The following is a 72,089-nucleotide window of genomic DNA, read 5'->3' on the forward strand; positions in this document are numbered from 1 at the left end:
ACGGTGGCTACTACCCCGAATCAATTAAGCATGATACTTGACTTGGAATAAGTATCCAGCGCAGCTCACTGCTTCAGCAACAGAGGGAATTAAGTAAAGAGGATTTTTATTCAGACAACCAACAATGGCTGAATTGCACATGCAGGGTAAACAAACGGGAGTAGCTTGCTTATTAAGGCGGTTACTACCCCAAATCAATTAGCTAGATACTTCACTTAGATGCAGCTCCAGCACTGCTGTCTGCATCGATGGTGGGGGTGGAAGGGAATTGGAACCAAAAAGTTACCAATAAGGGCCCTGACCTCAGCGGTCAGAGTAACAGATTATGAAAACAAATAGGTGTGAAAGCTTGCTGGGCAGACTGGATGGGCCGTTTGGTCTTCTTCTGCCGTCACTTCTATGTTTCTATGTTTCTATGTAATCCCATGGCCTCTTCCACCAGTCAGATGGCAGGCCAGCAGCTCCCTGCCATGCAGCTGTAGCAGCAACCCACCATAGAGGAAATGGGGTGATGTTCTGTATTACTGTCCAAGAGCAAAAAGCAAGCAACATCTAAAGTAATAATGAGGTACAGCATGGAAATAATTGCCTTGGATGACCAGCCTCTGCAGATAGTGGAGAACATGGATTTAAACATCTGCTGCACTGGTTAGCCTCCAATAACAAAGTGCCCTCCAGGACTACATTTAATAGGCAGGTTATATCCTTACCCTGTACAATCAGTGACATAGTTGCATGCAGGCACAGCTGACAACGGCAGAGAAGAGTAGCATGCATTTCACTATGGACATCTGAACCAGCATGAATGCTACACATACCTACATCTCCCTGATGGCACATTGGTGGAAGTTGGCTGAGGCAGGAGCAGACAGCAGCTTAAGCTGGGGCCGAGCATCAGAATGCAGGTGGGCTGAACTGCACACCCAGATCATGGACAGCAGTCATACCTTGTGCAATATCCTATCAGATACGGGAGATTTGGCAGTTAGACTGGAGAGACAAGAGTCTTCATGCACGTTTTTTGTGACACAGTGGTGAAAATGTAATAAGGGTATTGGAAAATGGGGGATATCACAGGTCCGTTGCTTTGCACACTTGTTGTACCTGGCAGTAAGAGATGCCCCGAGGCTGTGGCCCAAGGAACATGGGATTCCAATTCCAATCCTGAAGGACCAGATAGAGGGGTATAGAAAATAGTGTGGCATTTTCATTAAAATGGGAAGGGTAGACAGCTTCTCCATGAGCCTTTGTCTTCAAACTCCCTTCCTATACAGTTTTTACACCATTGGTTTCATCCAGTGTTTACCCTTCAATGGATTATAGAAACACTTAAAGCCAAGATTCCCAACCATTCCATTAAGTTCCCTTCTGCCCCTTTAATCAGATAAAATAGACAGCTATCTAATGTTAAACTCATCATGTCACAAATGCTCGCTGTGCCAGCAGCCTCTGACCCCGCCCCGCCCCCGGACAGCCTCGACCCTTTTCCGAAGTCTGTGGGCACACTCGCATGGCCGGGCCTTTTTAAAATAGGCCCGGCGCGCGTAAGCTTTTGAAAATTCTGGCCTTACTGAGTGTGACATGGCCACAGGGTTTTGAGGTAGCATTATGAATTTTGTTTTGTAACAAGGATGGAACAGAATTAGGTGGGAGTAATTAAGGACCTGGGCTGATAAGGATTTGCTATGAATAACTGTTATATTTTTCTTGATGTTGTATGAAAGTGTAGATACAATAAAGCTGTGGCCTGTTCTTCCAAAACAAAATTAAGTATTAAGAGTATTATTTCAAAGGTAACAAAAGGAGATGAAAAATTGTAGGGGGGGGAGGGAAGAGGAGAGGGATAAGATGTGTCCAAGTTATAAGCAGAATATACTTCCCTGATGCATAGTGCTTATGTGATGAGAAAGCCAGCTAGAGGCATAGAGCAGGGCTTCCCAAACCTGTCATGGGGACCCCACAGCCAGTCGGGTTTTCAGGATATTCACAATGAATATGCATGAGATAAATTTGCATATACTGAATCTCCATGATATGCAAATTTATCTCATGCATATTTATTGTAGATATCCCGAAAAACCTACAAGCTGTGGGGTCAATAAAATAGGCTTGGGAAGCCCTGCCATAGAGGGTATTGTAAAAGGACTCCAAGGTAGTACCATTTTAAGAAAGGGAGGCACAGACAACATAAGAACATAAGATTTGCCAAAGGTCCCTCAAGACCAGTATCCTGTTTCCAACAGTGATCAATCCAGGTGACAAGTACCTAGCAGGATCCCAAAAGGTTGATAGATTCCATGCTGCTGATCACAGGGATAAGCCATGGATTTCTTGAAGTCCACCTTAATAATGGATTATGGACTTAATAATCGTTTATGGACACCATTTGAAGTTGTCATGAAAATCAGTCTATTAAAATAAATATTACCATTTCTTCCAGGAACTTGTCCAAACCTTTTTTAAACCCAGCTATACTAAAAAAATTTTACCACATCCTCCAGCAACAAATTCCAGAGCTTAATTATGCGTTGAGTTAAAAAATATGTTCTGTATTTGTTTTAAATATATTGCCTAGTAACTTCATTGTGTGTCCTTTAGTCTTTGTACTTTTTGAAAGAGGAAACAACCGAGTCGCATTCCACTCCACTCATAATTTTATGGCCTCTATCATATCTTCCCTTAGCCGACTCTTCTTTAAGCTGAAGAGCCTTAACCTCTTTAGCCTTTCTTCATACGGGAATCGTTCCATTCCCTTTATCATTTTGGTTGCCCTTGTCTGCCACTTTTCTAATTCTACTAAATCTTTTTTGAGGTGTGATGAGTAGAATTGTACATAATACTCAAGGTGCATTCATACCATGGAGCAATACAGAAGAATTATGATATTTTCTGTTTTATTCTCTATTCCTTTCCTAATAATTCCTAGCATTTATTTGTTTTCCTGGCCACTGCTGCTCACTAAGCAGAGGATTTTAATGTATTCATGATCACACGTTGATCATTTTCCTGGTTGGTGATTCCCAATATGGAACCTTGTATTGTGTAGCTATAATTTGGGTTGCTCTTCCCTAAGTGCATCATTTTTCACTTGGTCACATTAAATGTCATCTTCCATTTGGACACCCAGTCTCCCAGTCTTGCAAGGTCCTCTTGCAATTTCTCACAAACCTCTTGCGATTTAACAACTTTGAATAATTTTGTAACATCTGCAAATTGAAAACTTCACTTGTTTCATTTCTAGATCATTTATAAATATGTTAAAAAAAACAGTAGTCCCAGTACAGATTCCTGCGGCTTGCCACTATTCACTTTTCTCCATTGAGAAAATTGACCATTTAGTCCTATGCTCTATTATCTATCTTCTAATCAGTTCTCAATCCATTAGAAAATTGACTTCTATTCCATGACTTTTTAATTTCCTCGAGTCTCTCATGAGGTACTTTGTCAAACACTTTCTGAAAATCCAGATACACTATATCAGCTGGCTTACCTTTATCCCCATGTTTATTCTTGCCTTCAAAAAATGTAGTAGATTGGTGAGGTAAGACTTCCCCTGGCTAATTCCACTTTGGCTTTGTCTTATTAAACTATGACGATCTATATGCTCATTAATTTTGTTCTTTGTAATAGTTTCAAACATTTTCTTAGCACTGACATCAGGCTCACCACTTTGCAATTTACGAATGAACCCTTTTTAAAAATTGGCTTTACGATTACCATCCTCCAATCTTCAGGTACCATTGGTGATTTTAATAATAGTTTACAAATTACTAATAGTAGGTCTCCAATTTCATTTTTCAGTTCTTTCAGCACTCTAGCATGTATACCATCTAGTCCAGGTGATTTACTACTTTTTAGTTTGTAACTTTGCCCTATTTCATTTTCCTATTTCACTGAGATTTGTTTCAGTTTCTTTTAATCATCTCCTTTAAATATTACTCCTGGCTTGAGTATTTCCCTTACATCTTCCTCAATTAAATACCAAAGCAAAGAATTCATCTTCTCCTCCTTTAGTGCCCCTTTTAACCTTCGATCATCTAATGGTCAGCTTTTTGCTTTGAATGTACCAGAGAAAGTTTTTAATATGTATTTTTGCCTCCACAGCCAATTCTTTTCAAATTCTGACTTTGCCTTTCTTATCAATGCTTTGCATCTAACTTGCCAGTACTTATGCTGTTTCCTGATTTCTTTATTTGAATCCTACTTCCATTTTTTTGAAAGATGTTCTTATGTCTAGAAAAACCTCTCTCACCTCACCTTTTAACCATGCTGGTAGTCATTTTGGCCTTCCTTCCACCTTTTTTTAATGCATGAAATACTGCTGGTTTAGGCTTCCAAGATGATATTTTTAAAAAATGTCCATGCCTGATCTAAATTCTTAAACTTTGCAGCTTGTCCTTTTAATTTTTCCTAACCATTTTCCTCATTTTATCATAGTCTTCCTTTTAAAAGTTAAATGCTATCGCAGTAGATTTCCTTAGTGTCCTTCCTCCAGTTATCAAGTAAAATTTGATCATGTTATGATCATTATTATCAAGTGGCCCCCAACACCATTATTTCTCATACCAAATCATCTGCTCTTCTAGGGATTAAGTCTAAAATAGCTCCCCCTCTTGTTAGCTCACTGTACCAGCTGTTCCAAGAAGCAGTCGCTTATTTCATCTAAAAACCTTTCCTCCTCAGCCTGTCCTGATGTGACATTTACCCATCAATACTGAGGTAATTGAAATCATCCATTATTACTGTAGTGCTAATTTTGTTAGGTTCCCTAATTTCTATTAGCATTTCATTGTCTGTCTGTTCATTCTGGCCAGCTGGGCACACCCTCATTGCTATTCTTTTCCCTTTCTCACATGGAATTTCTATCCAAAAAGATTCTACAGTGCATTTTGTTTCCTACAGAACTTTTATCCTGTTTGACTCTATGTTCGTTAACAGAAAGCTTCTGGGAGTTGTCATTCCAAGAAGTTGAAATCTGAATGAGGTGACGTTAACTCACCACAGATAAATATGCCAGTAGTTGAGGAATACAAGTGAGAGTGATTAAAGAGCTACTTAAGGATAAGTAGAGTCACTTTGGGGCAGGCCATAAGGAGCATGGAACTACCAAATAGGCACAGCCAGAGACACAACGGTTAGTCAGAGTAGGACCATGATAGGCCAAAAGCTATCAATCCAAGTGGGGATATCCCAGATAAAGAACTGGAGAACCTGTGATTTGAGGTTAGCAGAGGGCAAGATATAGCAGAGAAAGGTGTTTGGTTGCAACATAGAGTTTATGCCAGCCTATGCTTAAATACTTGCTATATGTCTTGTAAGAGAGTCTCACAAAACTGCACCTTACTAGTAGGCCTCAAGAGTATTAACAGAACTTGAGTGTGAGGAAGAGTAGAGTAGGAGTGGTAGAAGAAGTTTGACACTTCCCAGTGGGAAGTCCTGTGTCCTTGTGGGGCAGAGTTCTTTTTCAGAGTAGTATGTCCAAGGGAGAGGGCTGCTGTTTTTTTTGTCCTGTGAAGGTGAAGTGGGCCCAGGACTTCAGGAATAGGGAGGTTGTATCAGGAATCCAAGAGGACCACTGAATCTTATTGAGGAACCAGACGTGGTCTCAAGTAAGGGAAAGGCATTTCCCTACTTTTAATCTGTACAGAGAGAATGATTAAATGAGTAAAGAGTGAGGTTTTATAGCTGGGGTCATAAGGAATATTGCTAAGCTTGAAGAAAATGTACATAGTGTTGCTGTCTGAGAAAAGCATCAGCCAGAGATTCATCTGTATTTGTTTATTGGATTCCAGAGAGCTGCATCCAGAATTTCAGGTACAACTAAGAGGGGATGTGGCCAGAGAGGGCTTTCCTGACCAAGAGTATCTACTGCCAGGGATATGCAGAATTCCTATTAACTGAGACCGTGAGTTATTTGAACTTTATTTTTCTGTATTGATTTTGTATTAATCACCAGTGTACCAACTGTGATTTTTATCTGCAATCAAGTTACCAATAAAAGGATTTCATTTTTTGAACAACAATTGCAGTGGTGGTGCGGGTTTCCTTTGCTGACTGTTACAGATGACCACCAGAAAAAAAACACTAAGGGCCTTGCAAGACTTGGTCCTCCTCCCTCCGTCATCCTCTGCCTCCACCCCACCACCCAACATGGGAAGAAACCAAGGGCCATGGGTCCTGCGGGCAGAAGTAGGGGCAGGGGTTACAGTCTGAAATGACCCCAGTGCCTCAGTGGCATGGACCTGTGCTGTTATCTATGAAGGAACAGAGACAGAAGGAAAATAAAACCCCGTTTTGGTGCAAGTGCTTGGTCAGGCTGTAGTTTAGGTGATCAGGTGGACGTATGAAGCAGGTCACTGGCAGTGGCCTGTCATGGTTGTTCATAAGGAAGCAAGGGCAATACAAAGTATGCAGTGGAGATGAGTCAATATTTAATTTGTTTACTAGTATAATAATATCAGCCTTCTCAAACTTCTACGAGAGCACTCTCTACAACTTAAGCATTCATATGAGTGTTTTCTCAACCAAATATTATTTATAGGCCTCTTTTTTTCCTTTCCCATTTTCCCTATTGATTCCTATGGAGTTAATATGTGTGTGTAAAATTTTTGAAGCTAATCAAATGAAGCGTGTGGTGACTGAATGATGGAGATTCATTTTTGGCCTCCTGCTCTCAGAAAAGGCATGACAGAAAGGGTATGCTTAGGTGGTCTCCTCCATCTGGTTCCAGGATGCTGTTGATACCAAGAGAGGAGCTCTGTCGACTGAGAAGGATAATGAGACTCCTGCATACGGTTGCAAAGTGGATAAGTGCTGTGGAACAAGGACCTGACTAAGAAGGTATGTAAGAGGGAGCCTCAAGGGGGCTCATGAGATATACGGAGCATCTAAGTCATAATTGCTCAAAAAAAGGTCTGATTATTTTTATTTGGTGAAGTGAACAAATAATTTCTGGCTTAAATTTTTCTAAGTCTACATTTGATTGGCTTGAGCCTTAAATGCCCCAGTTTTCAAGGCCAATTTTCACTTTCATCAGAACTGTGACAAAAACATGTTACGCTCTTTTTCCAGAGACTAAGTGATTTCCATCCTGTCTCAAATGATGAATACCACAAATTTTGGCTTATCTGAAGATTTTACGTTATCATTTAATTACCATATGGACAATGTAGCAGATGTCAAAACAAAGCATTTTTCATTTGCATAATCTATGTTCCTATTCAAGGCACATAATTCTATATGATGATCTATATGTACAATATACATATCTGGTTCCATATGCACGCATTACTGTCATTTATGTAATGAGTGAAAGAAAGGACTGGTTTTAATTTAGAATTATTTTGTATTTTATCAATCATGTCAAGTGCCAGACAGAATAGTCATGGGAATCATGAAATACCATCTCAATATACACAAAAACATTAACTGTGCCTTCTCAATTATTTACATATTGACTGAATAGCATTGAAAATCTATTTGCAGTTGATAATAGAGAGAATGATTCATAGGCATTGGATTGAGGATTCGTTTTCATTCTTTTCCAGCACAGCCTTATTTATAAGACTTGGCTTATTGGAAACAGCCCAACAACCCCCAGGAGGACAAAGGATTGAGAGAGACTGAGCAAATGCCACAGTCTGCCTGGTGAACCTGAAGACAGTGTATGGGAGGGCATGGTACACTGACAATTGGAAGGTAAAGCAGGTGGTAAGAAACAAGAATGGAGAGTAGTAATATACTACTGGCAGGGAACTACAGTATACAAAAAGTGGAGAGAGAGAAGGACTGAGGTGACTAGCCTACTGGTTTTGGCCAAGGTTCAGAGGATCTTCAGCAGCAGTGTTTGTGTCTCACTCAGAAGGAAATTGAGATGGTGAGCACTATATTAAAAAAAAAAACAAAAAAAAACAACCCATAATAAAAGGACAGTTGTGGCACTGTAACTCAGTGCAAAATGTGAGGAAACACCTGAATTGCAACCTTCTGTTCTAGAGGCAGCAGCTTTATCAATCATAAGGCCCTCCAGTTAGTTAAGCCAATGTTTCCCAACCCAGCTCTGGAGGCACACCTAACAAGTCTGATTTTCAGGATAGCCACAAAGAATATGCATGGAAAACTTTTGCCTACACTGGGCCTCCATTACATGTAAATCCATCTCATGCATATTCATTTCAGATAGCCTGAGAACCAAACTAGTTAGGGTGTACCCCCAGGATAGGGTTGAGAAACTTAGAACATAATGACAGATAAAGACCATATATGACCCATTCAGTCTGCCCATCCACATCTCCTGCTCAGCTCTATAGTTGCGCTGCCTCAGAGATCCTCTGTGCTTTTTCCATGCTCTCTTGAATTCCGATATTGTCTTGTCTCTACCATCTTCACCAGGAGGATATTCCTTGTGTCCACCACCCTTTCTGTAAAGAAATATTTTCTTAGATTACTCTGGAGTCTACCTTTAACCTTTGTCCTATGACCCCCTTCATTCCAGAGCAATAATAACCCAGAAAACAGAAAAGAAATTTTAAAAATCTCCCTTTTTGCAAAATTTAAAAGTGAAAAACAATTTTAAAAATCACTTTTTCAAAATTAAGTCCCAACACTTAAATATAAAACCAGAAAAAATATATCTTTTGTAGTTGAGCCCTTCCAAGAATGCCAGATCTTTCTTGCCTTGAAGAAACTGAAGCATTAAATTTAACATTCTGGGTAGTATAGAGGTAGAAACCCAAGTGCATAATGTAGGCCAATGGTTCCCAAACTTGTCCTGGAGGGCACAAGTCAGCTGGGTTTTCAGGATATCCACAATGAATATGCATGAGTTAGATTAGCATCACTGCCTCCATAGTGAAGGGGTCTGAACGCTTCAACCTGACAAAGGACTTCATGTACCAGAATTCCCTGCTTCATGACGGGTTTACTTACAGTCTGCAATACAGCTGTAATTAGGACATTGAGAAACTCTCTGTCAGCACATTGCACATTTTCATTTTTTGGCTTCGCTGTTCTTATTCTCTGATAAGCTTTCACTGCTGTAACCTAGATTAGAACAATGGATGTATTATGTGATGGGCTGTATTACTGCAGACTCGCGAATTCCTTTCCAGAACTGCAAGTCCCAGCAGCCTCTCCTGCAGAACTTGGGAGAAGTTTCACGAAAGTTCCAGGGTGTCTAGGGAGGGGGTCAGTAGCCCCTTCAGCCGGAATATGCTTGCTCAGCAATGCTTAGAACGCATGTGTAAAAGATAAGAACTGTAAAGTGCTTAAGAGTCTGTTCCTGAAGGGGAGGGGCATGCAGTTGTACTGAGCCTTTGTCTTAGCTGCATCTTGCTGGCAATAAAAGTCTATCTTTACGGATCAGTTGTCTGGACCTCCTTACTGACTAAAAAGAGACGGTTACATTTGGCGAGCCTCAGCCAGGAGGTACCGGGGACGCTATTTTAGCCCCCCAGTTGGTCCAGGGGATTTTGTGGCGGAGTGATCCCCCAGACTTGCCTGGTGAGTGGCCACCGCTGAGTTCAGTGATCAGGTATCTGAGGGGGTCATTCCACGGAGATCCTCTGAGACCTTTGGGCTGGTGATCTGGGAAGAAGGCTTTCGTGACGATCGGAAGAACCCTGCAGGCGAGTATTATGGGAATGATGGGAAAAGTGAAGAATAGCTAAAAGAGTAGCAAATAACCGGTCCATCCGTGAGGGGACCGAGGGGGCTTTGATCACACCCCAAGCGGTGGTTTGGTAGGAATTGCATTCCGAAAGCCACGCGCATAAAAAGAGGAAAAAGAAGTAACGCATACGATAGTGGGAATAGGTTTCTTGTTGTGTGAAAGTGACCCTTTTGTGTCTGACGGATACGGACCCCTTACCTATCCGTCTTCCCTTCCCTCCTTTGTCTGTGACTCTATCCTAATGGGAGGGGGCGGTTCTACTCCATTAAAAATCATGACGGAGCACTATAGTGAAGTGTTCGATAGGCATAAATGTACTAAACCCGGAATGATTCAACAATGTACCCATAGGTGGCCCAGTTTGTGTGTAAATTTGCCTCCGGTAGGAACTTTCAATTTCCAAACGGCCACGAGGGTCCAGAAAATAGTTATACAAGAAGGGAATCCGGGTTGCCCTGAGGATATTCCGTATATAACCGCATGGATAGCAGTTATTGAAAATCCTCCGACGTGGGCAAAAAAGCTAGTAGAGGGAGCCGCCCTCGTAATGGTAACTCAAGTACGCAAAATGGGGAACCGGAAGTCCCCAGTGTCTGTCTGTCTGTAAGGTACTTGTAAAAAAAAAAATTCTACTGTGTTTGATCTACTCTGGTGATGCAGACTATTTTTACTTAAGGAAAATTTATTAAAAGTGATTGTGAATTACTTATCTGTATATGTGTGCTGAACAACGGCAGTTAGCTGCTGCTGCTGGGAGCTTGACAGTTAACTAATTTGGCTGGGCAGAGACTGCTTCTCAGCGGGACAGTTTAACCCCTATAACATTTCTCTGGTACGTTTGGGTTTTCAAATTATTAATTAAGGATTGTAATGTATGTAACTGCTATCTGTGAATTGCAAGCACATGTACCAGGGATTTTTTTAATTGTTTTAAACCCTAATAAGAAGAGTTTTGGTTTACAGATGCTGCACAAGACTACTATACAACTAATTAATTTACAGTGTTAAGTTAAAATACTGATTTGATTGCTGAAGAATGCATTTACTGGTGTTGAAGTTTAGAACTTGATGGCAGTTAAGGGTTAACAGCAGAGATAATTACAGGAGAGAGGAGGGGATCGAGCCAGAGAGAGAAGAGAGAAAGAAGAAAAAAAAAAAAAAAAAAGGACATTGGGCTAGCCTGGGTAATGAAGACAAAGAGAGAGAAAAATTGTTTCGTTTGTTTTAACAGAACATTATTGAAAGTTAGTTGATGGTGTGCGTATGTGAATAAAGATAGAATTGTGGCTGTTTCACAGAAGTTGAAGTTTTTGTAGCTCCGAGTTTCTGCTGATTAAATTTACTCTCCAAGGTCCTTGCTAAAACTGTCTGTAATCTGACAAAGGATTGCTACTTGCAAAGAAATACCAGAACCAAGGGTCCCTTACAAATCATTTAGTGCCTTATGATGCAGGCTATTTTTAAGACATTTTATAGCAGCAAATTAATTGTTACAGTACAAAGTGGAATGGTGGTGCGTCCCACTGCGCGTCAGTACGTAGTGCGTAGGCATTCAATATGGCTGTGCGTTTCATGCTGGCATTGCTAATCAGAAGTTTTAGTTTTCTCATATCTTCTATCCCAGTGTCCTCCCTATGCTTATCTTTCTATTCTCTAATACCATGTTAATTATTGTTCTTACTTGTCTCCTATATATTATCTGTTATTTAAAAGTTACATTGGAACGCATGATAAAGTATGAACTCTCTTTTGCTGACGCAGTTTATTTTGAAGCTGTCTCTGGGAAAATTAGAGGAGAAATGATTAAGAATGGGACCTTTGTTAAAGCTTTGTTAAATATACAGAGCATAGCAAGCGGCAAGATAAGACAGCTGCAGTTCTGACTGTGGGAATTACAGGATGCCGTTTGTAAAAAAAAAAAAAAAAAAAAACCGGAGAAAACAAAGACTTAATATTAAAAATTTTGATTCAGTGGCAGGCGCAAGTTAAGGATTATTGGAAGTTGTGGGCAAGAGAAGGGGCCACTATGCAAGATTAGGAACAAGAGCAAATATGAGTCGGCCCAAATGATAAAGTGGTGGCCCCCCCCCCCACACATATATATATATATATATTGCAATTATGTTCTTTTACCACTGGTGGGGGCTGGGCTCTGGCTATTACCATATGTTCTTAGTGGTTGCAATGTAATTGGTACAAGGCTTCCAAGGGTTTGATCATCACTCCTGCACACCTAAAGCCTGCAGATCCAGGTTGACTTTATTGAATTAACCCAATGCCAAACTTACAAGTAAGAAGGAAGCAATGTTTTGCAGCTTCTCAGCCTCGTCAGAACTGACTTGCCTCCAGGCGCAGGTCACCTATTCAATTTCCAGATGGACAGTGATCTTTTCATCGTATTTTGAGATGTATGGGAACAGGGATCAGGAAGAGAAGAAAAGGGCCCGTCCCTGCAACCAGGAACTTAATAATAGAAACCCGACATCCGAAAGAAGCTGCAGAAGGCCGAAGGCTTTGAGGGCATGAGCCTCAGCCAGTTAAAAGCTATAGCAGACTAGGTATGTGGAAATAGAGAAGTGGAAGAGAAAAGAGAGAAGCAAGTAGACATATGAAGGAGAAAGTGACTGTTAGCCGCCGCTCTCGAGGACACTCGGACGGGAAGGAGCCAAGACAATGGCAGACCGCGAAGAGGAGGGGGAACAAGACCCCCCTTTGGGAAAGAATCAGTGTGCGTACTGCAAAAATGAAGGCCATTGGAAGAGAGACTGTGAAGAATGGCAAAAGAAATACGGGAGCCCTGCAGTGAATACTAACGACAAAAATGGACCTGCACCGACACAAAGGGGCCGAGGAGGAAGGAGATCGGACAACCCCCACTGGCAGGGGGAGGCGACAAGGAGCATACAGCCTGAAGAGACCGGGAGGGAAGAATCCCCACTGACCCTCTGGTGGAGATCCACGAGGTAACACAACAAAAATCAGGGGCCTGTTGGACTCAGAGGCCAACGATCTACGAAAGAGACTGTTTCTATAGTGGGTGCCTCAGGTCAGGTACTCACTGCCCCTCTGCAGAAAGAATGAACTATACAAGTAGGCGGGACCATGGTATCCCTTATCGGATGGAACCTGCTGTGTAAGCCTCAGACCACATTGAGATTTCAACCAACAGGGGAAGTTAAAGCCTCCTTCGGGGACCATCCAGTGATACTCATCTATCCCCTCCAAGAAGAATGGAGACTACATCTTACCATAGTCGAACGAACCATCAAACATCGATATGAAAACAACACCCCCTCAACAAAAACGAAGACAACTGATGGATAGTGTACCCCAAGTATGGTTCGAACAGAACCCGGGAGGAATAGCTATCGACGCTACCCCCATATGGATAGAGATGAAACAGAATGCACAGGTGATTAATCAACCTCAATACCCCATTCCATATATGGCCAGGCAAGGAATCCAGATACATCTGCAAAGACTGTATGATTTGGGCATTCTCCGGCGAATCCGATCTGCTTGGAACACCCCTTTGTTGCCCGTAAAGAAGCCTGGATCAAATGACTATCGACCAGTACAAGACTTAAGAAAAGTGAATAGTCAAGTAGCAGATCTAGTAGCCCTCGTCCCAAATCCATATTCAATCCTTGCCCAAGTCTCTCCTGCATCAAAGTGGTACAGTGTCATTGATCTGAAAGATGCCTTCTTCTCCGTTCCGGTAGCGGAGGAATGTCAAAAGATTTTTGCTTTCACATGGGAAAATGCAGATACTGGAGTAAAAGCAGCAGTACACATGGACTAGGTTGCCTTAAGGGTTTAGGCACTCACCTACGCTGTTCGGTGAGCAACTGGCAAAAGACTTAAAGATGTATCAAGTAAAGTATGGGCCAGTCATACAATACGTGGATGACCTTCTGTTGTTTCGAGAGACGTACCTCGAATGTGCGGTATCCACTCTTCAGCTGCTAAAGACGTTGTACTCAAAAGGGTATCGTGCAAGTAAAAAGAAAGCGCAAATCTGTGAATTGGAAGTAGAGTATTTAGGCTTCCAAATACGTGGAGGAACCCGATGTCTGGGGATTTCTCGCACCAGTTCTATAAGAGATCAACCTGTACCCACTTGCAAGAAAGAGCTCCGGGTGTTCCTTGGAGCTGCAGGATACTGTAGGCTGTGGATTGCTAACTATGCAGTTATTGCCCAACCCCTATACGACAAGCTGCGGGGTAAAGAAGCAGGATCTCAACCCTTCCAGTGGGAAGGAAACGAACTGGCAAGCTTACGTCAACTAAAAGAAGCCTTAATTGAACCACCTGCTTTAGGATTGCCAGATGTAATGAAACCATTCCATCTATTCGTCGATGAGAAAAAGGGAATGGCCATTGGGGTATTGACTCAAAGTTTAGGATCATGGGAACGACCTGTTGCATATCTGTCAAAAGGAATGGACAATGTTGCAAAAGGATGGCCGGGATGCCTCCGAAGCATTGCTGCTGCATGCTTACTGATACCCGAAGCTGTTAAGCTAACATTTGGACAGATTTTACAAGTAACAACTCCTCATACTATCCAAGGACTGCTAGAGACCCATGGACCAAAATGGATGACTAATTCACGTCTCGTCAAGTATTAAGCCTTACTGTGTGAAACACCTGAACTTCAAATACAGGACAGCAAAAACTTGAACCCGGCCACTCTTATGCCGGCACCTGAACCAGTTGCCCATGATTGTGAAGAAGTCATGACTACAATACATTACAGTAGACCAGACCTGAGGGATCACCCCTGGCAAGGAGCTTGGACTTTATTCACTGATGGGAACAGCCAAATCATTCATGAGATACGTTCTGCTGGATATGCTGTTGTATCCGAAGATGAAATCATTGAGGCTCAACCTCTTCCCCCAGGAACGTCTGCACAAAAAGCTGAACTAATTGCCCTTACTCGAGCTCTGCAGTTGGCAGAAGGAAAAACTGTAAATATCTATACAGACTCTAAATATGCCTTCCTTACAATCCAAGTGCATGGAGCATTATAGAGGGAAAACAATTGAACAATGCATCAGAAGTACGTGAATTACTAGACGCAGTTTGGCTACCTCGCAAGGTGGCTGTAATGCATGGAAAAGCACACACCAGGAAATCAAACCCTATTGTCAAGGAAATCAGAGAGCAGATGAAGCAGCAAAAAGGGGCAACTCGGGAACCCTTCCAAGCAGTATTAATTGCATCGAATCATCAGGCTTCAGGCAGTCCTGGAGCTCATCACCAACGACTGCTTTCGCTCTTAAACTCTGGGCAAAACAAAATACCAAAATTATGACTGCAGTGTACCAGAATAGATTGGTTTTAGATTACCTTCTGGCCCAGAAAGGAGGGTTTGTGGAACATTTAACCTCTCCAATTGTTGTTTACAGGTAGATGACCAAAACAAGGTTATCCAAGACATCACTGATCGCATGGTCAAGATGGCACACGTCCCTGTCCAGCAATGGAATAGTGCTTGGGACTGGACCAATGGATTCCATGGTTGGTTTTCCATGATCGGTGGATTTAAGAGCTTGTTTGTTATCCTAGCCAGTTTAATTCTGTTTTGTCTTTTAGGACCCTGAATTATTCCTTTCTTGCTCAAACCGCCTTCGTCGGATGATGGAGGACATTGCTGAACGCAATACAGCCACGCAGCTCCTGTTACTGTACATGTATTCCTCTGAGCCTATAGAACCTGTTTAACCATCCTCATGTTTTATCCTGGGCCATCTTCCCATACATGACAAGTTCGGGCTACAAAGGGGGGTGGAGCCATTAGGGCCCATCCGTCTCAAACCCGTGAAGAAACCATCGGACTGTTTGGGAAATTAGGGCCCCCTGAGAACTCAAATTGCTAATTTTTCTTGTTTCTGTTTCTTTCAGCTCCACAGTTGCGTTGTGATGGTGTGATACTTTTCATAAAGAATGATAAGTATCAAAGGGGGGAATGAAGGGGTCTGAACGCTTCAACCTGACAAAGGACTTCATGTACCAGAATTCCCTGCTTCATGACGGGTTTACTTACAGTCTGCAATACAGCTGTAATTAGGACATTGAGAAACTCTCTGTCAGCACATTGCACATTTTCATTTTTTGGCTTCGCTGTTCTTATTCTCTGATAAGCTTTCACTGCTGTAACCTAGATTAGAACAATGGATGTATTATGTGATGGGCTGTATTACTGCAGACTCGCGAATTCCTTTCCAGAACTGCAAGTCCCAGCAGCCTCTCCTGCAGAACTTGGGAGAAGTTTCACGAAAGTTCCAGGGTGTCTAGGGAGGGGGTCAGTAGCCCCTTCAGCCGGAATATGCTTGCTCAGCAATGCTTAGAACGCATGTGTAAAAGATAAGAACTGTAAAGTGCTTAAGAGTCTGTTCCTGAAGGGGAGGGGCATGCAGTTGTACTGAGCCTTTGTCTTAGCTGCATCTTGCTGGCAATAAAAGTCTATCTTTACGGATCAGTTGTCTGGACCTCCTTACTGACTAAAAAGAGACGGTTACAATAGTATGTACATTTTGTCTCATGCATATTCATTGTGGATATCCTGAAAACATGACTGGCTGGGAGTCCCCCAGGACAGGTTTGGGAATCTCTGATCTAGGCATTTCAGTTTCAGGTTCCTAAAATTAATTGAAATTTCAGACAAGCGGGAATGGTAACTTTGATACCAGCACACAGGTGCACATGTATGCACGTATGCCAGCTCGCACCAAAGGGCACAGCCACATTATAACATATGGGGTAGATTTTAATACATGCGCACGCACATGCGTACCGGATTTTATAATCCATGCGCACATGTGCGTGCAGCGTGCACAAAGGGGAGATCATTTATGCTAACTTTGCGCGGCGACGCATCCCGGCCTTCCCCAGTTCCCTCCGAGTCCGTGCCGGTTTCATTCATGAATCCTGGAATGCCCCTTCCCCGCGCAGACCACGCCCATTCCCCGCCCCTTTTCAGAAAAAAATTGTATGCACATACGCAGGCGCCTTTTAAAATATACACGGTGCAGGCCGGCCCGACCTTTGCACGTATCTCCTGGCTTTGGCACACACTGGGCCTTTAAAATTCATCCCTTAGTTATTATGTTTTAAGCTGAAAATTTTCCCAATTTAAGGGCCTAAAACGAATGTGCTTACATTTAGATCTTCTATGTATTTGTTTACATTTAGAGACCTAAGTTAATTGTCTAGCGCTGGAAATCAGCACTGTGTGTACCTAATTTGCTTTGCCTGACCTGAACCTGTCCCTGGCCTCACCCACTGTTTAGGAAACTAGAAATAATTGGTGCCTAAATCTAGGAACGCAGCATGGAAAATGTTCATGTATGCAAATCTAGGTGCTTATTTCCGTAGGTTAGGTGCCTAGATCTTGAATATCTACCACATAGGGGTTAGGAGCAATCTATATGACTATTGGAAATTCAATGGTACTGAAATGGCATCTGTCACCAGATATATGGATCAGAAGTTCTGATTACCTCTGATGCGATTGATACTGTTGCTACATTTTCTCTGATAAAGTTTCTAATTGCACTCAGTTTTCCCTCTGACAAAATTACCTGACATTTTATGGGGCAATTTCCACCCTGTTCCACCCAGAATATCTTTTTGAAACTTTAAAAACCTCTTCTTGGATACCTGCCCTGGTTGGCTGATTAAAGCCATTCTTGAACTTTTTGTCCTGCCCTTCTTCTTTCAGGAGCTGATGCAATATCATGTGCTCAGGGTAGGACACAGGTTAGCCCGAGATTGAACGAGCGTTTTGGATGCGCTAGACTAAAACCCGATGCAAAAAGGGGATTAGTGCATCCAAACACACTTCTGGCTAATAGCACTCATCACATGTAAATGCCATGTAGATAAGGCTATTAGCTATTGCCCCCAATGCAAAAACTCGCCGTATACCTTACATGCATGTTTTTACACCCAAGAATTAACACGCATCAAGGGCTCAAAAAATTACTGGGTTTCTGTGGTTCCACAGGAAGCAGCATGAAAAAAAAAATCTTGGTGGCGGTCAAGTTAGAAAAACAGAAGCTTAATTTACAAGTGTCCGTTTTCCTAACCTGTGGCTGTTCGTGGGCTAGGAAAATGGATGCTCAAAACTTGGGCACAGCCACATCTCCTGAGCGCCCGGTGCCGTGGACATGCTAGGGACGCACAATTTATCTCTAGCACATCTTTTTTAGTGCAGCAGCTCATTTGCCTATTGCATTGGGCGCACAGGAGAGAGGGATGTGAGTGTGTTGAAAAACCATGCACCCAGTTTGGATGCATGCTTTTTCGCGCTTGATATTGCATTGACCCCCTAAGTGAGGGCTGTACCCTTATGCTTTATTCCTAGATTTTTCAAAAGGCCTTCTATTGATCCTACAGAGCCTGCAATTTTTTACCTATTTCTAATTTGGCTTTTTCGGCAAAGGTTCTGGAAAAAATTGTACAGAGCCAAGTCTGACTTTTTAGAGGAGTATTTAATTCTTATTCATCCTGCTATGTCTTTCACAAGGCTCACAGCACGGAAACTATGCTTCTTTTGATCTTGGCTGTTTTTATGACAGAGATTAGATGCTGGGAAAGCCTATCTGATGGCACTTTTAGATATCACAGCCACTTTTGATACCACTGATTTTATCGTTTTACTCAAGCAATTAACTGGATCAGGGCTTGGCATACTCATTCTTAATTGTTTTGTTTTTTTTCATTCCTAACTGGGCGAGCGTAGCAGGTCTGTTTGGTTCATCTGTCTCTGAATGGTTACTCCTGAAATAAGGGGCTCCACAGGGATCTGCCATATCGGCTGCCTCTTCTAGCCAAATTGCTTGCATCATTTGGGATACACTAGCAACTCTTGCACACAATTTATTTTTTCGATTGACCCACCTGATTCGGTCATTCTGTTTTCTATGATTGATTATCTGCAAGCAATTAAAACCATTTAAAAATATATTAGCAATCTTAATAAGACAAAAGCCCCATGGATCCGTCAAACTTTAGTCCCGCATCCTCTGAATGGTTTTATGTTAGACAATGTCCCTATCTGTATTCTTACTATGGTATGAAACCTGGAGTTTATTATTGATTCCCAATTCCCAACTCTGTCCCCTTGCTATACCTCTTGCTAGTGCAAGTAAAAGTACTCATGGAATGGGGTTTTATGCTTAATTTTACAACCTCCTAATTGATTTTCAGAGCATCATTCATGCGCGTACAACAAGATTCCACGCTCATTCTTTGCTTTGAAAATGAAGCCCTAAATGTTTTCCCTTATTCTTTCCAAATATTTATTTGTCTTGTCTGTGTGTCTCGACTAGTCCCTGCTCCAAGGTGCTTACAATCTCTTATGTGTATCTGTACAGCTCTGTATACACCTCTAGCAGTTTATAATTTTTTAATAGTACTAATAGTAGTATTGGTGTTCTAAGGGCAGATGTAATATTTACAGGTTTGCATTTTTAATACATAGGGTTGTTGCTGTTCTGGGTGTTAGTGCTGTTTTGTTATGCCAGATTTGTTAGGTAGGTTCTGAGAGACTTTTTTGCAGGGTTTTCCGTTACTTTACAAAATGCTTGGAAACAGGAGTATGTGTCAGAGTTACTGAAGTGATAACAGAATTTGAATTATTTTTGTATGGTGGGTAGTATGGGAAAACATCCTATTTTAGCCCAGCCAGTCAGCAATTTCAGAGATTACCTTCAGGCAATGCAGTATTGATTTCTTTTCATTTAAAAATCTATGTATTTCTTCATTTGTTTTTCCATCTACCCCTGAAAACAAAATCACAGATGACACATTCATCAATACTGTGAAATGATTTCTAAAATGTTGTATTATGTACTGTATATCTGTGTGTGTGTGTATATATATATATATATATATATTTATATAAATACACACACATATAGATACATAATATAACAAAGTGTAGTATTTAAAAGTATGATGTCCAATTATGGGTTTTATTCTGGGAGGGGTGGTGGTGGAGTCATCCTGAGTGTTGAGTTTAATTATCTAAATCTTGGAGGGGGCACCAGCTGAAGGTTCACCTAGGGTGCCTAATACCCTTCCACCAGCCCAGCATGAGAGGCTTGAGAACTCCTAGTAGTGGCCCCCAAAGAAATGAGTCTAGGGACATATTTTGAGAAGGAATGTGTTTCTTTGCCACCATAAAAGTGAACATATGACATTTGTAGAGAGGCATCTGCTGATGTACGCTTCTTGCTCTTCCTACCACTTCAAACAGGAAGGAAAGTTCATGTGGTTTAATTCTTCACATTTTCCCTTGTACTACATGTATTATAACTGACATTAGCCTCCACATGTGCAGTTATTGTTTTCCAGTCATGCTATCCTTAGTTAAGAACACAAGATGTGTCATGTTGGGTCAGACTGTTGCATCCGTCGCTGCTCGATGCCCTCACTCCGCCCTCTCTACCTCTGTGGCGACTCCCTCCGGGTCTGATGGACTGCTAGCTGCTGCGAAGTCTTCTTGCCGTCTTTCTCCGTCATCCCCGGAAGGGCACGACGCTGCGGATCCGCCATGTTCCTGATGATGTAGGGCGCACGCGCGCTCCGATTTATGTACCAGCAAGGGCGCGAACCTCGGGAGCTTCCCCCTGAGATGACGTCACCCGCTTCCAATATAAAAGGTCTCAGTATTTGCTAACGAATTGAGTTAGCAAGGATTCGTCCAAGCTACTCTGCCTCCTCGGACTTACTAGGGGTACCCGCTCCTCGGGGGCCTCGCTCTCTTTTCTTTATTTCAGATTGCCGATAGGAAATGGTACTCGCTCCTCGAGGGCCCATGTTCCTAAACACTCTGAAGATTCTCTACTGTCTGGAGATTGCTAACTCCTCCGTCTCCAGGAGTTGATCCATACAGATTGCTAACTCCTATCTGCTTTCTTCTCCCACCAGACAGTAGATTCTTATGCAGAACACAGAGAAACCCAGACCAAAAACAGAATAAAGAGATCAGAAAGTATAAACAGAAACATGCTGGGAAGAACTGAACCCACAACAAGCCAGCCTCTACATGCAGAGCAACAATGGAAAATAGAAACATTACCATTCTTCATAAAAGAAATAAAATCAAGAAATATAAAACATTAATCATAATAGCAAAGTCATATTCATAAAAAGAATATTTCAAACCAGTTAATAAATAGAATATAAAAAATTTCCCAAATACAAAAAAATATTTTAAAAATCTGATGAATAAAAAATCCAATTAAAAAAGTTCTATTCCTCTCCCCCCAAAAATAAATATTTCAAAAGAGCAGAATCATGAAATTACACTCAATAATTAAAACTAATAAAGATTTCAAAATCTGCTCTCCATACCTGGGATCTGATTTCCAGTCACCCTGAGATTGTCATGGATTGGGGGAGGAAGGGCCGCACAAATGTTATCTTCTCTCTCATATACATGCACAATAACACATTCATTCTCTCACACACTCCCTCTCTCTAACATATACAGGCTGCCTCTCCCTCACCCTCACAGATACTTTATGTGTGTATGTGTGTGTGCATGCTCGTGAGAGCCTATATGTGACACATAAGCTCTCACAGGCACACAAACATACACAAACACACAAGCTCTCACACAGACACATTCACAGGCACACAGTTCTCACACAGACACACACACACACACATGGGATCTCACATAGACACACACATTCACACACAAGCAGGCTCTCAGATATACATAGGCTCTCACTCATTCATACAAAGATACCATCTTACCCACATGGTCTCCTGTTAGCATCAGGCCATGGTGGGATGAGCTCCACCACGGTCCTGCGGGCCTCTTGTGCTGTCTTCGGGCCGTGGTGGAATGAGCTCCAACATGGCCCCACGGGCCTCCTGCTGTCTTTGGGAGATACAGCCCACCGATTTTCATGCTTGGGTGGGAGGGTGCGGAAGCTGTGCACGTTCATGTCTGCACACATGCCCATAACCAGAAGTTGGGTCCCTCCGGGTATAGGCATGCATGCGCGCAAGCCTGCACACAACTGCCGCTCCCTTCCCCCCCAGCAGGAAGATCGGTGGGAGCTACGGCCCGAAGAGATCAGGAGGCCCACACTCTCTTCTTTAGTCTCCGGCTGGTTAGGCTCTGCTGGCAGCCCGCAGCCTCTCCTGCTGCCGCCAGCCCGCCACCTCCCCGGGTGTGCCGCTCCTTGCAAATGCACGGTATGCACACCCAGTCACGCTGGGCTTATGTGAGACCAGCATGAAAATTCAGACACTGTGAGCCTAACACTCACTGAGGGGGAAATGTGTGTCCTGGGGGATGCAGGCACGATTTAGACCATAATTCCCAGAAAGCATATGTTAAAGGAGCCTGTTCTCTCTGAACCAAAATGGAATAATAATTTTGGATATTGTGCTCTATGCTTTAAGACAGAAATGCAGACATTGCAAAAGCTGCCTAGGTTACAAAACTTCTTTTGGCAATCCCAGCAGACTGTCTGCCTTTGGCGTTGCCTGAGAGAAAGAGCTTGGAAACTGATTGGTTCTCTGTTTGTCTCTAAAACATTCTTGAGATTATACAGTCTTCTCTGTAAAAATTAACCCTTCACTTTTATAAGAAGAAAAAAAAAAGGACCTCCAATGAAAAGCTGAGCTTGGCACTCATCCATAGGCATAGACTATGACTTGTCTAGTGAGAATAAATTAGCCAGCCAACCAGCCCACTATTACCAATGGCAAGCATATCACCAACAGCCAATGTCCTAAAAGTCAACTTTGCTGAGGCTGCCCCATCTTTGCCTGTTCTCCTGTGACCAACGTGAAATGGACCCGAGATTCTTGCTCTGAGCCACGAGGCACCTTATGCTCCGGACCAGCTCCCAAACACTGCTTTGCAGAGAGAAACTGCCTAGCTCCTTCAATTGTGATGAGAAACAGATTTTAATTTCAGACTCACACGAAAAGAAATTCTGAAATTATTCTTAATAGGATTAGATGACCTGTAATACCTGTGAATTAACAAATTTGAATAATGTTTTTAGTTAAGGATCTATTGTGCCCAATTAGACAGTGAAACAACTGAACATAACAGTCTTGAATTATTAAAGCAGTTACTATACATGTAAAACCAATAATGGGCTGCGAAGGTATGGAGAGAGCTCCAGGTCGCAGCTTTACAAATATGTACAAGCGGCACCGGTCGAAGGTCAGTTATTGAGGCTGGTACAGCCCTAACAGAGTGTGGTTACACACGGTGTTGTAGTGAAATGCCTGCTTGTTGGTAGGAAAAAGAGATACAGACCATCAATTAGGAGGAATAGGTCTGTTTGCCCACTGGAACTCGCAGCTTGTCTTTTGCCACAGAATGAAAGAGTTAGGTGTAATTCCTATGGAGTGTAGTGTGGTCTAGATAGAATGCAAGTGCATTTTTACAGTCAAAGGAGTGGAAAACCCTCTCGCTCTGGTGAGTGGGCAGAGTATATTCTGAGTAAGGTGAGATGCTGCGTCTATCTTAAGAAGGATATGAAGTTGAATACGTAAGACCACTCGGTCACGGAGGAATGCAGGGTCGGGTAAGTATGTAACAAGGTGTGGAACTCACTGACCCTGTTGGCAGAAGTGATGACTATGAGGGAAACAATTTCCCATGCCAGACTGTTAAGTGAGAGGAATGGCAAGGCTCGAACGGGGAGCGTATGAGTCTTGTAAGCACTAAATATAGGCCCCATTCCGTAACTAGTAAAAATAGAGGCAGCTTAATCAGTGGATAACCCATGGTAAGCTGACTCGGAAGGGGTTGAACCGTTAATCGGGTATCCCCACTCCCAAGAGGTATGCCAACTGGAACCGAGGAGTACCCATGAGGAGGATGTCTGGGGAGCAGAATCCGAGAGAGTAAGAGAAAAGAGTGGTGTAATAAAAAAGGGGGTAATACCCTTTTGTATGCGCCATGTGGTAAATCATGACATTTTGAATGGTAAGATTTATGTGTGGAAGGTTTTTGTGACGCTACCAGTACCTGAGAACATCAGTGAGTCCATGATATGAGACTGACCTCTGAGAAGGCGAATTGGTTACTGGTGTGATAGATTGAGAAGTATGGGAAAGCATACTGGTCTCGGCCGGGACGTGGGTCTGAGAAACAGTGAACCCCGTCCCAGTGCAGCATAATAAGAGTGCTGGCTATGAGAGGCATCGAAAGAGACACATATAAGAGGCCTTTGTTGCAGCAAAGGCGTCCATGGGAACGCATTGGAGACATGTGTAGAGAGTAGAATCTGTCCACCGTATGGTTCTATTCAGACACAGAGGGCAAGGTCAGTTGACCTCAGCACTAGAAGATTTTTCTCGCTACACATGTAGTCCGAGACCATCTGAGAGGATGGAAACCTATATGGAGAAGGACTGCTAGTGCGTTCAGTAAGTCTGTTAGATAAGTGGCCTGGGGATGCATGGAGTGAGCAAGGGCCAAGGGTAGAGCTGCGCAGCTTCCTAGCAGAGCAGCTAAGAGGTTGTGCGTGCTTGTGTGTTGGAAATACCACATTGTCACTATGCTGTCTATATGCACAAAGGTTTGTTGCAGAGGCAGTATTGTAAGGCATAAAGGCATAACTCATGTCTCGAAGCTCCAGGAAGTTGATGTGAAACTCGGCATGGAGCGGAATAGATGCATATTGGGTTGAGAAGATGTTAGTTCGAACTCTGCAACTCTGAGTAAATGCAAGCATGAGCAGGACCAGCCTAGGTTTTGGTTCTAGATCTGCAATATGGATCAGGGACGAAAGCGGTTGAACAGCTTAGATCCACTGATAATTGAAATTTCACTGAATCTTACTCATAGCAAATCTGGACTTATGAGTAAAGTGCATGGTGAAAAAATCCTGTGGCCCAGCAATGAAAGAATTGAGGGACTGAGGTTATGTTGTATGCGCGCAGAGACATATAGGAATTTGTCAGAATGTCTGTGCAATTGTTGGACAGGAAGTTTGTTGTGACTGTGGTGTCCAGAAGTGTTCTATATGGGATTTATGGTAGTTAACAGCAATCCCAAGTAGTAGATTTATAGTGAGTTGTAAAGAAGATAGAGCTCCTTGCTTGGATTGACTGTTGTTATGCAGCTGTCCATGCAAGGAAAAGCGTGAATGATGTTTTACTCCATAGAGAAACAGCAGTCACTGCTAGTGATTTAATGAAATACCCAAGTTGCCGAAGCTGAAGCAACCGGCAAAGCTTGGAATTGTAATATTATTGACTCACCATGAAGCACATAGAAAGATCAGAGAAGAGAGGCAACCTTCCTGCAGTATGGAAGCATGGTGATGACAGACACCATTTTATCTGTCCCTTCTAAAGAAAGTTGATATTTCTGAGGTCCAGGATGGGTGGAGAGTAAATACTTTCTGTTGAAAGAAAGAATAGTGAAATTAAAACTCCCCTCCCCCCCCCATGCGCTTTGTAGCGTCCGGGGGACTGTACCCTGAACCTTGGTACCAAGTGGGGTGGCCGCTCTGATATCCAGCAAGTTGAGAGACCAGGAGGTGTCCAACTGGCAGGGCTGATATAATCTGGATATCATGTAATCTCCCACGGGAGCGTGAGCGGTAAAAGTCTTACCCGCATTTCTGTGTGCTCTACAAGAAAACATCAAGACCTGTTGCCAGGCCTCGAGGTGGATTTGCAATTGAGGCAGTGTTTGCTGGATCTTGTGTTTAGCAGATCAGCGAATGCATCTGGGATTTCGGTCCTTAATTAGGAACCAGAAGCTAGAGTATTAATCAGTACAGAGTCCCGTTGCTGACAACGGGAGGATGTCCTGATGCAATCCCAAATGATTGGTAGAAAGGTTCTCTTAGTATTGTATCCGACATAGCTGGCAATAGTGATATGTGACACTAATACGGTTCTTGGAAGACAAGACAACCTAGAACCTTTCGAACCATATGGCCCGATTTAGAACAGGTCTCAATGGGATTGTCGCTGAAGCAGGATTAGAGTACTTACCATCCGTTGTGGATCGCAGAAGGAAGAGCCGGTGAAGATCGATGGCTCCGTGGATTTCAGGAGGCATCTAGGGACAGCCTGAAGGACGTAAACGTCCAACTCAACTCTGTAACCTGGTATGGTAGTGCAGGTACACAGGAGACAGGCTGAGCGTGTCTGGCGCTACTACAGTAATTTGTGGAGGATCAGTACCCCGCACCGGTGTCGGTGGGGAATGCCTCGGGTACAGGGGAGCCATTATGACTCATGAACCCGGCCATCTTTGCAGCGGCTCAATGTATCGTGATGCCAGTGCAGAATTCCTCGGAACTCGGTCCGGTCATTCTGGAGCACCGAGGACTGCCAGCACTGTGTGGAACAGTAGCAGTGGCAGTAGCAATGTTGCTCGGCCCAGGCATTCTCCAGTACCGAGTAGGATAGCACCGATGTCTTGGATGGCGTCGGTGGCAGATGGTTACCGTGCCGGTGGCAATGAGTGCCATGATGCTCGGCCCGGTCTTTCCCTAGTGCCGAGGTGGATGCCCTCGCTGTCCTGGATGGCACATGATGATGGATTGTCAGCATGCCTGCACTGCTCCTGGCACTATGTAGTGTCATAGGCTGATTCAGGGCTTTAGTTAAGAACCCAAAGCATGGAGCACTGTCTTTAGGCGAGGGCATTGTGTGTCGGTGCTATGTCAGTATTGACGGTATCGATGGTGGCATAGAAGTGGCATCGAGGGTATCGTTAAAAATATAGATGAAAAAACATCGATGGCCCGCACAGAGCAACGATAAGAGTGATGGAGGCACTGACAGCATCAGAGTAGGTATCGATGGAAACAATGTGGCATCGAAGAATCGAATAGACATCGATGGCATCGGGAAATTGATACCAGCATCGATGGAATCGATGGCCGCATCGATAAGAACGACGAGGACACCAATGGAAACAACGTGGGTGTCGATGGCAATGATGGATGGAGACGGGCGCCGATGGCATCGGTGACATGGCCACAGGCATCGACGGCATGGCCACGCGTCAATGGCATCTGGCACTGACATGGGCATTAACGGCATTGATGGCACCGACATGGGCATCGATGGCACTGACCCGGGCATCGATGGAATCGATGATGGCATTGATGGAACCGACCTGGGCATCGATGACATCAATGGAATTGATGACATCAATGGAATCGACCCAGGTATAGATGGAACTGACCTGGGCATCAATGGCATTGACCCAGGCATCAATGGCACAGATACCAAGGTGTGTATCGATGGCATCCACCCGGGCATCGATGACATCGATGGAAAAATCAGCGCCATAGATGAAAACATTGATGGCACTGAAAGAATCAATGCGGGGATTGATGGCATCGATGGACCACAGGGGGAGGGGTGTCGATGGCATCGAAAAAGGCAGGACGGCCTGGATGGGGGTACCAATGGTAGTGATGGGGGCATCGACTGCACGAAGGTACCGTGGTATGAATTTGACAGAGGTCCTGGTGGCAACGGTAACCGTGGAAGTCCCTATCCCACTAGCGCTAATAACCAGGCAGAGGGTCACAGGAGGACACTTGCAGGCTATATGGGGCTAACTGTGAAAACATAGGGAGAGGGAAGGCCACAATTCGATTGGTAGGCCGGGGAAACCGTAGTGAGGTGACAGGAACCGACCGAAAAACAGGGCATAGTACTTACCGAGCGTCGATTAAATGTACGCGAAGGGAGACCCGTGCAGGGAAAAAGCATTTGTGAAGTAAAAGTTTAAGTGTTTCTGTAAGGAAAAATTGTGAGAATTTCTCACAGAGCTCCTAACCGCTATGCTTACTGCAGAGCAGAAAAAAGAAGACTGAGGGGAGACACCTGTGGTCACAGGGATAATTGCAGGCTGAGCATGCTCAGTGCACTCAGTGTGCCAGTGTCAGTCAAAGCTTTATAGAAACTTTGACAGAAAATTTTTCCGTAACAGGGCTCCGTCCACTGATGTCACCCATATGTGAGGATTACCATCCTGCTTGTCCTGTGAGAAAACTGGCTATCACAGTGTAGGGTTTCAGAGTTCCTATCCCTAGCTCTCAGTAAAAGTTGTCAGCTGATTTGGGCTGTTAGAGCTCATGCTAGAATCTAGGAGCTCTGGAAACTGTCAGTATACTGTATTCATGGTAACCCAAGTGCTTCATGCTAAGCTGACAGGGCAGTTCAGTCAGTTAGGATCCAGACTGTGAGTGAGAGAGTGGACACAGTGAAGTCAGAGGTGCTTTCATCACCTGTTTCTCTTCAGAGACTGCCTGAAGTGTCTGTATTCAGTAATAAAAGATACAGAGGGAATACTTGTAGGCACATTTCTGAGTGAATGAGAGTGTGTGATTGAGAATTTTAGTGCTTGTATTTGGTATAAGTATCAGCTGTCAAGGTAAGCTGTCAGGATAGGATAGTGATTGCTGGACTATGGATTTTAGTTTCCCAGCCAGTTAGCTGCAGTGAATGAGAAATAAACATTTGTGAGAGAAAAATAACAAAACAATTTTATACCTTGACAAAAACTTTCCACTAAGGAGAAAATAATTTCTGTACAGTTTTTTTTTTCTGTATGAACAAGTTAAGGCTAGGATTTGAGATAAAATCCTAACAGACACTGTTGTCAGCCTGAACCTATTTATCTGGGAATTATGCCTGTTTTTTAACTCACCTTAATTATTTCCCTGTTAAGTTAGAGATGCTTTCCCCCCTTTGACATTCACAAAGTAAAAGGGAGAGTAACAGAAGAAACAAAAACAAAAGAAAATAATAACTCTATTGAGTTTCATGAAAGAACACAGGATAGTTGTGTAAAGAGAATCTCAGATGAACAGTGTAACTGAATTAAAAATGGAATACAGCATCTAAATATTAACCTGGTTAAATACCAAACAATATCTCCACACTCAAATAAGGAGGAGAGATAATAATTATCTCTCTAAAGACACCTTACAGCATGTGTGAGTGTAAATTAAGCAAAATTCTGGGAGAATGAATTTGTGATAAATACCTCCGGAGAAAGAAAGAAGATATATTGCCTCTAACATTAAAGATAGAGAAGTATAAATTATCATTTCATTTTTCCACAAAGCATATTCAAGTTCAACTACCCTGTACAGACCACACATATGGGCCGATACAGTAAAAAACGTGGGAGAACGGGCGAGCGCCCGCTCTCCTGTGCGCGCAATTCAGTAAATACATGTATTTAAATTAGGCCCGGAGGTAGAAAGAGGCGCTAGGGACACTAGCACTTCCCTAGCGCCTCTTTTCGGACAGGAGTGGCGGCTGTCAGCGGGTTTGACAGCCGACACTCAATTTTACCGGCGTCGGTTCTCGAGCCTGCTGACAGCCACGGGTTCGGAAACCGGACGCCGGCAAAATTGAGCGTCCGATTTTCAAGCCACGGGCCGCGGGCCTATTTCAATTTTTTTTTTTTACTTTTTTAAACTTTCGGGACCTCCGACTTAATATCGCCATGATATTAAGTCAGAGGGTGCACAGAAAAGCAGTTTTTACTGCTTTTCTGTGCACTTTCCCGGTGCCCGGAGAAATTAGCACCTACCTTTTGGTAGGCGCTAATTTCTGAAAGTAAAATGAGCGGCTTGGCTGCACATTTTACTTACTGAATCGCGCGGGAATACCTAATAGGGCGATCAACATGCGGTAAAGATGCGCTAAATAAGCGGGTTAAAAAGGCAATAATTTGGGCGCATGTTACTGTATCGGAGGGACTAGCTAATCCGATCATTAACATATATACATGCGGCAGGCGGAAAGGGATACATGTCTTTTTCTGCAAGCGATAAGGAAGCGTAAAAGCCGATACTGAATCACGGGTCCGCCTTACACACTCAAAACGCGTGTCCAAAGCGGGTTAAAAAACGGGTAACCGCGGCCGCGCTTTACTGTATTGGCCCGCAAGTTAGCAAGGGAACTCCTTACGGATGGGATTCACTCTCTGTACCTAGCTACTCTGCCACTCCAACTTTTGGACTTTATCCTAACGGGGTACCCGCTCCCCGGGGGCCTCTCTCATTTCTTTCAGGTTGCTATCAGGAACCGGTACTCGCTCCTCGAGGGCCCATGTTCCCTGACTCGCTGCCTGAACTTATCTCTTCTGCTTGGAAGAAACCGCTGCCTACATCATCAGTGAGTTACCAACTTTATTTCCTCAGAGCTGTTCCCTGGAACCAGGTACTCGCTCCTTGAGGGCCTACCTCTATTCCAGCTTCTGTGTCACCTTCCGGGAGAAACCGCTGTGTGAGTAACTTTACCAACAAGGCTCTATACCAGAACTCTGTGTATGCTCCACTGTACTCACTATCTCAGTTTTCTCCACTACAGCACAGCCATAGAAGGAATTGCTGTTCCAGTGTCCTGAGAAACTCTAGCCCAGCCGGGCTTCATCTCTACTCATTACTGCCACCTCTGGTGATTTCTCAAATCTGTTTATTAAAAGATATAACTCTTTGTTGTGTGTCCCAAAGCTGAGCCTGACCTGTGGCCCCTCATGGGACTTCCCCCTGTGGGCATGGTCAGCTGCCACAGTGTCCAAGGGTCCACCCAAAACCTTACAAACAATAACATACAGGAATTAGGTTAAGTGGTGAACTTGGCCAAGAGCTATCTGCAGTCATCCTAGACACTGGAGTATATCGGTGTTCGTTTCAACATGAAGCAAAGCAGGGTGCTCCTACCGGAAAGCAGTATTCAGAAACTGATGACACAGGTGCAGCTATTGACAGAAACAATACGCCTAATGGTATGGTCTTACCTATAGGTGCTCGGGTTGATGGCAGCCACGATAGAGGTAGTTCCGTGGGCAAGGCGCATATGTGTCCTCTTCAGTGTACACTGCTTGCGCGTTGGAATTCGCAGTATCAGGACTAGTCAATTCGGCTTCACTTACTGGTGGAGATCAGCATCCAACTTCAGTGGTGGTTGCAAGCAGATCATCTAAGGAAGGGTGTTCCCCTTCAAACACTGGACTGGCTAGTACTCATGATGGATGCGAGCTTCCAGGGTTGGCAAGCTCACTGTTAGGAATTGACACTACAGGGGCACTGGAGCACAGAAAGTTTCTCTGAAGCATCAATCAGCTGCAAGCCCATGCTGTTCGGTTGCCATGCTTGCAATTCATCGACTGCTTGCAGGATCAAGCGGTCCAAATAATGTTAGACAATGCGACGACAGTGGCTTACATCAAGTGCCAGGGAAGAACCAAGACTCAGCACGTGTCACAGGAAATAGCTCAACTCATGAAATGGATGCAAGTATATCTTCAGGAGATCTCAGCCTCACACATTGCAGGAAAAGACAATGTAATAGCCGACTTTCTCAGCAGACAGAGTCTGGATCCAGGAGAATGGGAATTGTCAAATGAAGCATTCCAGCTCATAGTGGGCTGCTGGGGTCTCCCGTTTCTAGACTTGCTGGCGTCATCACACAATGCAAAATTTCGCAGCTTCTTCAGTCACAGGAGAGATCTGATGTCTGTGGGCATCGATGCCCTCATGCAGGAATGACCTGAAGGCAAGCTTCTATATGCCTTTTCCCCATGGCTCATGTTGGGCAGAGTGATCTGGAGGATCGACAGATACACGGGGATGGTGCTTCTAATGGTACCAATTTGGCCCAGGAGGCCATGGCATATAGATCTGTGGAGGCTCCTGGTGGACTCTCCTCTCTGATTACCGGTCGACAGGGATCTGCTGCAGAAGGGGCCTATTATGCACAATGATTCAACTCAATTTTGTATTACGGTATGGCCCTTGAAAGGGCTTGGTTACTGAAGCATTGATACTCCACTGCTGTGATTTTCACCTTGCTTTGCATGCGAAAGTTCTCTACTTCCTTGGCCTATGTTCAGGTTTGGTGAGTGTTTGAGGTTTGGTGTGAGGCTCGAGGAGTTCATCCTCATTCAATAAAGATCTAACTCATTTTGGATTTTTTGCAGGATGGGTTGATTAAGGGTTTGGCCCTTAATTCCTTGAAGATACAGATGGCAGCTCTTGCCTGTTTCCGAGGTCAGGTGAATGATGAATCCTTGTCAGCCCATCCAGATTTGGCCCAGTTCTTAAAAGGGGTGAAGTATCTTCAGTCTCCCTTGCGGTTGCTGGTGCCCTTGTGGAGTCTTAATCTGGTTCTGGATTTTATGGCGCGTCCCACCTTTCGACCACTGCGCAGCCTCTCCTTGAAGTTACTTACTTTAAAGATGGTATTTCTTGTTATGGATAGGGGCAGATCAAGACAATGTGTCACCTGAGGTGGGGACCACATGCTGCTGTCCCCCACCCCCTGTGCTGCTCCCCCAAATTTAAATAAAATAACCCCCCCCCCCGCCCAAGACTGATGAAAACCCCTAGTAGTCCAGCAGGGGGCCCGGGATCGATCTGCTGCTCCCAGGCTGTCAGCTGCTACTAACCAAAATGGCACTGGTGGCCTTTAGCCCCTACCATGTGATGGGGCTATTGGTGCCATTGGCTGGCCCTTGTCACATGGTAGGGGAAATGGATGATGGCACCAGTAAACAAGCTGAGCTGGCATCGCAGGCTTTAATAGCCCACTGGAGTAAAGAGGTTATCACGGCCGTATATGTGGATGCAGAGCAGCCGTTGCATAGCCAGGTCCTCCATATACACCTTTTCCAGGTATTACCGCAGGCCTGGGAGGATACAGCCTTCACATCTGCGGTGTTGATCGGACTGTGGGATTCGCTTTGGTACATCCTACTGGTGTGGATTAACCTGTCTGAATGCTAAGAAAGGAGAAATTACTACTTACCTGATAATTTCCTTTTCTTTAATGAAGACAGGTTAATCCACATTCCTGCTATTGTTCTCCTGAGTGGCTGCATCTATGGGGATTACTAGTAAGTGTCAGATCCAGTCCCTAGATTAGTGATATTACACTCTGGGGCAGATTTTTAATCCAACACGCGCGGGGTACATTTGTGCGCGCTACCCGGCGCGCACAAATGTACACCTGATTTTATAACATGCGCGTTTATAACATACAGTTAATCAATTTAGACATTCTTTTTTTTCCTTCTGTTCAAATGTAATCACTCATTCACTAATACAAACCATATTATCCCAGAAATAAAATATCCTTCCCAGGGTCAATTGGAATTGTGATTTTTCAGTTAAACAATTAAATCCCTCTTTGCTCTTTTCTGAAGTAATTTTTAATAACTTTTCTCATCATCAGTCAAACAGTAACAATGGCTGGCAAATTTATCTGCCACGTGGTAATTACTTGGTCTTCTGCATTTATCAGCCCCTGAACATAACTATGGATGCACAACAGACAAAAATTCAATTCTTGGCAAATGGGAGGTTAGTGTTAACAGCGCTAACAATTCAGATTGTTGGTGGTGTGTGTGTGTGTGTGTGCGTGTATGTGTGGGGAGACTGTGGGACAGTGTTGCAACCGTCCCTTCCCGACGGCTTCACTCCGCCTACCTTTCTTTCTTTGTTCCTCCTCTTGCTGCGGATGGACGCCTGGCTGCCGTGGCGTCTGCTTGCCATCCTCTCAGGCATCCCCAGACTGGTTTGGGCGCTGCCTCCCGCCATGCTTCACTAGTACCTTAGGGCGTGCACGCTGCGCGGCCCTCACTCTTATTTCCTACTTGGCTCGAACCTCAGGGGCATCCCCCTGTGATGACATCACGCTGCCCAGATATTTAAGGCCTACATTGTTTGCTAGCCTTTGAGTTAGCAAGGGAATTCCTTACGGATGGGATTCGCTCTCCGTACCCAGCTACTCTGCCTCCAATCTTCCATTGGACTCTTAACGCTAACGAGGTACCTGCTCCTCACTTGCTTTTCAGGTCGCTATCAGGAAACTGGTACTCACTCCTCGAGGGCCCATGTTCCCTGACTCGCTGCCTGCTCCTACTTTCTCTTCTGCCTGGAATGATTTGCTATCTTTAACACCAGTGAGTACTACCATCTTCACCTCAGAGCTGTTCCCTGGAGCCAGGTACTCGCTCCTTGAGGGCCTGCCTCAGTTCTAGCCCTGGTGCCATCTCCTACGTGGAACCGCTGTGTGAGTACATCACCTTCAAGCCTCTCAGCTCTCAGGGATCAGGTACTCGCTCCTCGAGGGCCTGCTCTCCCTATCCTGGGGTTCTCCATACTGGGGCTTGTGCATATTCCACTGTACTCATTATTCTCAGTTCTTTCCACTACAGGACTGCTACTGGAGGAGTCGCTGTTCCAGCACCTAAGGGATACTAACCCAGCCGGGCTACTTCTACTGCTCTCCACTGCCACCTCTGATGGCTTCATCACATTGTCTAATAAAAGATCAATCTCTGTGTTTGTGCGTCCTAAGCTGAGCCTGACCTGTGGCCCCTCACGGGACTTCCTCTCGTGAGGGGCCACAGGGACCCTTGGACCCAGCTGTCATAGGGTCCAAGGGTCCACCCAAACCTCACTAATTATAACAGACAGCTAGCGGCTCTGTACCAACATCAAGCTACTGCTATAAAGTTCCTACATGCAATGTGAGAAGCCTTATGATAGCTGGAAAACGTACTTGTTTAATTCTGGAAATGAAAGAGGTGAAGGTCGATATTGTTGGAATTGCTGAAACCTTTTGGAACGAGGCGAGAGAGTTCATCACCAAAATAATCCCCACAACTGAAGAAGAATACAAAGTTATTTATTCAGGAAGTGAAAAGAGCTGAAAGGTAATGGCTTTCATTCTAAACTGGAAAATTTAGTACATTGTCATACAAATGCCCATTCTGCTACTCTTGGGAGCTGCTGGGCTCCAGAAGTAAATAAAAGAGGAAAAAGAAACTTATTTGGTATTCAGAGGCAGTGACTGAAAGAGTAAAGGCAATCTATTATCATTCAGAAAGAGAAGCACAAGGAAGAATATCTTGTAAATGCAAGAGAGGTAGAGAAAGTAGTCAAAACAGCAAAGGCATGAATGGAAGAGAAGATAGCGGTAAACCAGGGTGACAACATTTTTTTCAGGTATGTCTGTGAAAGGAGAAAAGCCAAAGGTGGGGGGTCTTAAAACTGAGAGAAGTCAAGAAGTGCCTTGGAGTGAGACAAGGCAGAAACACAAATGTTAAGCAAACATTTCTTCTCGGAACTATTCACTGAAAAAAAGGATTGGAGAAGGACTACTGTTTGTTGGCAAGGATACATATGGTAGTAGGATAAATGCCATGCCATTTGTGGAAGAAATTTCAAGTTAGAGAAACAATGCAACAAAGCAATGGCCAGAGTGGGAAAGAAACTGAGGTGCCCAGGCAGAAGGCGTAAGCAGTAGGAAAAAAGGAAATGGTATAGATTGTTGGTGAGACCTCGCCTAGAGTATTAGGTCCACTTTTGGAGGACACAGGGTGAAGATGGTCCATAGAAAAGCTACCAAAATTGTGCAGGGTATGCATGCAACGTCCTATGAAATGAGACTTAAGGATCTAAATAGGCATACCCTAGAGAAGAGAAGAGACAGGAGAGATATGATAGAGACCTTCAAGTACCTTAAAGTTATTGATAATGCACAGGAGGTAAGTGGTTTTCAGTGGAAGGGAACTAAAAGAGCAAGAGGGTCATGATATGAGACTTGAAAAGGTAAACTCGGGAGCAATGTCCGGAAATATGTTTGCACAGAAAGGGTTATGGATGCATGGATCCCCGTACCAGAGCAGGCGGTGAAGGCTAAAGCAGTAACGGACTTGCATGGGATAAGGATAATTAGTTGCTAAAAGTGAAGAGATAGCAGAAGCATGACCTAGCAGTACATATGTAAGTGTTTAAAATGCCCTATTTGAATGATTTGTGGTTGCCAGAATGAAGAGCAAAGAGGAAAATATGAAATGTTCTCGTGGCAACATAGACAACTGTGTCCTTATCTGTCTGGCAGGTTGTGATGATAGCATCAACTGGCAGCTGGGTCTGCCTGGCAGGCTGCAAGTACAGCAATAACTAAAAGTCCCAGTGGAAATACAGATGTCACATAGCCCGGTCTCTCTGGCAGGCTTTGCAGAAGACCTAGGCAGATACTTAAGCAACAGCCGTGCTAGCATGGCTAGCTATGTAGATTATTACAAAACTTTGTGGATAGACATGGAAAGAGTGGGGATCTGCGTGTGAACTAAGTGGCAGATCTTGCATGCTTATGAAGCTAAGACAGTGCAGGACAAATGAAAAAGATGACTGTGACGGAGCGGGTGCTTCACCAGCTCATGAAGAAGAACAGGGAGGTGAAGGTTGTGGGCTGACACAGAGCAGCAGACAGGTAAAGGCCGCAGGACAAAAAAAAAATGGAGATCGGAGGAGACTACAACTCCCAGCTTACTGAGTGAGAGAGAGAACAAATGGGGCCCTGAGAGTTGGTTGGGTGGTGGTTCCAACCTCCCTTATACAGGTGGGGTAGTAAGGAAGGAGAATGATCATTTTCCGTTGGAAAGCAGCCACTGAGGAATAGGAGGCCAGAGAGACACAAAGGGTCAAATTCAGCTAAAGAAATGGATGAAATATGGCTCTAATGGGGTTTGTTTGCAACTAAACTGTTGCAATCTGAACTGGAATCTAAAAGCCACATTTGTCTGTTTTATGCCACTGGCCTATAGCAGCTGGAAATGAGATTTAAAAGCTGCAAAAGAAAAGTTTTTTTGAGCATTTTTTTCTATTGCCTGAACTGTGATAAATTGCAGTGGGGTGGGATCGGGATGCTGGTGTTAAGGGATAGAGAGCCCTTATTGCAGGTTTCCAGAACTCAAACTGGGGCACAACTGCAAGAGTTTGCCAACCAGGAGCTTTTCCTCGCTGTCAGTTTTGTTCTGGGATGCTGAGGAGCTAAAGGGTTCATAGAAACCTGGGCTGAGTTGAGTATTGTGGCAAGGACTCAAGCTGACTGAGTTGAGACTTGGAATCCTGCAGGGTGCAGTTGGACCTCAGAGAGGGAGCAGGGAACATTGTCAGGGGAGGAGGGAAGGACGACTCACAGCAATGACAAACCCTGTCGTGGATAAGCAACGCCATCTTATAAGCAGCTGCATGCTACAGCTGGCTGCTGGGACATATTCTTGAAGAGGAAACAGGAATAAGTGGGTAGACTGAATGGATCAGCTGGTCCTTTCCTGCCATCATCTACTATGTTTCTATGCTACCATCCAGTACCACTGGCATGTAAGAATGATCTACAATAAATGATAGGTTATGTGTAACTTTTGTAAGGGCTATGGAATGAGCTTGAACACCAAGAAAATGAAAATTATGATAGTTAAAAAGTATACCAGGGCAATAGAAATTTTTTGTTGATGCAAACAAAACTAGAATGAATTAAAGAAAATAAATATCTAGGTAACGGGGTCAAAGAAGATGGAAAATGTTTAACAGTAGTAAAAAGACGTATTAGATATGCTACAATTGGCTCTTTAGAATGGAAGGAGTTCTTAGGATTTTAAACTAATTTTAAAAACTATTGAGTGATTACAACTCTACAGGGGTAGACTATAGATGTGGAAAATGGACTTACAGTAAAGATATCATAAAGAAAATACAATCATTTGAAGTGTGGCAATATAGAATAATTCTGAAGATTAGTTGGAAGGGCATCATCTCAAATGAAGGAGCGCCATGAGATAATGGAAAGTGGAAATGTCCTGGAAGAAGGCCTTGTCAAACAGAAAATGAGATTTGTTGGTCATGCACTCAGAGGCTCTGGTGACAAATTAGCTAATCGAACACTGGAGGGCATGACAGAGGGCGAAAGCGAAGAAAGCAAAGAGCAGTCTGAGCTGATGACATTTAAAAAAATGGGTCAAAATCTGGAAATGCGGGTGAAATAAAATGTACTCAGAGGACTGGCACACCATAGTTACCGACCTTTGCATTGAAGTTGTCACCTAATGATGATCAGTAGCACTATAGGCAAAATATTTTAAGAGATGATGTTCAGTAGATATAGAAAACTGAATTTTACGGGTCTATCATGGCAGGCTGCTCTTAACTGTAGCAACAAAAAAAAAAAATTGGGCCTTGCTGCATTGAACTAATTTACTGCATGTTATTTAACCTGACAAAACTAAAATGATTTAAGGAGAGGTCACAGTTTCCTGTGAGTTCTATTCCTGTATATAATAGACAAACAAAGCTGAGATCAGATAGGAGGAAGTGAACTTTGCACAGATGTGTTTGATACAGGAGTTTCTCTGCAGGTATATAATGAGTGATTGGAACGCACATCTGGAAACAGAAGAGAAACCAATTATTAAGGATCATACCAGATCCCGGGAGAATACCAGAAACGAACTTGAAATAATATTGGATTTCTGTTCTATTAGAGGGCTCTTAAATGATAACATATACCTTTTTTTTTTTAAGAACAATCCACAAAATAGACTGGGCTTAAAATGGGACAAAGGAAAGAAATGGATTTCATCTCTGGAAGGACATGAACCTGTCATGACAGCAGCAAGAAAAAATGTGCCTAGCAAGAAAAGACTGTGATAATGATAAACTAAAGGGAAAGAAAATAGAAGAAGGCTGATTCGAAATTAGTGTTCCCTAGATCATGATCCACAAGCCTCCTAACTAGACATCCATAATTTGACTGGACTTTGGTCATTCCACCCTTGTGATTCTCAAATTTTGATCTGTAGACTGTAAGCCTGATTAATTTACTGAGAATCAAGACTTTGGGGTTTATTTAACTTATTTAGCCTTCTATCAACCTAAGTCCCCTCCCCCACCCCCCAAAAATACAATGGGGAGGCCGATACTTAGAGCTTCTTAGTCAAATAAATTAGGGACTTATCCAGCTAAGTGGCAGCCGCTGAATATCTGGCTACGTTCAGTGGATGCCACTTAACCGGAAGTGTTTGCCTTCTCAAAGACTTAGGCTGCCTGGCTCCACAGGATATAATTGGGGGAAAATCCAGAATCATGATTGAAATAGAAAAGTCATTCTTATAATCCAAAAATACTTCCGCAAAAGCTCTGCAATGTGGAAAAAAAAAAGTGAAGAACTGTTGGTTTGAAAGGTCAGCATGTATGGAAATAATGAAAAACACCTTTTTCTATCTATGTAAACTTTTTTTCCATCACTGAATGGCAGCTTTCCTGTCTATTAGGCTATAGCATGGGCCCCTCAGCCAGCAAAGCAGAGCTTCCTCTAACATATTTAACTCCTGCATGGTTTTCAGTGCCACCTGAGGACTCACAATAGCATTCAGAACGTCAGCACAGGACAGCAGGGGTAAGAGGCATAGGAAATAGAGCCTCATCTGCCCCACAGGAGGGCTCTGTTTCTTCCACACATATCTACAGGTCTAAACGCAGGGCAGAAGTCCTAGCTTCATGTATGCCTGGCAACAGATTCGAAGGCATTTGTAAGTAGCCGCTGTTGTCATTCAAGACTTCAAAAGTGAGGCGTCAACAAGTTTTTATTCGTCTCTCAATCTGCAATGACTGAAGGCAGCCAGAAAAAAAGCAGAGAATCAAATCAGTAGCTGCAGCAGCAGCGGGAACCCCAGGAGCTGCCTAGTTCCTTTACCATGCACTGAACATGCATGAAAAGCAGGTGCAGCACTTTTATCATCATTAGTATCATGCTTTCTGATTCCATCATCAAGAGAAACTCAACAAAAGAAAAAGAAGGGATCATATAACAAAAAGCAGATTCGGAAAATGTTTAAAAACAGGAAAAAAAACATGAATATGAATTATGTCTTACATTCCTGGACTGTTCTGAATGTGCTTTTTATGGTTCTGATCGTACAGGTCATCAATATAGCGGAATCGGACCACTGCTTCGATGACCTTATAACCAGGATACTAAAGGGGAAATTCCGATCAATCCAGAAACGTCCCACTTTAGAAGTTAAAATGATCAAAGTCTCCAGAACTGACACAAAAGGTCTTAATAGAGCCTTAAACTCACTAACAGAAATCATTCCTACTAGGAACGTGCATTCATATGAAACAAATGTGGAATCAGAACTGGAAAAACTAATTTATGGGTTTGGTTCATTTCAAATGAAACAAATCCTTGGTGCCTGCAGGGTTTTCATTACAGTAAATAGTGCATGCTGTTAGAAAACAGTGTGCGCGATTTACCAAGAAATGTTGGAAAATAAATAAATAAATAAGAAAGCCAGCCCTGCCACTCCCTTACATCTTCTCTAGCGCTCTGAGGATGAAAGGATGATCCTTAATTGCTCCTGCCCCACCAATTCTGATTTAAAAATGGCGCCAGTCTCAGGGCTGGCCGGCACCACATTATTTTACAGCTATAAAGTAATATTTTATTTGTATTTATTTATTTACAAACATTTGATATATTGCACTTTTCCCAAAAAGGTCTCACAGTGGATTACAATAAAGGATAGTCTACTATAGGCGAGAGGTACACGAGTGATTGCATAGCATAGCATAGCATATGTTCAAGGCTGGTGTGTAGCTATTATAGAGAGAACGTCTCACACAGCCGATATTTCTACTTCAAAAACACCCCAAAAATAAAGCAAACCAAAACAAAAATGTTTGCCTTGTGCATCCTTAAATTCTAGTATCTGTTAGAGATGTGAATCGGAACTGATATCGGATCCGATTCTGGTTCCGATTCACATCTCTAGTATCTGTCACCTTATCATTCTATCTAACACATCTACCAGCCCCTCCTGTGTCCCCTTTCCCCTTCACACTACCATTGTAATGTATTTTATGATCCACTTGTAGTTTCTGTCAATGTCATTTACTGCTCTGACCTGATTATTCTGTTTGAACCCAAGGATGGGAGTGTTAACGCCCCAAAACTAGTCAAAAAATGTATTACTTTAGTCTAACAAACAGGGATTGCAGAGGTGATTTACAGCCTACAATAGTATCACCTTAATTTGGTTTTGTTGGTTAAGCTCTATTTCCATGCAGAACACTTTGAAATTGAAGACTACAGTCTTACCAGGGCCCTCCAAACTGAATATGATGTTGTCACAGCAGGCTGAATAAGAGGGCCTTCTGCCAACCCAGATGAGGCTGATAGCGTAGTGGGAGAATTAAGATGGGTGTTCATTGAAAACATCTCTCCTGTTCATCTCCCCCCAGAGGATCCCATACTTGGGTGGGCAGGTTGGTCTTAGAGCTAGAGGGGTGAAAACAGGCAAAATCGCTTATTGTCAGCTACTTTTGTATCAAAGCATCAACTTTCACCAATCCCCCTTCTCATAATTGTTCTCGTTGGACCCCTATCCAGAGCCCACCCACGGACTGGAGGAAAAGCAAACTGGGTAGGCGCTGTTATATTTGCATCTTCACAAATCACTCAGGGGCTTGCCTTTATAACCATTTTCTTGCTCTGAGCATACCTTTTCCCCTTATGCCATCAGAGAAGCAAAGCTTTAAAATTCCCATACCATTACTGAATTGTTAAACTCTCTCTTGTGACCTGCTGAGACATTTCTAGAAGATGACATAAAACTCTTAAGAGGGGTAGACTCAGGAGCAGCATCAGGAAAGATTTCTTCACAGAAAGGTTGGTGGATGACTTGAATGCCTTCCTGGAAGATGTGGTGAGGACAAGAACAGTAATGGGATTTAAGAGGGCGTAGGATAAATAGGGAAGCTTCCTAATTGTTAGAGGATGGAAATGAAAACATGGGGTAAACTGTGTTAGTGTTAGATGTAACATTTCTGCAAAGGTGTAACCTGCATGGAACGACAGTTACTATATTAAACAACTTGCTGGGCAGACTGAATGGAAAATTTGGGTCTTTATCCGCCGTCACTTACTATGGTACACTATCAAGTAGATTTTAAAAGGCCGGCGCGCGTAAAATCAGGGAGATACGCACGTGACCGAGTCTTGCGCACACCAAGTGCATTTTTAAAAAGGTCTTACCATGGGCGTATCTTCCGATACAAGCAGAAGTACCGAGCCTGAAGAAAGGGGTGAGCCGAGGGGAGGGGTGGGGCAGAGGCCAGCCGGGACAGCAACCATTAGGCCCTGTCCTGGGGAAGTGCGTGCTGGCAGCTGGCTGGTGCGCAGAACTTACTCCTGCTTGGAGGAGTGGGTAAGCTCATCAACAAATAAAAAAAATTCTAGTTAGGGTAGGTTTAGGGGTCAGAGAGGAGAGGGAAAGAGGGAGGAAGGCTAGGCTAAGGGTTAGGGAAGTTCCCTCCTAATCCGCTCCTTTATTGGAGCAGACTGGGAGGGAACTGGGCAAAGGCCCGATCACATCGCTGCACTATTCTTTTAAAATCCCCCCTCCCCCCGCACGGAGGCCATCCATGTGCACATGTTAGAAATTAGCTGTGGGAGACCTAAGATGGCCGCTGCTCGAAATGGTGGTGAAGTTGGTTTCTCCTCGTATTCCTGGAAAAAAATTTCTTTACCAATGCCGCATTCAAAAAGAAAGGCCAAACTCAGGGAGTTAACCGCCTCATCATCGCCGGTGTCCGAGGATGGTCAGACGAGGATTGAAACATTCTTCGCTACTGCTGTAGCAAAAGAAAAGACGGTGGAGGAGGCCGCTGCTAGTCCCGACATAGGGCGGATGCCAGGCTTACTGGACGACGAGATCACGCTGAGTCCCGGTGCTCCGGTGACCCTCCCCCCCCCCACCCCCACCTCTGAAACCAACTGAAGCCGACACTGCAAGGGTAAGTCCTCTAGGACTAAACTTTTCTTCTGAAGATGCCTTCCTAAATATTTCTAAAATGAGTGATTTACCCAGAAGCAGTGAGGAGGAGACATGGGCTATTGAGGAGGTGGTGAGAGGGAACACTGTTGGAGGGGAGCAGCTGGCCCAGAAAACATTTTTGGAAATGTTTGTTCCTATGGAGAAGCCAAAGACTATAACAATAGACTCACTATGGCACGCAATAAAAGGACTTGAAAAAGCTATATTTAGTTTGGCAAAAATAACAATTGAATCTAATAGCAGATTCTTGAATTTGGAGCAAGAAATTAATAAGCAATCATCTAAAATTCATCAGATGGAATCGCGTATTGAAAAGTTGGAGACTACCCAGCTAGAAATTTTGAGAATGGAAGATTTAAACCTGAAAAGAATTGAAAATATTGAAAACTAAACTAAGTATTTGAACTTGAGACTATTTAATTTTCCTTATGTAAAAGAAATATCTGCATATGAGATGTTAAAAGAATATATGATAAGAATTCTGAAAATACCAGCGGAGGGACTTCCTGTCCTAGACCTGCCGGAAAAAGGAGCAATGGAGAAAACTACTTTGGAACCAGAAGAAAATAATGTGCAGCAACTGAATTTGACTCAAATATTAGAACTCTCTGTGGAAACAGAGATGCAAAAGAGAATGACATTATTTTGTACGTTTGCTTCAGACAGGGAAATGATTATGAAAAGATTTATGAGAAACCTCTTAGAGCTTTTCTATGGAAAACAAAATAAGCATGTATCCGGATATTTCTCGTATAACACAGGAAATTCAAAGAAGTTCTTACTATTAAGATCTGAAGCCGTGTCTAGAGGGGCTAGCTTTAGTCTTAGGTATCCCTCGAAATGTGTTGTAAAACATTTGAATGCAAAATATATTTTTCCTGATCCTAATCATTTACAAAAGTTTCTGGAACCAGTTTAATCCCGTAATCCCATAGCGATATCGTAGCTGGAATAAAATTTTGCTACATGCATGCAACGTTCCTGTTAAAATTAAGATTGTGTTTTCTTTCTTCTAAATAACCGCTTGTTAAAACTCTCCCCCAAGGATTTCTTGGAATAGTAGATAGGGGACTAATTTGTGAAATTTGTGAATTAACAATAATTTCTTTGTTAAATGATATTCAGATCTACGTATCGTATAATGTTTACTCTCTGTAAATATTGAAAAAGTTGAATAAACAGTAAATTGCAAAAAAAAAGAAAATAGCTGTGTCCATGTGCGCGTGCCAGGAACCACCTGTGTGAGTCTTTTAAAATCTAGCTTTATGTGAAATACCACTTTTACATTAGTTTTTATCAACGTCTTTTTTTTTTATCAAGCACTGCTTCTGCTCCTTAAGTTCACTCTTCTGTGGTCGAGTTCCCTAAGGGGCAGATTTTCAAAGGGGTACGCTTGTAAGATATGCGCGTACCCCCCGAAAACCTGCCCCAAGCTCCCCCTGCGTGCGCCGAGCCTATGTGGCATAGGCTGCCGGCACGCGCAAAGCCCCGGGACTCGCATAAGTCCCGAGGCTTTCCTGGGGGGGGGGGGCATGTTGGGGGCGTGTCAGGGGGCGTGGCGCGGTGGCGCGTCATCGAGGGCATTCCGAGGGCGGGGCTGCGGGTATGGTTCTGGCCTGGGGTCGTGGCCGCGACCTCTGGACCAGCCCCCGGACTGGAACATTGCGCGCCAGCAGCTAGCCCGGCGCGCACATGTTACGCCTGCCTTGGGCAGGCTTAACTTTTGGAATAAAGGTAGGGGAGGGAATTAGTTAGGGCCGGGGGGTGGGTTAGGTAGGGGAAGGGAGGGGAAGGTGGGGGGAGGCGGAAGGAAAGTTCCCTCCGAGGCCGATTTTGGAGCGGCCTCGGAGGGAACAGAGGCAGGCTGCGCAGCTCGGCATGCGCAGGCTGCCGATTTTGCGCAGCCTTGCGCGCGCCGACCCCAGATTTTAAAAGATACGCGCGTATCTATTAAAATCCGGCGTTCTTTTGTTTGCGCCAGTCGCGCGAACAAAAGTACGTGCAGGCGTAGTTTTTTAAAATTTACCCCTAAATGTCCATATGCAGAAGTGCCCAGTAGTCTTAAAGGGAGCTGTGATTGCAAACACAAGCCTAGAGCCACTAAGCCACAATGTTTATTCATGGGAGGAGTCCCACTATTGCAGGGGGTGTCGCCACAATAGTGGGACCCCCCTCCCACGAAAAAACATTATGGCTCTATGGCATATTCTTTTATCTCGGGCCCCAACACCGCAGGGCAAAAGAACGCACCTAGGGACCTGTTAAGGCAACAGCAGCCCCAACCTCAAGGCACCGCCATCGCATTAAAGAGCTGCCCAAAAAAAAAAAAAAAAGAAAAATTATGGCCAGATGGCAATGGACCCGGGCCCCAAGATGCGCAATGCCCCCCCCCAACCCCAAAGATATCAAATTAAATTTGAAAGCTCCCAGAACCTCCTGACCCCCCCAAGATATGCAAAATTGATGAAGACCCCCTCAGCCTCCTTATGCCCCAAAGGTCTTTAAAATGAGCCAGCCCCCCCCCCCCCCCAAGGCGCTCCAACCCTAATCCCTGACTTCCCCACCCCTAAACCTTAAAACACGAAGTGGTTCCCCCGTCAGGGTCAGGGATACCCTCGCACCAGGCCCCGTTTGTGTCATTTTTCAAAATGGTGCTGACCTGACCTAGCCCTAGTCATGTGACCGGGGCAAGGTCTGGGGATCGTACCTCAGTCCCATGGCCTGGCGCAAGGTCCGGGCCAGGTGCGAGGGTGCGCCCGGTTCTGACGCAGGAAACACTTCATCTTTTTAAGGTTCAAGGGGTGCAGGAGGGAGGTTGGGGAGTGGGGTGGGGTGTCGGGGAGGCGTGGCCTATTTTTAAGACCTTTGGGGGGATGGAGGTGAAGGGAGCTGGGGGTCGAAGTCTATTTGTAAGAACTTTAGGGGGCTGGGGGGCTTTGCTCAATTTTGCATATCTTGTGTGTGTGTGTGTGGGGGGGGGGGGGGTCAGGGTGGGGCCAGGAGCCTTCAACTTTATTTTGACACTTTTCAGAGCGGGAGAGGGCCGGGGGGGCCTTGCACATTTTATTTCTACCTTTGCGGGTGGGGAGGCTGAGGCTATTGCCACACGACTACTTTTTTACTTTTTAATCACTTTACAGGAATTGGGAGCCACCTCGATTGGCAGCCCTGGGTTGAGACTGGGGTCAGTCTCCCCATGTGATTGTGGGAAGTTTTTTTCCATTTTGGAGACCCAGTAAATGTAACGCAGGAGTGTCCCTGGGCTCTAATGTTACATTTACCAAACATTGAAAAGGTGAACATAAGAACATGCCATACTGGGTCAGACCAAGGGTCCATCAAGCCCAGCATCCTGTTTCCAACAGTGGCCAATCCAGGCCATAAGAACCTGGCAAGTACCCAAAAACTAAGTCTATCCCATGTTATTGTTGCTAGTAATAGCAGTGGCTATTTTCTAAGTCAACTTAATTAATAGCAGGTAATGGACTTCTCCTCCAAGAACTTATCCAATCCTTTTTTAAACACAGGTGTTGTTATTTTTCTCTGGGTGACCACTTTCTCGGTCGGCCATGATAAAATATTTGAATGAAATTGCCTAGGCATTACCTTCTTTGCATGCATTTGCATTATTTATGCATGCAAATCACATGCAAAGAAGGTCAATAATGGGGAGGGAAGGAGGGCAGGGAACATAAGATATACATATATTGCATGATATCACATATATCACATATATTGCATGATATCCAACAACCAATGTACCTTCCTTAACTTTTGCCTCGGTCTAATTACAGTTCTGTCCAGGTCCCAATGTTCAGTCCTATCCAGTTCCCAATGTTCATTTACCTAGTGTATTTTCTCTCCCCTTCCTTCAGCCCAATGTACGGTATTTTTTACCCACATATGGTACTTGTTATATGTTTGTTTATTTCTCACTCTCCCATTAATTTCCCTGTGACAGTCTCCCGGACCGATTCTTAGTATATAATATTCAGATAGCGTTCTTTGTTATTTCATACATAATATTCAGTATTCAGTTTGAGTTCTTTGTACCAGTTATTTGATACACTTGTTTCTTATACTATTTCTTGTTTTTCACTTGTTTTATGTACTGCTTTTGTGCGAAGTTTCAGTTTTTTGTAAACTGAGGTGATCTGTATCCCATACAGGAACCGCGGTATATAAAAGTTATAAATAAATAAATAAATACATCGCTGCGATAACACTGCGATATTGCTCTGTCACGTGATATACATGCTTAACATGCATTAGAGCATTAACATGGCTTGATGCATCTCCCAGACAGTTCTAAATGTTCAACAAAAAACTGTACAGTTAATTATATTGCTGAGGAAGAAGCAAGAAAGTGTGAAAAACAAAGCAAAACTATATATACCTGTCCTGGTAGCTGATGGGGCTATGGAGGCCTTTGGAGCTGTGCAAGAATTTTTTTTGTTGCCTGGGAGGAGCAGCACAATCCTGCTGCTAGTGGTTCCAGGCCACGATTAAAAGTTCAAGCGGCTGAAAGCCATGATAGTGAGGAAGTGACCCAGGGGCTTGGGAGAAGGTTTCTGTGGGGCTGGGAGAAGAGGAAGTGATCCTACTGCAAGCAGCAGTGATCTGTGATAGGCACAGGAAGTACTGCAGGAGCCTGAAGAACTACCGGCGGTGTGAAGTGATGAGGCAGCAGTCACAGGCGGGAACCAGAGCCAGCAGCAAGACTGACTGCCACTCCTACTCCTGACATCTCCTGGGGCTGGCCGCAATCATTTTTTAATGTAATCATTGCTGCTGAGTGTGTTTGAAGCCTAGAGGCAGCGGCAACTGTTGGAATGCTGCCACTGCAATATTGAGGGGAGATACAGCGTCAGGGCCGAAGAAGTGCCTGATGGCAATTTTGAAGTTTTTAAAGTTAAATAAAAACTAAATAAGCAATTTAAAAAATGTAAACACATGGCATTTATGTTGGGGAGCATGGGGAGAGGCTCCTACCTTAATTTCTCTAGCTAGGAAGCAACTTCGTGAATCCGGCATCAATAAGTTTAATAAACCTTTTAAATTTAATAAATTTAATTTCCTTGCCAGTATTGGACTTGTTCAGGGGTTACAGTAATCTGACCACAATTAGAATTAGGGGTCAAAAGTGAATTTTAAGCGAGTTGTTCTACCTGTTTTCCCCAGGCAGTCCCTGAGATGAAAAAGTGATCAAACACCTCTGAAAGTGGGGTTTGGTGGTGGTCTCCAGATGATCTTATAAAAACACTGTTTTGACTTTTGGTTTGGGAAAAAAACGTTTAAGTTGCAAGTTATAACAATAATTAAGTTTAAGAGTATTTAAATTAGCTAATATGGTCATGAAAAGACACAGAACACCTGTAGAATTTATTTGGAAGCTAAACTGAGACCTTGCAGTGATTTGAAACTGTGTGAGTGGAGTTTTTATTGGTTTTATTTGACTAGTTTTCTCTATTCAATTTAATGGGCAATGTTATTAAGGGTGGTTAAGAATAACATCTGTTCAGCTCTCAGAGAAGGAAATAGAATAAAAACAAAAACTCCCAAAGCCATCCCCTAGGTAAAGCCATAGCAATGCTAGATGACCTCAGTGCTGATGCAAAGCAGTTAAGTGATCAAGTCTGTGTAACAATACTAAGTTAAACCAAAGCACAAAAAGATTTAAGAAATAAATTACCTAAAGAGAATATTTTGAGCTTATTAAACATTTTTTCTGAGGATGTTTTCCTAATCCAAGGGGTTTTTAAGAAGTTCCTTAGAGAATAAGTAGGTTTCCTGAAGTAGATAAGTACTATTTCCTAAAATGACATCAGAGGCATAGGAATCTCTGCTGAGGATTTTTCACTGAGCATGTTCTGAAACTGCAGGCAGAGCTGAGATGAAGATGAAAGGAATGAGCCCAAACTCATATTCCAGTCACAGATTACCCAAAACACTTAGAAATGCTGGGTTAAAGTGTGAAAGTGTATGTAAGTGGTGGTGTTTGTAAATTTAATGCTGAAAGAGGTAAAAATGTAGTTAAAGTAAATTTAATTTAATAGCTGATTTGTGGTGTTTATCAGCTTTGATAGCTAAGTGAATGTGAATAAAAGTGGATGAGTGGTGATCTGATTCTGAATTTATTTAACTGAAGAACATTCTACTTTTAAAAAAAACTATTTCATAGTCCCAGATTGTAGCCATTCTACCTGTAGATAAAGGTACTGCAGTGTTGAATACACAATACCTGTAGATAAAGGTACTTCTGTGTTGTTTCCTTAGAGGAAAAATATTTGGAATAATTTGGAATGTAGAAATCCCATAACTTGGTCCTGTCTTTACTGGCAAATTTGTAAGTGTGGAATGTGATAGAGAGAGAGAGAGAGAGAGAAAGTAATCATCATTGATTATTATCTTACTCTATAAGTTCTCACAGATAAAATTGCCTATAATATTTCTGCTAGTAAGAACTCCAGTCTCAATTAGATGTCAAGACACACACTAGCAACATTGTAGGCTGTGAAAGATTAGCGGTATGAGGAAGCCAGTATTCATTATTGATTTGATTTGAGTTGGCGTAGTCGGTAAAACATTGTATCCTGAGACTTCATGATCAAGAGTGGCAATCCGGGTCCAGTCAGCACTATCAAGCAGCACACTCTATTCTCCGATATCAAGCCACCAAAACTTCACTTCATTTCTCAGTCAGCGCTCTCTATCCAGCGTTCACAAGTTGCACTCTCAGGGCCGGATTTTAAACCTTTTAAACCCGTTTCTACTCATGCCGAGACTATTTCGCATAGGCCCGGTGACGCGCACAAGCCCCGGGACACGCGTATGTCCTGGGGCTTGAAAAAAGGGGCGGGGAGTGGGCACGGCAGGGGCGGGACCGAGGCCTCCGGCACAGCGGCCATACCGGGGGATTGGGCGCTGGCACTCGGCAGGCGCGCACAACCTATAAAATAAACTTATAAAATAAAGGTAGGGGAGGTGATTTAGGTAGGGCTGGGGGACGGGTTAGGTAGGGGAAGGTGGCGGGGGGGGGGGGGGGGGGCAGAAGGAAAGCTCCCTCCGAGGCCGCTCCGGAGCAGCCTCAGAGGGAATGGGGAAAACCATCGGGGCTCTCCTAGGGCTCGGTGCATGTAAAGTGCACAAGTGTGCACCCCCTTGCGCGCGCCGACCCTGGATTGTATAACAGGCGGGCGTAGATTTGTGCTCGCTGGGTTGCACGCACAAATCTATGCCCGCGCGTAGCTACTAAAATCTGGCCCTCAAAATTTATTACCCAGAAGTAAAATTAAGATAAGTGCACACCAATGAACTGCAACAAAGTTTGGTTAATTTCCTTACAGACCGATACAGTACAGTGCGCTCCGACGCGCATCCAACCCCCCCGAACCTAATAGCGCCCGCAACATGCAAATGAATGTTGATGGCCCTATTAGGTATTCCCGCACGATTCAGTAAATAAAATGTGCAGCCAAGCCGCACATTTTACTTTAAGAAATTAGCGCCTACCCAAAGGTAGGCGCTAATTTCTCTGGGCACCGGGAAAGTGCACAGAAAAGCAGTAAAAACTGGCGATATTAAGTCGGAGGTCCCGAAAGTTTAAAAAAGTTAAAAAAAAAAAAATTTGAAATAGGCCCGCGGCTCGCGGGTTGAAAACCGGATGCTCAATTTTGCCGGCGTCCGGTTTCCGAACCCATGGTTGTCAGCAGGCTCAAGAACCGATGCCGGCAAAATTGAGCGTCAGCTGTCAAACCCGTTGACAGCCACCACTCCTGTCCGAAAAGAGGCGCTAGAGACGCGCTAGTGTCCCTAGCGCCTCTTTTTACCGCCAGGCCTAATTTAAATAAATTTATTTACTGTATCGCGCGCACAGGAGAGTGTCCTGTGCACACGCTGGGAGAGCGGGCACTCGCCCGCTCTCCCGCATTTTTTACTGTATCGGCCTGTTAGTAAGCTAATGCAACACATATATAGACAAGAGCTGTTAGTCATTGAGGAGTTAAACAAAAACAAAAAAGAGAAAACCTGTTCATACTTACCTGAAAGAGAATCCTGGAGAATTCTAGAATATCTTGAAGACCCTGTAATGATAAAAAGATAACACAAAGAATCAGATTTTCTTGGATTAAAACTGAAATTACAACACTTGTTCTCGTTAAGAAAAACTAAATAAGGAAATTACTTACCTGATAGTATCTTGGTGAGAAAGAATCCTTGTAAAGGAAATGGTTTCTGTTCAAAATATGGTGTTAACAAATATTAGAGTGAGAATAACATTTAAAAATTGTTTTGTATATCAGAGGTAAAATATTCTCTCATTGGAAATATTGAAAAAAATCAAAATGTTTATTATGTTCAATAATTAAACTTGTTTCCAGAAATGAAGAACCAAAAAAAAAAAAAAAAAGGATCCATTTGCCAGCAATCTGAATTCATTTTTCAATGTTTACTTTTTGACTGTGAAAATAACCTGGATGTTCAAATTATTTCCATAAAATCTTTTAAAAGTGGAAACCCCTATAGCCTGACCATCTGGCTCCCAACATGACAGTGCTTGAAGTCGTTTTGTGCCAAGGGGCGTTTACAGAAATATTGTTCAAGAGGCATTTTAGCACAGGAGAGCCAGGGAAATCTCCGCAGACCTAACCCTCCCCACCTCCCAGCTTTCCAACATCTCTTTCACTGTCAGATTCTTTGGGTTTTGGAAATGCTGGACCTTTTAATAAGTTCTGCTGTGGACTATGGGACACATTTGTAACAAGCCAAACTGGAATACATTACCTTCGTGTTTTGCAGCCTCTGGGTTGGAAAGAGATGCTGCATTTGGCATGCTTTTTATACTCTGAATACATTTTGCATGATGAAACGGTAATTACACTATATACTGTGAAGGACTGCTGGTTAGCTGAATGTATACAATTCATTCTGCTTATGCATTTTCTTTTTTTTTTTTTAACATGTTGGCATTTTCACTTATAGCGATGAGCCATGAGGGATTTCAGTGAGAGAGAGAGAGAGAAAGAGTGCTTCAGTGAAGCCCGAAAGGGAAACTGGGACAAACTACTGTGCAGCTCTTGTGAAGGATTGAAATAAATAGCTGTGCACCTTTGGTGGCTTTAATTAATATACTTCTAAAAAAAAAAAAAAAGTGCGCTTACAAACCGAGAAATATTTTATGGAACAAAGAGAGAGCCTTTTCATCTATAAATTGAAGAGCCCCTAATGGAGACTGACTAGTATGTGGTATTACTGAATGCTGGGCTGGAGGTATTATATACACTATTTTCAGTGTTCTGTGGGCATTTAGGAAATTGGAACTGGTACAATAAAGAAGTATTTTTGATTTTGGTGCAATTGCAAATCATTTTGTGGGGATCACACTTTTTTATCTGTTGCTCTCTCTGGATCTGCCTGCCCAGAAGCAAGTAAGCCAGAGCTACAATCATTCAGTCTGAATTACTTTCTGCAGCTCTCCTTCTCGCAGAGCCAAGGCTAGTCCAGATTAGATTTTGCTTGCAACTTGCACTGTTCCCAGGCTGGCTGTTGGATTCTTAGCATCCAGCTCAGCTCACCGACACCCACCCAGTGACATCACCCAGCTGACGGAGTGAAGAATTGACTGGGGCTGCCAGAGGTGCGTGGACCACCTCTGTTGTGTCAACATAAGAGCTGCTCCTTCATGCATCCTGAGGGAGCTGATACACTGTGGCCTGAGTGAGTGGTTAAGTCAGATTCTTGGGCACCGCGCCTTGCCCCGGCTAAAGAATTGCCTTCCTTTGTTTTGAGGGTCTGAGTGACTGGTCACAGTGTTAAGTTAACGATTGTCTTTTATTAATTATCTACTAGCTTTTGTACAGATTGAGGCGGATTTTCAAAGGCCTAAGCGCGTAAATCCACATGTACGCCCACGCGCGCCCTTTTAAAATCTACCCCATTATCTTTAGTTTAGTAGAACATTAGATATAATTTTACTTTAAATTTTATTTTTGAGATATGTCTTATTCCTGTCTAGAAGGGGATTATTCACCTCCATGTACCATCCCAATTGTGATGGGGAATGAAGATCACAGTCGGATTTTGGGATGGGCGAACTGGACGGTCGCCGAGGGCGCTGTGAGCGGGACACCATCCTGGCATGGCAGGGGAGAGCCCTGATGAAGATATGGGATAAAAAGCCATCAGTATTCCAGGCATAGGGGAGCTCTTTGCACACTGTTTGACCTTACTAAGATCCAGAGCCCAGATCAAGTGTCCAGGAGCTTGTTTTGCTACTTTCCAATGTGAGATCGCTTAACACTCCATGATTTAATGCTTGGCATTAAGGCTGATATTTTGTTTAGAAATGAACCCTGATTTCAGGATTCTAACCAACTATTATTATCTGAGCTCTGTCCACTGAGCTTCTCTTTTTTTCAACTGTACTAGAATGAGGAAAAGAGGAGGAAATAGGACTTGTACCTATAAAACCTCTATTTCATTGTCTAGCCTCCCAATTCAATGACGTTTGGGCACAGAAATCTTACACTTAAGCTAAACTCTCCTGTTTAGTTAAGTTTTTTTTTAGTTTATTGTGCATCTCAGGGCAAAGCTGCTACAATTTCAGATCTGATTATAGATGTGGTGGTGGTATCACCTAATATTTTAATACTTATAAAATCTGCCCCTCATTGTATGTAAAAACTTTACATATGAATTTGCCTGTACATTAAAAATACCTAATATTTTAATACTAGGTATTTTTAATGTACAGGCAAATTCATATGTAAAGTTTTTACATACAATGAGGGGCAGATTTTATAAATCTGCGCACACGCGTACTTTTGTTTGCGCACCAGGTGCGAACAAGAGTACGCGGGATTTCAATAGATACGCGCGTAGCCGCGCGTATCCATTAAAATCCGGGGTCGGCGCGCGCAAGGCTGCCCAAAATCGGCAGCCTGCGCGCGCTGAGCCACGCAGCCTGCCTCCGTTCCCTCCGAAAACGCTGCGTCACTCCTGACACGCCCCCCGACAAGCCCCTCCATGCAAGCCCCGGGACTTACGCGCATCCCGGGGCTTGCACGCGCCGCCGAGCCTATGCAAAATAGGCTCGGCGCGCGCAGGGGGGGTTTGGGGTAGGTTTTTGGGGGGGTATGCGCGTATCTTACGCTCATACCCCTTTGAAAATCTACCCGAGTCTATTAAATTTGACCCAATGAATTAATGTTCCTACACATTTAGCAGGCCATATACTGGACCTTGTTGTCTTTCATTTTGGGAAAAACTCTAGCCATGAAGACAATTGATGTTAGACCTTTGTCTTGGTCAGATCACTTCTTGATTATTGATTATTAGACCTGGACCCTAATACAGATAGGCCGTAAGAGGGTTTTGAAAGGGTTTTCTATGAAGCCAGACTAGTTTGGTGGAAGTGAAGAAATAGAAAGATTATAACAGCATAATCACAGCACAATGAGAATAAACAGATCAGACTTGTAGAAATAGTCAAGGATGTTTAAATGCTAAAGTATGTTAAAAGTTAACCAGTATGTTAAAAGTCAGTATTAAGTTTTGCTTCTGCCTTCTGGGTTCTATTTACAAGAAAACATATAACTTACAAGAATGCGGTCTTATTAGCATGTAAGAGATTAAATTATAATGTCAACCAGTTGGAAATTGTTAGGAAAACAAACTTACCCATTGGTGTGTAAATTTAGGAACAGTGACATATTTAACTGAATGCAACAGCTAAGAAGAGCTGAGCTGGCATTTATATTGCTTGGTAAACACTGCTTCTTATAAGATATCTTATAATAAAAAGATTTTTCTCTTATTGGCTGTTGATATTCAGTGTTTGCTAATGCCCCCTACTATGTGACATGTATAGGAAATCTCACCAAAATGATAAGCTTGATCCTGTAGTGTTTGATAGTGAGGTAACAGCTAACCTCACTTTTCTCATAGTAACATAGTAATAACAGCAGACACGGACCAAATGGTCCATCCAGTCTGCCCAGCAAGCCTTTTCTAGTAGTATCTGCCGGCTATGTATGTTACCCCCATGCTTCTCTTAAGAGTATTAATTGCTGCTCCGTGCAGTTATCCCCAAGCCTTATGATAAGGGTAATAACATTTACAATCAAATCCAAGCAACTATCAAACCCATCAAAATATTACTGCTAGTAACATTTGCACATGGTGAGAAGCCTCTCTCTGCGCCCAACGCTGCCCCACAGGGTGTGCCACCCTCTGCAATTGCACACCAGGTGGCATAGGGCCTGGGTCTAATATGGAAGAATAATTGTAAACTATGATGGTTGCTCTAATGGAAAGGAAAGGAGGGAGTGTGGGGAGGCATTGTCCTTTCCTGTGCCAATCCCATATTAGAAAGGGCAGGAACATAAGAACATAAGAAATTGCCATGCTTGGTCAGACCAAGGGTCCATCAAGCCCAGAATCCTGTTTCCAACAGAGGCCAAACCAGGCTACAAGAACCTGGCAATTACTCAAACACTAAGAAGATCCCATGCTTTTGATGCAATTAATAGCAGTGACTATTCCCTAAGTAAACTTGATTAATAGCCGTTAATGGACTTCTCCTCCAAGAACTTATCCAAACCTTTTTTGAACCCAGCTATACTAACTGCACTAACCACATCCTCTGGCAACAAATTCCAGAGCTTTACTCTGCGTTGAGTGAAAAAGAATTTTCTCCGATTAGTCTTAAATGTGCTACTTGCTAACTTCATGGAATGCCCCCTAATCCTTCTATTATTTGAAAGTGTAAATAACCGAGTCACATCTACTCATTCAAGAACAAACGTACAAGCTAAAAAGGGCAGGATCCCGCCATATCCTTCACCTTTTATACCTCCTGCTTAACCATTTCTTATCACTCATATACTTTGGATTCTTAAGTGGACCAACCCACCATCTTTTAACTCAAACCATATGAACACATTGTGCTACAATGCTCACTTCTCTAAACATGCCATCCAGTGGTCATTTGCTATGATTACCCATACTATCATACTAAACACTTCCCAAACAGGTCAAACATCATAAATTCTGGGCTCCCCTCTCCAAGAATATCTCATGCAACTAGAAACCAAAAATGGGTTCCAATTTTGGGGTCTCCCCACATTCTCCCCTACCCAAACATAGTCTTGGTCCTGCAGACCAACAGAACCCAACCAGGCAACTACCATCATGATCTTCCACTTCTTCCTCACCTTCATCTACTCTGCCTGTCTCCAGGAACGGCATTGAACTTGAAAAACATCAAAGACAAAACACACTCCCTCCTTTTCTTTCCATTAGAGCAACCATCATAGTTTACAAATACTCTACCATATTAGACACAATTGCACAGGGTGGCACATCCTGTGGGGCGGCGTTGGGAGCAGAGAGAGGCCCGTGCTGCCGCCGATGGACCCAATCCTACCGGTGGTGGAAGAAGGAGGCCCGTGTTGCCCCCGGTGGAATCGGGTCCACCGATGGCAGAAGAAGACCTGTGGTGCCGCCAGTGGACCCAATCCCATCAGCAGCAGAAGCAGGAGGCCACAACAGAGGAAGAGTGTCCTTCGGCTCCTCCTCTGGTTCTGTCACCACAGTACTGAACATTTACTGTGCTAGCACAGGAAGAGGAGCTGCAGAATGGCTTTTCTTCACAAAGGCACAGGCTGGCAGCAGCCTGGAGGAGGAATGACCCATGGACCCTGACTGCCTGATCTGTACATGTGTGAGTGTGTGTGTGTGTGAATGGGAGGCTGCCTGGAATGAGTGGGTGTGTGAATGGGAGATTGCCTGTGATGGGTGTGTGCATGTATGGATGGGAGGCTGCCTGGGATGGGTATGTATGTCTGTGTGTATGTATGAGAGGCTGCCTGAGATGGGTGTGTGTGTGTGTGTGTGTGTGTGTAAATGGGAGGCTGCCTAGGATGTGTGTGTGTGTCTGTGTGAATGGGTGCCTGACTAGGATAGGTGTGTGTGTGAATGGGAGCCTACCTGGTGTGTGTGTGTATGTGTGTGCACATGCATGCATGGGAGCTTTCCTGGGAGAGCAGGGTATATGTGTGCGAGAATGGAAGCCTGCTTGGGATTTGAGTGGATGTCAATGGGAGCCTGCCTGGGGTGTGTGCGTGTAAATGGGAGCTTGTCTGGGTGTGTGTGTATGTGTGTGTGTGTATGTGAGAGAGACATAGAGAGAGAGAAAGAGAAAATGGAGGGTGCAGGTGGATTCCAACCTGCCAGCAGTGGAAATGAAGATGAGGGCTTGAGGCTGCTAGTAGATCCCAACCAAAGAAAAGCTGGAGACGCCTCTGGGTTTGTCTGAGAGGGAGCATATGTATGTATGTATGAGTTTGTATGTGCGTGTGTATATATAAGAAAAAGAGGAGAAAGTTTCTGTATCCCTCTCCTACTAATCCATGACAATCTCAGAGTGACTGGAAATCAAAAGTTCCCAGGTATGGAGAGCGTGAATTTTTTAAATCCTTTTTCATTTTATTTTTCAGGTGTTATTTGCTGTGTCTGCTGTTTTGAAATGTTTTATTGGTGTTTGGGACATTTAAAAAAACTTGTATATGAGATTTTAATTATTTTATCTTTTATTCATCAGCTTTTTTGAAATATTATTATTAGTATGTTTTTAGTATCATGATTATGTATTTATTTTATTTCTTGATTTTATTGTTTGATGTTTGAGAAATGGCGATGGTTCTGTTTTTTCATTGTTGAACTGCATAGAGAGTCTGGCTTCGTGTGGTTTCCAGTTCAGGTTTTGTCTGCGCGTTTGTATTTCTACTTTATGGTTTCTCTATTCTGTATTTGGTGAGAGTCTGTTTATGTTCTGCATGGGTGACTGAGGTGAGGCATTTTCCTAATAGGAAGCGTATTCGGGCTTTCAGAGGATCAAGCCCTCACTCAACACACATCACAATAAGCCTAATATCATATGGGTTCCAAGTGTCTTTTTTGCAGGGATTTCAGGTTGGTATCATAGTAATGCATGTAAATAATAATGTAAGTGATATTTTTACCTCAGAATACTGTACTTTGATATTTTTCATGTAAAATATAAATGCATAACTTTTATCTGTGTGTGTGGAATGGGGTGGGGAGGCGCGCACTGTGCAAGGCTTTAAGGTTCACCTGGGGCACCTAATACCCTTGCATCAGCCATTGGTAATGAGGGGGGGGGGAGATCAGTTTTTAAAGTATGTATCACTGAAGGGAGCAGGGTGTCCTTTTGGTGGGCCTGGGACAGAAAATGAATAAACCAGGGGGTGTAGGGGGGGGGGCAGCAAAAAACCTAACACCAGCCCTGATTAGACAGGTACACTGATTCCCAGAATCTCTTTACTCTGTGGGAATACTAGTCTCTGAATACTGCAGGGACAGCAAATGTCCTGGATACTTGGCCATTGTCCTGTGGCAATCTTCGAAAAGCTCTCGAAGTCACAGCTACAACCAATTGATGTGGCTGGCATCACTACAACTTGTTCTATCCGGTTCAGCCTCCCCAGCAGCAGCCGCGAGCTCCGCTAGGCCTCGGCATCCCGCGGCAGCAGTCCCCGGGCCTTCCACTGCGCACCAGGCGTCACCCCGGAGTACGGCGTCTCCAGTGGCATCGGCCATGCCCCTATGCGTGCGTGTGTGTGCTGACCGCCCGGCCTCTTGTAGGGCCAGGGGCAGGTCCTAGCTCTGCGGCGTGCCCTGATTGATGGAATTATATCAGGAAGTCCCTGCCTGCACTTCCTTGCCTTGGCAATCGGGTCGGCATTGTATTGCCACATCAGGATGAGACAACAAGGAAACACCATTCACCAGGCCTCTGAAAGAGCAGCAACCTGCACCTTCAAGGAATTAAAGGCCAAGCCTTTATTCAATCCATCCTGCAAAAAATCCAGAATGAGAGGGATCTTAACTGAACGAGGAAGAACACCCTGTTCCTCACACCAGACCTCAAAAACTCTGTGTGCTAGGTTGCCTCCACATTCCCAGTCTTGTTCCAGTCTTGTTCCAGCCTTTCTCCAGGATCCTACTGTTCCAGCCTTGTTCCAGTGTCCTACTTTTCCAGCGTCCTCCTGTTCCTGCGTCTGCCTGTTCGTCTCTCCCAGGTAGTACCCTTGGACTGTATTGACCTCAGCCTGTTCCTTGACCTTCCCGTCTGCTGCCTACATCCTGACCTCGGCCTGCCTTGTGACCTCGTCTGACCTCCAGAACCTGACCTCTGACTTGTTGACTACTCCTTGGATTGATTCTCAGATTCTGACCTCGGCTACCATTGACTATGTCGCCTGATTCTGGCTCTGTCCCTTGCCTTGTCATCGCCTATGCTGTTTGGGCCTTTCTTGCCTCTCCAGGCCAACAGTGTGAAGTCCTACTGTGCTCCCTTGCTGATCATGGGCACGCCTCTCTACTACCTCTCCAGGAGACCCTGCGAGGCCCACCTAAGTCCAAGCAGCCCGGGTCCCTATGGGCTCCACCTTGGGGAACCTCGGGCTTCCAGTGGTGAAGCTCATCGAAGCCTCTGTCTCCTCCTGTGCTCCGTCCCCTGGGGGCAGGTGCTTCCTGGTCCCTACCAGGGAGCCGTTCTCCACTGCTCCAGGACAAGGGTCCACCTCCAAGCGCAACAAAAAGGCATATACTCACAAATGAATTATGTATTCTTGGATTTATTAATCCACCATGCAAATCACTCAAGGACTCATGGCCAATGGCAAATATACAAAGACGGACAAAATAAATAACATTATCCATAAATATAAAAATTACAGTGCTTTGTAAAAGTGTTCATACCCTTGTGCATTTTTCATATTCTGCCATCTAAAAAAAAAAGATCAAACTGCATTGAAGTAGAAATTTGGTTTACTGATCTATGCAACATACTCTATACTTTCATTATGAAAAAAACAATCATAGAAATTGTGCAAAAATTAGAATAAAAACACAAAGTCTTGATTACATAAGTCTTCACATCTCTTGATTCAATACTTGGAAGCTCCATCTGCAGCAATAACATCCATGAGTCATTTAGGATCAGTGTCTGCCAACTTTGCACAGCAGCATGGTGTAGTTTTTTTTTCCATTCTTTTTGGCAGAAGAGCTCGAGTTCTTTCAGGTTGGCTGGGGATCATCTGTGGACTGCAGTCTTCAAGCCTGGCCACAGATGTTTTGTTGGATTCAGGTCTGGGCCTTGACTGGGCCACTCCACCGTTGCTTTCACTGTATGCCTAGGATCCTGGTCCCGCTGATAAGTGAATCTTCTCTCTAGCCTCAGGTCTATGGCAGATTGGAACAGGCTTTCTCTGAGGATTGTCTATATTCTGCATCATCCATTTCCCTCAATCTTCACAAACCTCTCTGTCCCCCCCTCTGCTGCAGAGCATCCCCACACCATCTGCCACCACCATGCTTTACTGTAGGGATGATGTCAGCAGGGTGATGCTCTCTGTTTTTACACCACACATATCACTTAGCACTGAGAAACAAAACTCCATACAAGAAACAGGACGCAATTTAAACCAGTTAGCTAAAACACAAACAACCAAAAATAAACCATAAAAAATTTGCAACTAAAGGTAGCAAACAATACAAACTCCTATACACTTCCCCAACATAAAAAAAAACATAGATAACATCATCAAAATAATAGATGCCTTATCAAAACTCAGAGACTAAGCCCTTAATTTTCTTCCTCAATTGCAAATAATTTCAAATCTCCTCCCATCTCCATCAATCTCCTCTGGCACCCAGGAGACAATGCTTTCATTTGCTTCCCCCCACCCAACGTTCTTCTCATAGCATTAAGAGGGGTTAAATGGGCACTTAGAGAATTAAGAGGGGTTAAAGGGGCACTTAGAGAAGATAAGGCCATCGCGGAAAGATTAAATGATTTCTTTGCTTCGGTGTTTACTGAAGAGGATGTTGGGGAGGTACCTGTAATGGAGAAGATTTTCATGGGTAATGATTCAGATGGACTGAATCAAATCACGGTGAACCTAGAAGATATGGTAGGCTGATTGACAAACTGAAGAGTAGTAAATCACCTGGACCGGATGGTATACACCCCAGAGTTCTGAAGGAACTAAAAAATGAAATTTCAGACCTATTAGTAAAAATTTGTAACCTATCATTAAAATCATCCATTGTACCTGAAGACTGGAGGATAGCAAATGTAACCCCAATATTTAAAAAGGGCTCCAGGGGCGATCCGGGAAACTACAGACAGGTTAGCCTGACTTCAGTGCCAGGAAAAATAGTGGAAAGTGTTCTGAACATTAAAATCACAGAACATATAGAAAGACATGGTTTAATGGAACAAAGTCAGCATGGCTTTACCCAGGGCAAGTCTTGCCTCACAAATCTGCTTCACTTTTTTGAAGGAGTTAATAAACATGTGGATAAAGGTGAACCGGTAGATGTAGTATACTTGGATTTTCAGAAGGCATTTGACAAAGTTCCTCATGAGAGGCTTCTAGGAAAAGTAAAAAGTCATAGGATAGGTGGCGATGTCCTTTCGTGGATTGCAAACTGGCTAAAAGACAGGAAACAGAGAGTAGGATTAAATGGACAATTTTCTGTGGAAGGGAGTGGACAGTGGAGTGCCTCAGGGATCTGTATTGGGACCCTTACTTTTCAATATATTTATAAATGATCTGGAAAGAAATACGACAAGTGAGGTAATCAAATTTGCAGATGACACAAAATTGTTCAGAGTAGTTAAATCACAAGCAGATTGTGATAAATTGCAGGAAGACCTTGTGAGACTGGAAAATTGGGCATCCAAATGGCAGATGAAATTTAATGTGGATAAGTGCAAGATGATGCATATAGGGAAAAATAACCCATGCTATAATTACACAATGTTGGGTTCCATATTAGGTGCTACAACCCAAGAAAGAGATCTAGGTGTCATAGTGGATAACACATTGAAATCGTCAGTTCAGTGTGCTGCGGCAGTCAAAAAAGCAAACAGAATGTTGGGAATTATTAGAAAGGGAATTGTGAATAAAACGGAAAATGTCATAATGCCTCTGTATCGCTCCACGGTGAGACCGCACCTTGAAAACTGTGTACAATTCTGGTCGCCGCATCTCAAAAAAGATATCATTGTGATGGAGAAGGTACAGAGAAGGGCTACCAAAATGATAAGGGTAATGGAACAGCTCCCCTATGAGGAAAGACTAAAGAGGTTAGGACTTTTCAGCTTGGAGAAGAGACGGCTGAGGGGGGATATGATAGAGATGTTTAAAATCATGAGAGGTCTAGAACGGGTAGATGTGAATCAGTTATTTACTCTTTCGGATAATAGAAAGACTAGGGGACACTCCATGAAGTTAGCATGTGGCACATTTAAAACTAATCGGAGAAAGTTCTTTTTTACTCAACGCACAATTAAACTCTGGAATTTGTTGCCAGAGGATGTGATTAGTGCAGTTAGTATAGCTGTGTTTAAAAAAGGATTGGATACATTCTTGGAGGAGAAGTCCATTACCTGCTATTAAGTTCACTTAGAGAATAGCCACTGCCATTAGCAATGATAACATGGAGTTGACTTAGTTTTTGGGTACTTGCCAGGTTCTTATGGCCTGGATTGGCCACTGTTGGAAACAAGATGCTGGGCTTGATGGACCCTTGGTCTGACCCAGTATGGCATTTTCTTATGTTCTTAAGAATGTATTTAATTTCATTGTATTTGATTACCCATCCTTCTCTTATAACCACAAAGCAGGTTACTGTCAAATAAATTGAAAATATAAAATAAATAAAACAATCTTATCTCACATAAAATGCAATTAAAATATAATCAATATAAAAATGAACACAATGATGAATATGACCAATAAATTACATCATTTTAAAAATGACATCAACAAACACCCTTGATACATCCACTTCCAGGTACATTCTGAAGCAACACAAAACCCTGCAAAAAAAAAAATCACTCATCTTATATAGCAACTCTACCATACCAAAATAGCATTAACATCCAGAACTGAAACAGCAATAATCCCACCTATGAAACGGTAGCACTGCAAATATTGTAAAGTGACCCCATTCTCTCTCTCACCAGTCATCCTCCCCCTGACAAGTATCTCTCTCTTTCTCATACCAGTCACTCTTCCCCTGACCAGTCTCTGTCTCTCTTTCACCAATCACCCCCCGAATAGTTCTCTCTCTCTCTCTACCAATTACCATTTCCCCTAACAGTCCTCTGACCAGTCACCCTCCCCCAACTACTCTCTCTCTCTCATCAGTCACCCCTCCAACCAGTACCTCTTACACCAGTCACCCTCCCCTCTGACCATTCTCTCTCACCAGTCACCTCCTCCCCTTCTCCCTGACCAGTCTCTCTTTCTCACCGCACACACTCTCCATAATGGCCCTGGAACATTTGTGAGCTGCCTGCATATGCAGCTACAGGCTGACTCTGTCTCTGAGCACCTCTGAAACAGGCTGGAGAGCAGGGAGGAGCCAGAGTCTACATTTGGCCATATTATGAGGTGCAACACATGTTCTTGTTTCCGCAGCATTGATGCTGAAGAGGGGCCTTCAGCCTGCTCAGTGCCTTTCACTCTGCTCTGCTCCCCATTCCTAGCCTCTGGCCCGGGTGCTTTGGCACTGCCTAGAGTTGCCAACTGTCCAGATTTTCTACGGATGTACAGAATTTTATAGCAGTGTCCAAAAGCCAAACAGAGGACTAAAATGTCCAGAGGTTGTCTGGATTTTAACCCTCCAGTCTAGTGCAGTAGCTATCTTGGCATTCGTCAGCGGCAAGCTTCTGCAAGCTTGGCCAGAAGGAGCTGTGGTTTAACTCCACAGCGAACAGTGGCGCTACCAAGGGTCCATCAAGCCCAGTATCCTGTGATTATCCAGTGGTAAATCCAAGTTACAAGTACCTGGCAAGAACCCAAACATTAGATAGATCACAAGCTATTATTGCTTATTAATTACTGTTAATAGCAGTTTATGGATTTATCCTCTGCGAACTTATCCAAACCTACAACTTGGAAATTGTCTCAGATCTTTGGCCGGCAAAGGTTCCCTTCCTGCCCACGACAAAACAGAACCCCAGCAGGGCAGTTGCATGGCAGCTACCCTCCCAGCCACAGCCCATGAGTAAAGACCAGCAGGCAGCCAGATCCTCCTCTCCTGTTTACAGCACATAATGATCCAGTGCAACAAGAATCTCCCCTTCTGCCCACGGCACATATGAAATGGCCCAAAGGACCACTGGAAACTTGCCTTTCACCTGTGGTGCGGAAGAAAAGGCCCAATAGGGCCGCTGAAACTTCCCCTCCCTCTTGCAGCACCCAAATAAAGGCCCAGCAGACCTCCAGAGCCTCCTTTCCCGCTTGTGGCATACAAGTAATGACCTACCAGGGCCACAGGAACCTCCTGTCCTCGTTGCACAACAAATGGCCCAGCAGGGCAGCCAGAATCTTGCTTGCAGCACCCAAGAAAAGGCCCAGCGTGGCTGTCAGCAAGATGATCTATTTAAGCCGTTGGGGTTTCGGGGCCCGTCAGCATGCTGATACAGAGACTTGGAGTGTGAGTGTGTCTGTGTGTGTTAGAGAAAGAGCCTGTTTGTGTGAGAGAGAGAGCGAGCCTGTGTGTGTATGTGAGGGAGAGAGCCAGTAGTGTGAGAGAGCGTGTGTGTGTGTGTGCGCGAGTGAGAGGAAGAGAGCACCAGTGAGCATGAGAGGGTCAGTGAATATGAGAGAGCCTTTGTGAGTGAGGGAGACAGTGCAAGTTAGTGCAAGAGAGCCTGTATGTGAGAGTGAGGGAGACAGTGCCAGTGAATGTGAGAGAGCCTCTGTATGTGAGAGTTTTATTGGTAATATTTCAAAAATTCTCTTTCCCACGGGTCACTGCCATGCGGAGCAAAGCAACAGAGGGGAGCCGGAGCCCAGCAACTGCAGCTCAACAAGGAGAAGCAGAAACAGCCGGGGCCCAGCAACTGCAGCTCAACAAGGAGAAGCAGAAACAGAGACTGAGGGCTGATGCTAAGATGCAAGAGGGCTGCATCTTAGCATCAGCCCTCTTGCATGGCAAACTCTGCAGCATGAAGCAAAACAGGCAAACAGTGAGTCTGCACACTGCATTGATGTTGAACGCTGGAGATCTCTGCTGTTTTAAATTTGTGCATTCCAGCTCATTTAGTGAAGCAGCTGCCGCCAGGTGTTTTGGGGGCTTTATTTTGCCATCCTTAAATTTTGCCACTTCAAAACCCAGCCATCACAAGCATTCAGTATCGTGGAATGGAATTTAGCTTTGCAGCATACGCTGACTATGTCCTCCTGTTTGTCAGCAGACCCCTTGATACCATTCCCAAAATAATAGAGTATAACTCCTCTTTTTCTGATATTTCTGGCTATTATTTTATTTGGGGCAAATCAGAGCTGATGCCCCTTAATCGCCCAGCTTCAGGAATAGCGTCCCAACTTCTCTAATTTTGATGGCTTCCTGATGGTCTAAAATACCTTGGTATACACTTTTACACTTCCTTGCCCTTAACCCTCTTGAAATCAGAGAGCTGAATTACCTCCCTCGTAACTGACAGTATAAATATGTGGTCACCGCTATATCTCTCCTGGTGGGGTTGCTTAGACACGATTAAGATGATGCTTGCTCTCCAGATTAATTTTAAGCTTAGTATATTACCAATATTATTCCCAATATAAGTAACTTTTCAAGGTATTGTAAATATCTCTAATGCTATGTACATGTTACCTTATATTCGATTTCCTTAGTCCTATACATATTTCTTATAGACATATAGACATCTATTCTGTTAATGGCTTTGTATGTACCTGTTTTATGTTACCTATGTTACTTGTCAAGCGCATCTTAAGTGTAGTTTTCACATTTACTGTAAACCGATGTGATATCCCTGATGCATGTCAGTATATAAAACCCATCTATATAAATAAAAATGTAAATGTTCGTTTGTTCAAAATCTTATAACTCCGAAAGTTCTTCACCGATTGCTTTCATCGATTTTGCGCATGTTTTTATATACCTATAGGGGCGGATTTTAAGAGCCCTGCTCGCGTAAATCCGCCCGGATTTACGCGAGCAGGGCCCTGTGTGCCGGTGCGCCTATTTTACATAGGCCTACCGGCGCGCGCAGAGCCCCGGGACTCGCGTAAGTCCCGGGGTTCTCCGAGGGGGGCGTGTTGGGGGGCGGTCCCAGTCGTCGCGGCGTTTTCGGGGCGTGTCAACAGCGTTTTGGGGGCGGGTACGGGGGCGTGGCTATGGCCCGGGGTGGTCCGGGGGCGTGGCCGCGCCCTCCGTACCCGCCCCCAGGTTGCGGCCCGGCGCGCAAGAGGCCCGCTGGCGCGCAGGGATTTACGCCTCCCTCTGGGAGGCGTAAATCCCCCGACAAAGGTAAGGTGGGGGCTTAGACAGGGCCGGGTGGGTGGGTTAGGTAGGGGAAGGGAGGGGAAGGTGAGGGGAGGGCAAAAGGAAGTTCCCTCTGAGGCCGCTCCGATTTCGGAGCGGCCTCGGAGGGAACGGGGGTAGGCTGCGCGGCTCGGCGCGCGCCGGCTATACAAAATCGATAGCCTTGCGCGCGCCGATCCAGGTTTTTAGCAGATACGCGCGGCTCCGCGCGTATCTACTAAAATCCAGCGTACTTTTGTTTGCGCCTGGAGCGCAAACAAAAGTAGGCCTATTCGCGGAGTATGAAAATCCGCCCCATATTATATAGATGTCACACCTGTGACAGGTAAAAACATGCTTTTTGGGAAAAATGTAATGTAAACCGGTATGATTTGTATATTATACAAGAATGTCAGTATATAAAAATTAAAAATAAATAAATAAAAACAGCGCCATCTGTTGAACGTAAACGCAACACACGCTATCTCTGACCGACAGACCGCAAATGCGCAGTAGAGAGCAGCTCTACCGCGCATGTGCGGACCATAGAGCTCTGCGCTACGTGCTGGGTGTCACAGACGGGAGGAGAAAAGGACAGACGAGTCACCGCTCCGAGAAACGGCTCAGCCCGTTCCTCTGCCGCTGGGGAAGGGGGGAAGGAGTAGGGATTGCTGGACAGTTACACACAGGAGGAGGAAAGGGTAAAAGAGTCGCCGAGCCAGTCCATCCAGCACCGGGGAAGGGGGGGAGGGAGTTGGGATGGCCGGAGCAGAGCTAATGCGCACTGTGAAATTAAAACAGACTGAGCCATGGCAACGCGTTCCGAAAAACGACTCAGCCCGTTCCTCCGCCACTGGGGAAGGGAGGAGAGAGTAGGGACTGCTGGACAGTTACACACAGGAGGAGGAAAGGGTAAAAGAGTCGCCGAGCCAGTCCGTCCACCGCCGGGGAAGGGGGGGAGTTGGGACGGCCGGAGCAGAGCTAATGTGCATTGTGAAATTAAACCTGACTGAGCCACGGCAACGCGTGGCCGGGAACAGCTAGAAAATAAATAAATAAATAAATTATATACCCCCCAATTTTATCCTAAGACTGATAGCTTATCTCATTTTTTATGTAATAAATCCTCACGTATTGCATTCCACACACTTAAGCTACCAAGGCAGATGGGTCAATTTTCTTGACTTTCGATATCATCATCTCCTCTTTATACCTCAACAGGATCTTGCCTGGGTTTTGGATTATGTTTGCTCCTCTTCCATCCCAGTATGGCTTCCATTAGAGTGAGCAATGGTCTATCCAATCACTCTCTCACCTGTACCAGGAATAGCTACGATGACTCCCTTTTGGTCCCATCCATTACATTTAGCTAAGTACACTACCTTTCATGCCTTTGAAAACACTATTCCTTAGTTGTCCATTCCTTGGAAATCATAAGTTTGATGCCATTGTAGTTAAACTCCAAATTTCAGATTGCTCTCAAGCCCTTAAAGTGGCCTATTTAGCAGTTGGCTGGTTTATGGTCCTCCAATCATTTATATCAGAATGGTAGACGTCTCACAACTTCAGGATGAATTTTGTCTTCCCATTTCCCAATTTTTTATTGGGCTCAGTTAAACTCATGTCTCAACAAATAAACATCTGATCACTCAACTACCACAAGCAATTGCAATCCTTCATATTCTGACCTTTAAGGGTCATAATGCCTCTCAAATTTATAAATACTTTAAACTTCATTCCTTTCCATGCTGCACTGGCCTGGAAAGGTTTGGACCCATGATCTGTTAATTCCTGATGATTTCCCCTGGACTACATTTTAGAATAAAACTATATGGGGTAGATTTTCAAAAAACGCGAATAGGCGTACTTTTGCTGGCGCATCAGGCGCAAGCAAAAGTACGCTGGATTTTAGTAGATACGCGCGGAGCCGCGCGTATCCACTAAAATCCTGGATCGGCGCGCGCAAGGCTATGAATTCTGTATAGCCGGCGCGCGCCAAGCCGCGCTGCCTACCCCCGTTCCCTCCAAGGCCGCTCCGAAATCGGAGCGGCCTTGGAGGGAATCCTCTAACGCCCTCCCCTCATCTTCCCCTCCCTTCCTCTATCTAACCCACCCGCCCGGCCCTGTCTACACCCCCCCCTTACCTTTCTCCGGGGATTTACGCCTCCCGGAGGGAGAAGTAAATCCCCGCGCGCCAGCGGGCCTCCTGCGCGCCGGGCCGCGACCTGGGGGCAGGTACGGAGGGCGCAGCCACGCCCCCGGACCGCCCCGGGCCGTAGCCACGCCCCCGTACCCGCCCCCAAAACGCTGCCGACACGCCCCCGAAACGCCGCGACGACCGGGCCCGCCCCCGACACGCCCCCCTCGGAGAACCCCGGGACTTACGCGAGTCCCGGGGCTCTGCGCGCGCTGGTAGGCCTATGTAAAATAGGCTCACCGGCGCGCAGGGCCCTGCTCGCCTAAATCCGCCCAAAACCGGGCGGATTTAGGCGAGCAGGGCTCTGAAAATCCGCCCCTATGTGTTTCCCTCTCCTTGCACCTTACACTATCTATGTTTTTTCTGGCTCAACATGCAATTTAGACACCTTAGACTAAATTTATGGCTGGTCTCTCAAATACTCATCACTGCTGGTCCTGAAAAGCTCCTAAGGTTGCCCTATCACATCTTCTATACCATTGTCCAGTTACTAACTAGTTTTGGCATACTGTTTGGAATATGATTTCCAAGATGCTGAATTTAACTTGCTCTATGGCCTACAGTCTCATCATCCTCAATTCCCTAGCTGTACAGCCCCCTTTATCACTCTCCAAAGGGAGATTGTTGGATTTTTTTACTATCTATAGCTGTTAAATTGATCCTGCTCCATTGGAAACAACCTGCTAGCTTAAATGTTACATTTTGGTGGCATACCGTGTGTCTATATTATCACTATTAGAAAGAAGCTGCCAGAAGATATAAACAGATGCGCAGTCGGGTTGCTTTGTGGAAGTCAGTTGACCACTTTGCAGACCTGTCTGAAGATCAGTAACATATTATTGTATTGTCTTCTTGCTTTTCTGTAGAGTGACTTCTCTCTCATTTGTTGTTGCAGCTGATATTTCCCTACATACTCTATTTGGATTGCTTCCTTCTTCTTGTGGTTTAAAGCTTCTCCCCTTTCCCCCATCCTGTTCTCCTGCTTTTATTTTATTTTTTATAATGTTGTGTTTTGAAGCTTCTCCCCTTTCCCCCAGCCTGTTCTCCTGCTTTTATTTTATTTTTATAATGTTTTTAAATTTTATTTTATAGTCCTCATTGCTTTAAAAATGTGTTACTGAACCCCACTACTTTTGGGTAGTGACTCTCCCTTTCTGGTGGCTATGGCTAAGGTGGCTATTAGGATATATGGTTTCTGGTGTTACTGTGGGAGCCACTAGGTCCACAAAAGAGGGGCTATGAGAGGAACATTTCGCTCTCTTTCCTGTTGGGTCTTTCAAAACCAGGAAACAGGGGACTGAAACCCACCCAGCCAGGCTCCCAGGGGTAGGGAGGGAGGGCAGATCTTTGAAAGTATAATACTCAGAAAAAGTGAATGTAAACTTAAAGGAAAAAGTTTAACAGTTTGTCTACCAAGAAGATAACGTAAGTCAGTAGTTCCAATTCTTGTGAGTTTACAAAAGAAACATTTAAGGCAGAAAATATTATTTTACAATAGAAAATTGTATTAAAGAACTCTTTTGTTTCCTCTATCACCTTTCCTCTTAGGATTCTTATTCCCTGTCTGGTACAGGTACCTGTTAATAGGAGATACTTATCAGGTAAGTAATAATTAAGATATTATGTGTTATCTCAGTACCTTATTCTGTCTCTGGTATATATATGTGTGTGTGTGTGAGTGTGAGTGTGTGTGTGTGTGTGAGTGTGTGAGACTCTTTCCAAAGTTACTTATAAAAAGATGATCCTTTCAAAACTTTCTTTCCTCAGATGTTCAGGCTGATCCTCAGATGTGAAGCAACAAAGAGGGTAAATATGTCTGTTGGTTTATATGATTCTCTTTAATGTTCTCCTTGTTTTACTAAGAGGAAAAATATATCAGTAATAGCACAGTTTCCTTATTTTCACTCCTATGCAGTGTGTAAATATGTAGCTTTCTCAAATTATTACTATATTGTGTTGGCCACAATTGTGTGGTGAACAATGTTTTCACTTAGCTGTCCTGTAATCTTTCTGGAACAGTTCCTATTTTTCTCACTGCAGGTCTCCCTTTGTGTTTTCCAGGTGCTGGATGTAGATGGCTGAAAGCAATCTCTCTCTTCTTCTCTTCTCTCTGTCTCTTGGTACAGGTGTTTGAAGTCCTATCTATCTTTAAATAAATCAAAGCATGTGTTCCCTGAATATTCTATCCGTGACCTCCTCTTCCAAAGATGTGTTTAAATAATGTTTCTAAATGAGGTGTCTGCGACATCTTATTGAGCTTGATATGTAAAATAAAGGATAATCAGCCTCACCCTAAACTCACTAACAGGCCGATTCAGTAAAGGTCGCGGGAGAGCGGGCGAGAGTGGCCTGTGCGCGCGGCGAGCACGCACTCTCCCGCCACGTGCACAGGCCACTCTCCTGTGCGCGCAATTCAGTATTCAAATGAGGGCCCGCGGTAAAAAGAGGCGCTAGGGACACTAGCGCATCCCTAGTGCCTCTTTTTTTTGTCAGGAGCGGCGACTGTCAGTGAGTTTGATAGCCGACACTCAATTTTGCCGGCGTCGATTCTCAAACCCGCTGACAGCCACGGGTTCGGAAACCGGACACCGGCAAAATTGAGCATCCGGTTTTCAACCCACAAGCCGCAGGCTGATTTAAAATTTTTTTATGTTTTAGTTTTAATTATTATTTACTTTTGGGACCTCCGACTTAATATCGCCATGATATTAAGTTGGAGGGTGTACAAAAAAGCAATTTTTACTGCTTTTCTGTACACTTTCCCAGTGCCGGCAGAAATTAACGCCTACCATTGGGTAGGCGTTAATTTCTGAAAGTAAAATGTGCGGCTTGGCTGCACATTTTACTTACTGAATCACGCGGGAAAAACTAATAGGGCCATCAACATGCATGTGCATGTTTATTTACTTATTTAAGGCTTTTATATACCGACTTTCTTGATACAGATCAAATCAACTCGGTTTACATCAAAACTAAGCAGAACTATAACAAACAATTCAACAAGAGACATTTAGTAGGAGCATAAAAGTTACATTATAACAAGGTTGCCTTAACTGGGAGATGGAAAAAAAGAGGGGGAGAACGAAAGGTAAATTATTAAATACAATAAATTACTATATACAATGGAGTATGGGAAGGAGGCAGAGGCCAAACCTCATGATAAGATGTGAGCAAGAATAGCGTTTGATTATTTACATAAGTGATAAGGGGATTCTAAATCAGACTGTAGAGCTGGTATCTGGGAAGGCTCGGCAGAATAGCCATGTCTTTAGTTTCTTTTTGAAAGTTAGTAGACAGGTTTCCTGCCTGAGGTCCGGAGGCATGGCATTCCAGATGGAAGGTCCTGAGATAGAGAATGTCCTGTCTCTGATGTTTGAGTGGTGAACTGTTTTTATTGGGGGAACATGTAAGGATCCCTTGTAGGCATCTCTTAAGGGTCTGGTCGTCGAATGCAATTTGAGAGGGTGTGAAAGATCTAATGGAGTTTGATGGTGGATATTTTTATGGATAATTGTCAATGATTTATGAAGGATCCTGAAGTTTACTGGGAGCCAGTGAAGATCTTTTAGGATGGGGGAGATATGTGCTCGGTGATTAGTATTTGTTAGAATTCTCGCCGCTGCATTTTGGAGCAACTGGAGAGATTTTATAGTAGAAGTCGGTAGACCTTGCAAGATGGAGTTGCAGTAGTCTATCTTGGAGAAAAGAATGGCTTGAAGGACCGATCTGAAATCGTGATGGAATAGAAGCGGTTTGAGTTTTTTGAGTACTTGTAGCTTGTAGAAGCACTCCCTTGTAGTATGTCTTATAAACTGCTTTAGGTTCAAGTGACTATCTATTATAACTCCAAGATCTCGAGCATGGGATATTTGTATATTAGAATGCAGTTGGTTATGAAAGGGACTGCCTTCAGGGGTGATTAGCAGTAGATCAGTCTTGGAAGTGTTGAGTACCAGGTTAATGCTTGAAAGATGGAGGTTGATCGTTTGTAGATGAGTGTTCCATAATTTGAGTGTAGAGTCCAGTGATCTGGAAATGGGGATTAAAATTTGTACATCGTCGGCATATATATAGAACTTAAGATTTAAATTTGAGAGGATATGGCAGAGTGGGAGTAAATAGATGTTAAACAGGGTGGGTGATAAGGAGGAGCCCTGAGGAACTCC

The 72,089-nt window shown here is 43.9% G+C and overlaps 1 long non-coding RNA gene across 1 annotated transcript; it reads right to left on the reverse strand.

Moving 5' to 3' along the window:
• Positions 1 to 7,840: 7,840 nt before the first annotated feature.
• On the reverse strand, positions 7,841 to 46,946 carry LOC115088710. Its single transcript, XR_003855830.1, has 3 exons — positions 46,750 to 46,946; positions 40,616 to 40,795; positions 7,841 to 8,420 (listed from the first exon to the last, which is right to left on the reverse strand). It is a non-coding gene; the product is annotated as an uncharacterized LOC115088710 (long non-coding RNA).
• Positions 46,947 to 72,089: the final 25,143 nt, after the last annotated feature.

This window comes from Rhinatrema bivittatum, chromosome 3, assembly GCF_901001135.1.
Source record: "Rhinatrema bivittatum chromosome 3, aRhiBiv1.1, whole genome shotgun sequence".
Lineage (NCBI taxonomy): Eukaryota > Metazoa > Chordata > Amphibia > Gymnophiona > Rhinatrematidae > Rhinatrema > Rhinatrema bivittatum.